The sequence below is a fragment of the Juglans regia genome, chromosome 15 (genome assembly GCF_001411555.2).
Source record: "Juglans regia cultivar Chandler chromosome 15, Walnut 2.0, whole genome shotgun sequence".
Lineage (NCBI taxonomy): Eukaryota > Viridiplantae > Streptophyta > Magnoliopsida > Fagales > Juglandaceae > Juglans > Juglans regia.
In genome coordinates this window covers 17,443,527-17,515,615 of record NC_049915.1, presented here as the reverse complement: position 1 = coordinate 17,515,615, position 72,089 = coordinate 17,443,527, and the positions used below count along the sequence as shown (strand labels likewise).

At 33.8% G+C, this 72,089-nt stretch overlaps 2 protein-coding genes and 1 pseudogene across 4 annotated transcripts; 2 read left to right on the top strand and 1 right to left on the bottom strand.

Moving 5' to 3' along the window:
* The first annotated feature begins 20,487 nt into the window (after positions 1–20,487).
* Positions 20,488–22,214, top strand: LOC108993025 (nudix hydrolase 4-like). The gene is made up of 5 exons (XM_018967788.2): positions 20,488–20,740; positions 21,124–21,232; positions 21,370–21,453; positions 21,549–21,677; positions 21,798–22,214. Exons 1-5 carry the CDS (start codon positions 20,580–20,582, stop codon positions 21,903–21,905), a joined length of 591 nt encoding a protein of 196 aa, XP_018823333.1. The 5' UTR covers positions 20,488–20,579; the 3' UTR covers positions 21,906–22,214.
* Positions 22,215–35,060: 12,846 nt separating this feature from the next.
* Positions 35,061–38,476, top strand: LOC108993124 (annotated as a pseudogene). Its single transcript, XR_001996449.2, has 2 exons — positions 35,061–36,651; positions 37,344–38,476. The product of XR_001996449.2 is annotated as a probable inactive receptor kinase At1g48480 (transcript).
* Positions 38,477–43,366: 4,890 nt separating this feature from the next.
* LOC108993123 (probable serine/threonine protein kinase IREH1) lies at positions 43,367–71,777 on the bottom strand. 2 transcript variants are annotated; one of them, XM_018967887.2, is made up of 18 exons: positions 70,892–71,770; positions 60,285–60,349; positions 59,985–60,164; positions 58,518–59,897; positions 52,176–52,348; positions 51,736–51,982; positions 51,443–51,535; positions 51,221–51,361; positions 51,010–51,102; positions 47,645–47,849; positions 47,172–47,257; positions 46,514–46,602; positions 44,927–44,978; positions 44,772–44,828; positions 44,388–44,558; positions 44,193–44,270; positions 43,705–43,886; positions 43,367–43,616 (listed from the first exon to the last, which is right to left on the bottom strand). In XM_018967887.2, the coding sequence occupies exons 1-17, from the start codon at positions 71,583–71,585 to the stop codon at positions 43,803–43,805; spliced, it is 3,888 nt and encodes a 1,295-aa protein (XP_018823432.1). In that variant the 5' UTR covers positions 71,586–71,770; the 3' UTR covers positions 43,367–43,616; positions 43,705–43,802. The 2 variants fall into 2 exon arrangements, with proteins under 2 accessions (XP_018823432.1, XP_018823433.1); XM_018967888.2 differs by lacking the exons at positions 43,367–43,616; positions 43,705–43,886; positions 44,193–44,270; ... (2 more) ...; positions 44,927–44,978; positions 46,514–46,602 and having other exon boundaries at positions 47,618–47,849; positions 70,892–71,777.
* Positions 71,778–72,089: the final 312 nt, after the last annotated feature.

Genomic DNA, 72,089 nt, shown 5'->3' with positions numbered 1-72,089 from the left:
TTATATTCAACAAAAAGATGTGACCCCACGAGAACAAACTAATTTTGACATTATACTGATCAACAAAAAATCGCAGGCTTTCACGCGCAAACTACAAAAACAATCATATCAAGTGTAACTAATTTGACGATCCTTAGCCGTATTTTCATTCCGCATGAGTTATGAACACGCTTGGCTGTTTATTTTTCCTTCTATTAGGAAAATATTCAACTGGTTCACATGCACTGATGGATAAAGCAAATTGCTACTGAACCATCAACGTCTTGGCAGGGACGGCTCAATAGATTTTGACTCCTAAGGGGATAAGTTAAAATCGATTTTTTTTCTTGTATCAAATTAATTTGATTATATCTAAATATATGTTTATTTAAAAATTATTATTCTTACTTTTTGAGATGTAAACTTATTAATTAAATTTTTTATATTTAAGTTCTTCTAATATCTCATTCTCAATTGATAGTATGGCTAATCAATTTAATCTTTTCCGCGAAATTGTTGATCTTAGATAAGATTTTATTAATTTCAATTTTGAAAAACTTCTTTCTACAAAAGTAACATAATAGGTATTGTCTATAAAAGTTTGTAAGCAATACATGCATTTGGAAAAGAATCTAATCTTTTTATATAATTTAATATATCAATAGGAGTGCTTTCTACTACTGGTAAAATTTTTTTTAAAACTTTTAGTTCAGAAAATAAATCTAAACCATCAATATCATATTTCAAAAAGCTTTCAAGACTAAGATAATTTTTTTGCAAACTACCATTGTCAAGTGATTTCAATTTCTTGCTATTAAATAGAAAACCAAAAATATTTTCATATATTTGAAATTGTTCAAACCTGTTTTGAATTGAAAAAATTGATTGATCTACTATAAATAAAAAAATAATTAATTCTAGAAGATTGTTCAGCAGATTGTGTTGTCTTTTCATTGACATTTTCATCAAACTATTTTTTTCTATAAATTATTCGTTTTGCTCTAAATACAAGTTCTATTTCCATACTAATTACAATCTCTTTTGATGAAATCATGGCAAATTTAAATCTATTCTCTTTATAATCTTGAAAAAAAGAAATAAGACATTTTAATTGATCAATGGCAACATTTATATGCATATATTTGGATTGTAGACTTTTACTTACAATATTAACCGCAAATAATATTTCATACCATATGGTCATGCCTAATATGAATTCAAAGTTCTCAATTTCATATGCTACTAAACAATTAGCTTTACTTAGTGTTTTAGGATCTTCAGTTATTTTTGCTAGTTGCAATAAACCTTCTCTTATTTGTGGTGTTTGAAATTTTATTATTTTGATACTTTCAATTCAACTTTCCCCAACGTGTTTGTGAGAGTGGCTTAAGAGTTAGAATCAACACATTATCTTGCAAAATCTTTCATTATTTTCTTGGGAGATCTTTTCATTTTGTCTTCGAAATGATAAATTATTTTTATCAAGGGTTTTTACAACAACAACAATTCTCAATAACACTTTTTGCCAATGATCTTTTTCTTTGTTAATTTGTTCTTGGACTTTTTATTTCTTAACAATCTCATTTCTAAATCAAGCCAGACAGTAATGTTAGTAATAAGTTCATTGGTTGTTTAGTGACTTTTAAGCTTAGCACTAAGATTTTTTTAGTCATCAGTTCCTTCATTAGCTAGTTGGCTTATACTAAGTTTCGAATTAAACAACTTACAACAAAAGCATAATTCTCTATTCTAGTCTTTTGAATACACTAACCATTTTCTATCATGTTTCTCCCCATTTGATAAGTTTCGTATATAATATGTAGTGGAAAAATGTCTAGAGTTCTCATCCTTAGAAAGTTTATATCGTTATATCTAATTGGACCATTTCCTACTAATAAATCTCTTAATTTTGTATCAACATATTTCTATTGAGAAGTGTTATAAATATTTGAAGGAATAGAATTAGATATGTCCTTAGTATTTTTATTTTCTTATTTACTTTTCCCAAATTCTCCAGCAATAATTATAGCTGTATATGCTTGAGCACTATCCTTATATCTCTTTTGTTGGGTGTGTTGTGTTGTTTCGTTATCTCCATATCTTTTTTGTTGTATTTCTTAATTTATTTTGTTATCTTGTGGTCCTATTTGATGCATTTCTTGATCATCTACAAATGTTTCACCTAAATTTTCTACTATATTTTGTTTATTGGTAGTAACAAATTTATTTAAAGATCCTTTTTGGGATTCAATCAATTTTTCTATTCTTCTTCTTTTTTTCTTTTCTTTTTTTTAAGTTTCTCATATCCAGATATATATTTTCTATTAGACATATTTTCTATTAGAAAAGAACAATATCCACTATATAAAATTTTACTATGCTTATGAATATTCTAGAATAAAATAAATATTAACATAAAACAATAGAACCTGATTTAGCAAATGAGATTCACTTTTATATAACAAATGACCTTCACTTTTATATAAAATTGTTAGTCTGCACAATAAAATAAAATATCTTAATGTTAGTATCCAAAATCAAGAAACAAATTATACACTAGAAGAACTAAAAGAGAGAGAAACAAAGTTTGAAAAATAGTCCAATATTAGGTGGACCATGGGCCATGTGAATTGTAAAAGCTTTGGTCGATTGAAGTCTTGAAGAAGAAGACAAGAAACAACCAAGGATGTTCTAGAAAACAAGTCATTCACGTAGCTCTTTTATTGCCACAAGACTGCACTGTATATATATATATATATATATATATATATATATATATATATATATATAAAACAAAATCTTCATTGTATATACAAATTGTAGATTAGATTAATCAGCTTTATTTATTTTACCTTTGTCACCAAAGCACAACAGAGCTGCTCAACGTCTACCAGTGTGATTGGAGACAATGGAGAGGATGCTAGTGCCAAATATGAGCAAGATGGATTGAAGAGAGAGATTAGAGAATGAAGACTGGAGTACAAAAGCGATGAAATAAAATTTGTCGATTTTAGGTGTAAAAAGAGAGTTTTTGAGATGTTCTGTTGATTTTTTTTTTTTGACTTTGTAGAGATAGATTGTGACTTTTGGCTTTCCTAAGGGAAGTTGCAGAGTCTATGTAATTAAATAAAAAATTTATATATTTTTTTATAATTGTTAGCGTTCTTTTTTTTTTATATCGTGGAGTTGAGAATTGATTTTTTCAATTTTCAATGTTAACGTCTCTTTGTTTAGTTTAGATAATTTAATTTTTTAAAAAATAATTTTAACTAATTATTTTCTTAGTATTTTCTGAGACCTTCTTCTACTGAGGGGCCTTAAGCAACCGCCTAACTCACCTTATGGGAGAGCTGGCCTGCATCTTGGTTCTAGGTTTAAGCCATGTGAATATGTAATATGTGATCAATGATCCCCATGAGCATGCATGTCATTTAAAAAAAAAAAAAAGAGCATGCATGTCATGATGTTTGAAGTCGATCGCATGAGTAACATGTGAATCTCGGCCTGTCATGTTTAGTGTTATTGTCATTTCTTTAGAAAAATACTTGGTCTGCATAAATTTTTTACAAATTGACATGATTTAATGTAATCTATTAGACTATAAAACTCTTCTGAAGTATTATAATGAACTGCGTGAGCTTGTGAACTTAAAAGTTTACATGTCTCATATGTTATAGCTAGGATTGGAGTACCATACCATATTTATCTCATAACTAATCATTTGATCTTTATTAGGCGTGTGGATAATCATCCAATGTTCTGACCATAAGCTCCAAAACGGTGCTATTGGTTACCAAGTAATTATTAGATAATCTCGAAATACAAATTAACATGTGGTACTCCTAAATTTTTATAAGATCGATGACATATCATTAAAAAATAGTACTGTTTATGTAAGCAATTTTAATAGCATGTCATCTTTTGATTCGATGGACATACCACATCATTCATACTCATAATATTTAATAATTTTCCCTCGTTATCTAATTAAGTAACTCAATAGAAAATTTTTAAAGAAAAAGACTAGGACATTACAAAACTATCCCACAAAAAAAAAAAAAAAAAAAGGGAGGAGGACAAATACATGTGAATAACCTTAATAAGACACTACAAAGGTCTTGACGGCCAAGCCATTTTTTTGTATTTTAGCCGTTTTATTGGTTCATCACGTTTGTGTCTGTGTTTAAAATGTTTAATCAACTCACATATATTAATATGAGTATTGAAATATCAATTTTGACCTGATCATGAAGTTATAACCACATAATTTGTACTTTTCTTTGCAAACCCATTAAGCATTAATGATGATTTGAATTCATAAGCATACTTAATGCGTTAGGTCAGCCCCAACCACAAAAGTACTGATTAAGCTCATGATCTAACTTCATGTGTTGTGATCTAATTAATTTGTCTTATAGTAATCCTATCTACAGTTTTAGGTGTGCAAGTCTCGCACAGTACTCTATTTAAAAAATTGTGAGATCCAGTACTATTAAAATTGAAAAAGTATGATTTTCTTTTAATATGGGTATTAGATTTATCCACTTTTTTCAATCTATTAAAAACGAGTAGTAACATGATCAATCTATTGTCTAATGGTACTAACTTGTTCATTCATCAATTTGAAGATTTCCAACCACCTAGTACGTAGAACTACTAGATAGTTTTTCTTCTCTTTTGGTCAGATTTCAGAATGATGTTAGGCTGATTTTCGTTCCTCCTCAACAACTTAATGAAGGTAGAAGTCAAGTTTGTTTTGTAGCATCCGTCTTTCTGATGATGATCACTTTGGTGTTTATCCATTTTGACATTTCAGTACGTAGCATGTTTTCCGCGGTTTGTTTTCAGAAAGCTGCGCTTCCGCGGAGCTCTAGATATTGATATCCTAGCTAACGGATATAAATAAATGAAATTAGAGAAATGATATTTACAGTTATAAAGTCATGTGTAAGTGTCGTATATTTAAAAAAAATAAATAAATATGAGATTCACTTGAAAAATTTAAATTTTAATGATAGACTCCTTTATTTTTCAAAAAAATTACTCGATGCTTGCACAAATTATCATGATTGTATCTAGAAATACTAAACATATAATTGCATATTAATGTTTAGTTAAAGAAAGATATTATAAATAGCTAGCGTATATACAATGTCGGAGAAGCTCGTCTAAAAAACCTATGTGACTTTGGAGATAATTCTTTGAAGAACAATTATAATATTCTTCATCTGCCATTCTATGGCGGACTAATGGGACACATTTTACGTGGTTTCAGATGTACTAAGGTCTATGACTCTATAATATTAATATTGCTCATTGCCACCGTTCTAATTAAACATGACATATATATATACGAAGGCTTGGTTTGGATAATGAGATGAAATGAGATGATATATAAATAGTTATGAAATGATTTGTGAATAGTAGTGAAATGATTGAGTTAATATGTTTTATGGACTAGATTTTGATAAATGAGAAAGCAAAAGTTGAGTAAAAATATTATAAAATTAAAATATTATTAGAATATAATTTTTTAATATAATTTTTGTTTTGGTATTTGAAAAAGTTGAATTGTTTTTTATGTTTTGTATAAAATTTTGAAAAAAGTTGTAATGATTATATAAAAAAGCTGAAGATTTGAAATTAAAAAGTGTTTGTATTTGTATGAAAATTTGGATATTATATGAGATGAAATAGAATGAATTGAGAGGATTTTGCTATCCAAACCATGCCTAAATGTATCTGATCTCCAATTACACCAATTGGTTTTAATATCTTGAATGAAAATTAGGCATTCCATCAGCAAAATGGAGCAATATTAACAATTTGAGCTTTCCCAATAATCTCAAAACCCCAAAACTTATTTTGATATAAACGAAATAAACGGCATGTGAGAAGTGAGAATAGAGGGGAAAATTTTGATCGACTAGTTTTTCTTTTGTAATCGTAAGATTAATAAATTTCATACATGATCATGATGATCTCAACTTCAATTACCAATTAAAGCATATAACACTTTAATCTAAAAATTAAATTTATACATATCTCAACTTCCAATATCTTATGCGTAAAATTAATTATATTCTAGAAAAGAATATTAATTTATATGAACGTTAATTACAAATCAAAAGGCAAAATATTAGTAAATAAAGTGATCACAGGCGAATTGATTAATTCCCTAATTCCAGCAATTTTTTTTTTTATAAGAAATAGACTTCATTTCATTTCATCCATGAAGGAAGTTACAATTGTGACTAGTCAATACAGAGAAAAATTCTGAATACAAGCCAAACTGCACATCTGTTGTATGCCTCCCCACACACAAATTTCTTTGCGTCGAGTATTGTCTTAACATCTAGAAACACTCATAAGAGAGTACCAATCTCTTTATAAAATAGAGATAAAAAAACCAACCCCTACCTCCAAAGAAGAGAAGGGTATCCAAATTGGTATCCAAACCCCCATCCTCCAAAGGAGGAGAAGGAGATAATCACCCCATCCTCCAACAGAGGAGGGGTTCCCCTGCTATGGACATAAGTCTAATAGTCTATTCCTTTATTAATCAACACAAATAGAGAAACAAAATTATAAAAAAACTAAGAAAACACTGTAAAAACGGAGAGAACACAACAGAAAGAGGCTGCAGGAGCGCATGTAGGACATGCGCCAGTTGAGGAAGAAACCGTTTAGATGATCGTGTAGGAGCCGGAGGCGCTGGATTCAACGGTGCCACGCGTGGTGCCAAGAAAAGAAACTGCACGGAGGCGCGTGGCGACCACGCTCAAATTTCAAACTATGCATGAAGGATATGCACTGCTCCTTTGGACACCGCGTTCGGTAGGCTTATAGATCGGCAGTCTCTGAATCCCCTTGTGGGGTGTGTGATGTCCTCCGACCACCAAAAAGTCTCCAAACGGCACTCCTCCTTTATTTGGCCTATAAAATCAAAAAAATAAAAAAATAACAGAAAACAGAGAAAAGGTCTGGGCTGAGAGGAAGGAGAAGGAAGGAGGGAGGGGGAGGAGCCAAAGCTCCCACCCCCCAATCGGTTTTTTCTGGTGAGTTTTCTAGAGAGAAAATTTGGTTTTCTAAAGGAAGGAGTCTCCCTAATTCCAGCAAATTAAGTCCACAAGTGATCGATATAAACAGATCACGAGTTGGGTCATGTGATTGTACATGATCTGAGGCCATATTCTAATCGAAAATTTGTTAATATATATATATATATATATATATATTTATATATATATATATGTGAATTATTAAAAGAAAAAATAAAACAGAAATTACGAGGAAAGTCCAAAGGCAAAGCAAATTTAAGAATCTAATGGTCTTTGATAAATACTCAAATTTAAGAAATGGCTATGTGACGTGCGAGACTACACATGCACGATCGAAATCGTCAATAATCTTGCAACATTCTGGATCAACGGGGATCAAGGCATCAAAGTTCTTGGCAGCACATCCTAGAATGGAGTGATACTCTGACCTGCATCTCTCGACCCAGTTATCTTCCCTACATATCACTGTGAGTGGGCATATCAGAAAGAATATTATGGCCGCGAATAACACCAAACCGTTCTTCATGGCGCGCGTAGAAGATCAGAGGTGAAAATTCAGTTGGACTGGATTTCCCTCCGCAGGGCTAGAAAGATCCATGAGATGTTTCTTGTCAAATAAAATAAAAAACTCTTGCAGGTGTGAAGATTGAAGACTATTCCGAGCTAATATCTCTTGCAGACAATGTTGAATCCAAGTCCAAGTCCAAGTTCAAACTTCGAAGTCCTGCACGGAGACAAATTAGGAGTAGTCCGTAGTTCGTCTTTGATATGTAGGACAAGTCTTAATTGGCACTTAATAATATTTGTATTTAATTCCAATATTATATCTAACCAATTAAACGCGTATATCATGGAAAATATACTTTTATACCACCTTTTGAAAGAATTAATTGAGAATATGTAAATTTAATTATTAATTTATATTATTGAAAACTTTTCCTCACATTTGAATTAGACTCCCTTTCAATAAGTAAGTCCATCAGGAGAAATATTTAATTAATTAGATGAAGTGTAGAGTCGGATCAGTAAGTAAATTTTATTATTTATTTTATATATATCTTAATAGTAAAAATTAGTTTTGTTAATTTTTTATGCCTTGTATTATGGGAATGGTTTTCTTAATTAAGTAAGAGGGTTTCTAATTCGTACAAGAGGTGTAGACCGACGTTAAAGTACTTTAGTTCTAGGTTTCTATAAACCGTAGAAGATCATGAGATAATTCAAAACTCTTGCATTGTTAATTTTTTTGGTTTATCATTTATGCATAGTGAAATGCTACTGTACTCTTAATTTATACCACTCAATATGTGTCCTTAGCGTGGTATCACAATGTGATGTTACGTGATTTATTAAAAAAAATTAAAACTACAAACATTAAAAAGTAGAGAGAATCTAGAGTTTTAATCTTTATCTTTTTGTGTTTTCGAGTACTATTTTATTTTGAAAATATATTCAATTCGACTGAATATCCTTCACAGGGCGTAGAGAGATTTGAGCAAAAGAATTTTATATGGCAATACCTTTCCAAGCAGAGGAATGCTACACAACCTCTCATTCTCCACACATCAATTTTTTAAAATTTTAAAATTTTTTAATTTTTTTTTTAATTTTTTTTTTGAGTTTATTCTTTATAAACTAATTCAATTTTTCTACTCATTATTCATATATTAAATATTTGATAAAAGAAAAAAATAATAAAAATTAAAAAAAAAAAAGTGTGGTGTGTGGAAGTTATGTGAATAGTATGAGGTTGTGTAGATTTTTTGTTCCAAGTATAGCACTTCAAATGGTTAAGAGTAAGCAAGCATCGTGTCGTCGTTTCGAAAAAAAGTAGAGTCCACTATTAAAAAAATTAATCTTTTCATACGGGTCTCGTATTTATTCATTTTTTTAAAAATGATTGTACGAAATTTGCACACTCACAACACGACTGGAGCTATCATTTATATATATAAATATATATATATATATATATATATATATATTCCACTTAATATGGATGGTGGAACAAGTATTATTATGGTAATCATAGCCTAGCTAGCTAGGCAAAGTTTTTAGAGCGAGAGACCTAACCAAAGAAATGATCAAATATTTGACGTATACTTGAAGTACTTGATTATAAAAGTATAGCTTACAAGGTTACCGTATTTAGGATAACTAGTTAAGCATGCAGGTGCTTCATTCTCCATTATCGTAATGATTAACAATTTCAAATGAAAAATAATTAAATCAAACCTACAAATTATTAATATTAAATTAAAAAAAGAGAGAATCTTATCTAAATATGTCAAATCTACAAACAATAATTTTAAGCGAAATAAGTGACGTGAATTATTTTACGAGTATTGAAAATATGATAACAATCATTTGCTGCTCCTCCCGCCTAGGGGCAAGCATTTTTGCTTTTGTTGTGCCCACTTGGGAGTGAGAAATTTTGCTCTAATTGATGCCTCACCTAGGGGTTAGCACTTTTGCTTTCCCTTGTACTCGCCTTGGTAGGCGAGCACTTTGCTTTCCTTAGTTTCCATCAAGGACGATCACTTTTTCTCTCATTGTGGGCGAACACTTTGTTTTTCTGATGCTCACCTTGGGGATGAGCTTTGTTGCACTCCATGGTGCTCGCTTGGAGGCGAGCACTATTGATCTCGCGATGCTCGCCTCGGATCAAGCACTTTCGCTATTTCCATTGCTCTGCTTGCCTTATCCCGCCAGTCTTCTTTGTCATCCTATAGATGGACGGCTAAGACAGGGCTCTAATTAGAGCATTGTTATTGAATTAGTCATCTCAATTTTCAAAATTAGTCATCTCAGTTTACATTGGATTAGTCATCACACTCTCTGTAATAATAAAATATTATTATTTTTTATTACTATTATTTTTTATTATTATTATTTTAATTAAATTATATAGATGAAAATTACTTATATTATAATTTTTTATAAGATAAGATTATTGCGTTATTTTGTACTTTATAAATAATTAATAAGAAGTTTATTCATATTTTCTCATATTATTATAATTTTTACATGATTATAGATAGATGCAAAAAATAATTTCTTAATTGTTTTTATATTTTTAAAAATATTAAAAGAAAGATGATTAATATTATTTTATAAAAACATAATTAATAAAAGGAAAATTCATCGTAATCTAGGGATGAAGTTACACTAGAGAGAATCAAAAGGGAAATACAGGAAATAATAAAATATTAGAATAAAGATGCAATAGTTCCCTTCATATATGACTCTAGGGATGAAGTTGTTGTAGCTCATCTTCCAAATTAATTGTGTTTAGCTAATCCAATGTGGCAGAAATTTAGTGGACATTCTTCAAAATATGACTTTCACTAGCGTTTGGCTAAGCCAATGCTAGTGCTCTTACACGGCACATCAATAGTCAAAAGGATGTTAAAAGGAAACATGACGATCTCATTCTATAAATGACTTAAGGTAAAAGTCAAAATCTCATTTCGGAGATAGTAAGTGCTTGAGTCTCTTTGGATCCAATGTTTTTTAAGACAACAAGTAGCTTCGAAGGGAGCAGCGAAAGAAACAGCACCAATGTCGCCATAGTGCTTCTAATACTTTGAGGAGGGTTAGCTTTTAAGATGGTACTGGAAAATGTGGGGTAAATATCATGAGTGTGTTGTGATTTATAGCATTGCATATTCTGTATATTTCCCCTTTGTGTTCATAAACTAATAAATTTTTTTCTTCATTATGTTTACGAATATTTTTACATTGTAATTTTGAGATCTTGAGGTTTGAATGGTTTGGATTGGTGATGTGGTGATTTCGGGTCTATGTGAGTCTTACTATGCATCAATCATTATGGACGAGTTGAAGATTTCTCAGGCCATACCTATGACCATTGCCACGAGTTTGATATGAGTAGAGAGTGTGTCCCTGTGATGATTGGGCTGGAAGGATTTTGTATTGACCTCACTTGATGGATAGGTCAAGGGATTCCTGAGGCATGCCATGTGTAGTGTCTTCGAGTTGGTTGGTCAGATAGAATTGTGTCCTCAGTGCAACATGTACACTTCGGTGTGTATTAGATGATTTGAAATAAACGAATCAGCTTGCATGTTGGTCGGGTGGGAGTGATTCCCCGAGCTAAATGGTGAAGTGATTTCCCCTTCTTGTCATTGTATGCGACGAGACCTTATGTCATGAGGGTGATTCTTCACCTCGGTGATACCTATTTATACATATACTTGAGTTTTGCATACAGGGTAATTTCTCAGAGGATGAGTCATAATCTTTCGCTATGCACAAATACACGTATTTTTACATTAAATTGTGCATTACATCGTTACATGCATTGTCTCTCATTAGCGGTCTTGTCAAAACTGTTTAACTACCTGTGGTTTTGTTTATTAGAATCGTAGACTTTGATGCAAAATTAGTTCCAAAAAAGGTACTCGAGGTAGAAGGACCAAACCTGCCTGAAGAATAGGCTTGTATTTTGACAATCTAGCAATGTGAAAAATGTAGAAACATGTCGCATCAAATAATTAGTGTTTTAAATTTTTTTTATAATTAAAATAATTTCACAATAATTGGTGCATGTGTTGACATGCAAAATTTGCTAGTAGCATAACTTTAATTAATAATCAAGATAACAAGAACTTACAGAAGATCGAAACATTTTTACAAGCGGCCAAAATTAGGGTTTTCATCTTACATGCACGTATAGTATATCTTGAAAAAACTAATGCTCGGTAGTCCAAGCTGTTTGAATATAGATCTCATCACTCTTCTCTCACACACTGCATGCCACCCATTTTTGGTTATTTGACATTGTCTTCATCAATTAATGCTATATCTAAAAACTGTACAAGCTCGCCTAGTAGTGGATGTACATGATTAGTCCAATGTATATATGTTTATGAGAAATGATAGTTACATTTATGAGTGCACAAACGTCATGCAATCATTTTAAAAAAATGAATAAATATGAGATTCACATGAAAAAATAATAATTTTTTAATAGTAGACCATGCACACTCTTTTTCAAAGTGACTGTATTGTACTTGCACACTCCACGACTGCATGTAGCATTATTCTATATATATATATATATATATATATATATATATATATATGCTGCCAAACAAAACTTCAATCATGGCTATCCATCTTCTCGTTTTTTCTTTATCTCTACCAATAATTTTTGGGTATTTGACGTATTAGAAGATAAAAGAAGTTGAAGCTAAATGTACGACATATGCATGCATGCCATGTCGTGGCCCCATATGCCCAAAGATGACAGCATTCCTAAAGTTTCCAAACGAATATAAAGAAAACCCAAAGTGGACACATTAATAGAGATATTGGATCTATCTATTGCGTGCCAACTAAACCCATATGCTCAAGTTGGGCTCTTCTTAATACTGTTTTTTCATCTCCTCTGTCTATTCCGCCTAGCTTTAGGCCCTTAGGAAAGTATTTTATTTATAAAAAAATCTTACCGAAAATAAAATTTACAAATTAATGTGATTTGTTATGATATATTTTATTATAAAATAGATCTTATGTATGAGATTAAATCACACTAATTTGTAAACTTCAATTTGTAAGATCTCTTTATAGATCTAAGATCGATTTCTCTTATTCTGAACGCCACATCCATATGAATTTGATCTAAGAGTTCTGCTACGTACATAGTTGGTGTAAATATATTATTTATTGTGGGATCCATTACACATATTAAAAAAAAAAAATCAAAACACATTTATTTTAATATTAGCTGATATTGTAGGCTTTCAAATTAGTGGCATAGTGTCCTAATAAGTGAAATTACAAATAGATGTTTTCTTCATCTGAATCCATGTGAAATAACAAAGGACCTTATAACCATTTAAATGAACCCAATGCTCTGCTTCCAATAATTGCATGAAAGACCTCAAGACATGGGAACACTTCATAATTATCATGTAAATGTCCTAGGAAGGGTTGGGAGTTCATTATTGTGTGGTCCCACCCAATACAAAGACCAAAAAAAAAAAAAAAGATGCTTTTGTATCAATCAAATCATGAACTCACAATAAAAGCAGGCCCAAAAGAATTCTTTTGTATAATGATTTCCTTTTTCTTGAAAATTTATTCCATTTATAATCTTTTATTTCCTTCTCCGTCTCTACATGCAGCTGTCCAAGGAAGAATATTGAATGGATTTTCTCACAAAAAATTACATGAATTAATGGTATAAGAAAAGATCTTATTCGTGGTATTAGAATAATATTGACAGTGCTTTATTCATTGCAAGTCTTGAGTCTGACTTAGAAAAGAATTAGGTGTCGTTTGGATAGTGAATTGAAATGAAATGAATTGATATGAAAGTTGAAAGTTAATTAAATAAAATATTATTAGAATATTATTTTTTAATATTATTATTGTTTTGAGATTTGAAAAAATTCAATTGTATATCATATTTTATATAAAAAATTGTAAAAATTATAATGATGAGATGAGATGGGATGAGATGAAATGAAATACTTTTACATTCAAACCTGTTAGAGCATTCTCAATGTGTTTTGTAAAACTCATTTTTATGTAAAGTTTGAAGAAAAGCAATCCAAAAGTGCATCCAACGGATGATGCATTTCATAATTATTTTCAATTTTCCTATAGTGTTGCCGCTTCATGTAGCGTGGATTGTGCACAAATGTAAACATTTTTTATTTATTTTTTCTTTTCTTGTACTTTTTCTCTTACAAAATATTAAAAAATATAATATTTAAATGATATGAAAAAAAAATAGATAAATTGATGTATGATGTATTGTAAAAATTAATATAAAAATAAAAAAAAAAATCGGTAATGTATTTTGAAAGATATATAGGATAAATTAGAATCTATTGTGAATGCTCTAAATGTCCTAAAGATATTTTAGGTTCGATTTTATCTAGTGGAAAAGGTCCGAATTCGTTTACTTTATTTCTCTGCAATACGAAGAAAGCATCCCGTTAGTGATTTTTCCCCCGGCCCCAAGCTTTAAGAATAAAGTAGCTTGTTCCTTGCCCGATCCCACCATCTCGTGCATGCAAAGTTGATATCGAAATGACTGACTTCTCTTAGAGGGTATGTATTCCATTGTCATCTTGTGCTTACAAGTCATATACTGCAACGCAATGTGTTTTGTCTCCACGAAGTTATTCAAGTCTTTTGAAAAGACCTTTGATTATGCACCGCCCTTTTAGATTGCGAGATTGTTGTGTGTGAATCTGATTGATAAATCACTACATGTTTCTAAAACTTAAACTTATGGAAATATGTAGATCTAATTATTTATATTATATTTTGACATCACCAATGCTACGTACAACTAGCGTGTGCAACCTTTGCATAACCATATAAAGTAACTGGATCCCACTTTCTCACTTCTTCCTCCCTCTTTCTCTCCCCTTTCAGTTCCCGTCTTCTCAAATAGCTCTCTCCTTTCTTTTATACTCAATTAGAAATATTCCATTACTCATCAAAAAAATCTCACAAACAAGAATTAAAAACAATGGCAGCAAACAAAAAATGATAATTTGTAAATGATCTTCAAACATTTGAAGCAAAAAAAATTCATACTCTCGTCATTGAACTCAGATTTAAATATTACATAGAACTAAAAATGAAAATCAAGAGATTCTTTAAACTTTAAAACCGTATATCATATCATGCTTCAACCAAAGCCTTTGCTCTTGGGGAACAGACGGACGAAACGCATCAACACCACCTCTCAAACAGCTCTTCGACCTCGGCCTTAGACGAAACCCATTTCGAAACCCATTTACAGATGAAAGAAACATTTTCTAGAAGAACTACTGCCATTAGCTTCTTCCCACTGCTTGGCCTTGTGGAGCTTTTACTTCAGTGGATCAGTTTCCTTTGCTCCAAGGCTACAGAACTCATTTAGAAGTTCCTGGTAGGGGTTGGCTTCATGGGAAGTAGCCCTTTGCTTGCCTCATTACAACCAATTGTGCCACTATGAGCAGCCACCCCGAGCACGCATCTAGCCACAGCCTCTGTGGTTTTCCAGCCACCGTAAGACACTGAATAAAGTAGTTGCATTAGCAAGCGCCAAATCAAACTTAGATCAATGGAATAACTCCAATAACTAATCAGTTTACATTCATGGGTTTGTGGGTTCGTGGCTCTTGGGTTCGAGGAGAAGACGAAGACCCACTGGCTTCGTGTAGAAGATGAAGTCGAAAAGGACAGAGAAGAGGGTTTCAATTCAATGGAGGCTGGCTTCGTTGGGAGATGGGGATGGAGGCTAGCTTCGTGGGGAGGACGATGGGAATGGAGAAGACGAAGAGAATCCACTTCGTGATGAGGGTTTCTAACTTTCTACTGGGATGGAAGGGGATAGAGGCCACTTCATCTTCGTTTGAATTAAATTAGAAACGACGTCGTTTTGAAATGTGCCACCTAAGACACGGTGATGCTGGAGTTCTCCAAGTCGGTTGTAAGTAGAATTTTTGTTTCGACATTAACAACCTTCCAAACTAATGGTTGATTGGAAGATGTTGCCATTTATCGACTTTGCAGTGTGAAATTAAAGGGTGTCATGACTTTTACAACTTATATAGTGGAGTTGAATTGGTGGGAGTAGATATTCTTATATGAGTAAAGCTACTTGCTACTCTCACCGCTCCTTGCTCTGGCTGCATTTTTTTAAATTTTTTTTTTTTACTAAGTAATTAAGTAAGTGTGTTTTAATAATGTTGTGTTTTTTTTTATTTTTTAAAAAAATTATTTAAAAATATTAAAAAAATACATGTATAAAAAAAACACAACATTAATTATATGAAGGGTAGCTCCCAACCACAGCTAGGAGCGGTGGTTGTAGAGCCACCCATTCTTATATATATGCTTGATGGTACTTATATTAGGAGAGTGGACAGGAGCGGAGACTGAACTGAGCTAGGGACCATGCATTGCATGACTGAGATGCTGACATTATCCCAATCCTTAATAATTTTGTAAGAAAATATCTTGTTTCAGTTTTCCTCATAACAATATCGAGGCTTCATTCTGTGGTGAACATGCTTAGAGTTAATAAATGGCTTATTAGGAAGAGTAGGATTGCATGCAATTGGATCCATATATGTAATTAATCTCTTCACTTCAACCTTTTTATCAAATGGATGTTAGTGTTTAAGCTAGGCGACTCAAATTACCACGTCTGCGCGCATGGCAATTCAGACATGCATATGGATTTTTAAAAAAATACCTCCGTGAATTTTACAATATTTATTACTTATTTAATATTATCATATTTATACGTACGCAAAGACCAGACGATAGAGCTACTCCCCAAAAGATATGAGAAGTTTATTTATTTTCTTATGCTTTTAATTAACTAATAAGGAAATTGGAACTCCACCAATCACGTCCCAAGAATCACGCTGTACAAACAATAGAATAGCTGGCACTGAATCATCTCATATACAGCATGCTTTCACGTAAATCCCGCACTTGGTGGTAGTGATTTATGGTATATACCGTATATATATAGCTAGGCCACTTGCTGCATATATATTCATGTAAAGCTTTCTTGTAATATGTGAAAAAATATTTTATTCAAGAGAAATAATATTTATAATCGTGAGTGTGCAAGCGTCGTGTAATCGTTTTAAAAAAAATGAATAAATATGAAATTTATATGAAAAGAAATTAATTTTTTAATAATAAATTCTACTCTTTTTCAAAACAATTGTACGGCGCTTGCACACTCCACAACTATACATAATATTATTATGGTGATTAATGTTTTTGGGTTTTTTTCTTGAGAAATGATAAAACAACTGCTTATTCACAATTTTTCTGCAACCTTCTAATAAAATAATAGTTTTTGAAATATTTATTATTTATTTTACTTTTAATATTGATTTGATGTTTTTGAAATTTAAAAAAAAATATTATTTTATTGATAAATTGTAAATAAAGTGTAGTTGAGTTGTAAGGGCGTTTTTATCTTTATGGCTCATTTGTATATCTTTCTACTTTATTGTAATCAAATTTTAATGTTATTTGAGAATGTTTTAGTACAAAAAAAAAAAAAAAAAAAACTTATTATTTCTAAGCACATCTAAAACGTAAAGCAATATCATATATATTTTAAGCTTTTAGTAACTCATTTTCATCAAAGTTTCATATATCATAACTTTGAAACACCCCCCAAAAAAAAAAAAAAAATTTACAATCTTGGATTCGTTATTATTTATGTGGACATCAATAAATTAATAATATAAGATCGTCTATTTTATGTGTTCGCCTTCTCTTTTTTTTTTTTTACATTAGGTCTTTTCTTTTTTATACATAAGGAGGGGAGATTCAATCATTGGTTCTCAGTGAAAAATTAATTTGTTACCAATTGAATCAAATGATCTTGACACGTTAGATCTTTAAATTTTTTTTTTAAATGATAAGATCTTTAAATTTAGACAAAAACTTAAAACCACCTTAATTCTCACTCCCTTGTTGCATTCTATATTACTTTAGTTCCACAGCCAGAAAGATCAACTTCTTTATTCTCTTACCTGGACCATTATGGTAATTCTTATTACAAACAAAGATAACATGCATTGCCTTAAAAATCTCTTAGGAGCATTCATCAATTCAATACTTGTTTTATTCCTTAAAGAATAATTTTAGAGACAAATTTTAAATATACGATGCTCTATATTTGAAATTAGAATAATGTTATTATGCCTTCTCAATTTGTTCTCTCGTTTTGACCGCTCATGCATGTATTTGATTTTTTTAAATTTTCTTTCTTAATAGTTAAGGAAGTGACTATTAGTATATTGATATTTTTTTATTTTTTTATTTTTTTAAAAAATATTTAAACATGTTTAAAAAATATTTTAGGAGCATACCAAGTGAACAAATTGAAGAAGCATATTAGCAATACTCTTCAAATTAATATATGTCATTATTTTTAATAATCGATATCATTTACCCATTATTCACCATGTTTGAGCGTGTGATATACGACTGATCATGTCTCTCTCTCTCTCTCCTCATTTTTCACATTTATAATAATGAGAGTTTGATAGATCATTTGATTGCTTGAAAGCGAATATAAATAGGAATAAATTTTGCTGACCATTATAACTTTACTTTCATTTAAAAATAATATTTTATTATCAATTTATAATATTTTGTATCGATGTAGGTAATTCTATCAAATAAGAAAACCAAGAGAAGGACGACCTAAGAAAAATCAAGATAAAGAAAAGAAGTAAACAATCGAAATTGAAAATAGAAAAGAAATATTCTTTTTTATCCTCTAAATTATGTCACTAAAACTATTAAAATATTTGTTATTTTTCATATATTATTTATAAAGCTTAAATGAATAGAGTTTTTTATTTCTTTGCATGAAAAGAGTTATTTAGCTTTGCATATTATGAAATCATAAATATTAGTGCTACACGTACGTGTAACTTTATGTATAATATTATACGTATTGATGAGTAACCATCTCATCTTATCAATATTTTCTTTCATCACATATAATTATGTAAATAAAATTATTAGTATAAATAACATTTAGTTGAGTATGGAAAGATATTTTACGGACCATGCAGATTTGTCCATATATAGATTTTCCATACGTGTAGCGTACTCTTAGATATTACATAACAAATGGAGTACGGATGGATTTGTGATACAATGCATATGTTGTCCTAAAAATCATGGCTAAGATAATTGTCATACCCTAAGAGTTACGTCTTGCCTTTGGCGTTTGGTGTGGAAGAGATCAGCATGAAGAAATATCAAAAAAGAAATCGTTATCTTCTCGTACTCTTACATGAATTGATCAAAGGAGAAAAGCATGGAGTGTGGAAAGATGATGAGTTGAAAAGTTCAAAGCTTATATTTGAATTGTATTTGGAATAAATAAATAATCATGATCGAGAAAAACATAATTCCCTCAAATTATCACTCATTTTGCAATATGATCATCCCTTAATTCTACGTTTGAAATATTATAACTTACAATTTATCCAACCAAATTCGACTGATAAAACGGATAGACGTCCTATGTAACGCATGCACGTACATGATCGTAATTGTTAAATCTTAAAAGATAGAGCAAACTGAAAAATGGTAATTTGAGAGAATAAGGTGAAAGTAGTCGAACTAATTTTTTTATGGTCATATTATAAATGAAATTGTAGTTTGAGAGACTTTAAATCGTAATTTTTTCTAAAATATCTTATCAACATGAAAGGTATATAAATCATATGGTGAAAATATATTTGAATGCTTATACTTCTAATTTTGTTAATGTTAATTTTTTTAAAAAGTGAACGGTATCTCAATTTTATTGATAACGCTCACTTACGACGTAAGAAAGTCGTAGTTACAACCAGACACTTGAAGGTTATATATAATCAAGATAATCCAAACCCAAGTATAAAAACAAAAACAAAAAATAAAGACCCAAAGCAAACCCACTACACAATATACAAAATATGAAAGACAAAAATCTAATAAAAACAAAACCAAAATAAAATAACATATATATCTGCTGGTTAATGTTAAATTAATGAGAAATATTTAACTATAAAGTGATTACACAAAAATAATATCATAAATTGATGTGTCTTGATATGGTCTATCAGATTATAAAGTTATTTTTATTGTAATACAGATCTGAAGGTTTACATGAAATCACATAAATTTATAAGATTATTTTTATGTAATCCCTTTGTATTAAGATCCATCTATTAATATTAGACAAAGACATGCTATTCATCATCCTTGACGTAATATTGAATAATTAAAATAATCGTTTGTTAATCTTTTGATCAAGAAATGATGATTAAAATATTAGTTAATATCATTTTTCTATCACAAGAGAATTAAGATCTCTCTTTATAAATATAATAAATCTCTCTTTTCAAAAAAATTACATAAAAAAATAAATCTCTCTTTTCAAAAAAAGAAAAAATAGAGAAGAGGTGAGATTTAAATATTCTAAAAATGGATATACTCTACAAGAAGATTTTATAACTTGACTTTTATAAAATACACGGATGTATTTATACTTGGAACTACGACACAGCTCTTTCCCACCAGAAAACGTGTCAGGTGGGAGTCGTTCCAGAATTTTCAGTTTCAACACGGAGTTCTCTATTTTTTCCATTTTCTTTTTCTTTTCTTTTTTATGTCTCACTTGACTTTACCTTCCACACAACGCGTTCCACGCGCCATCCCGGAAGCTCCCTTAACAGTTGCTATGTAAGCCCGAATCTCTATACCACGCGCTCAAAACACAAGTGATGGCCACTTTCCCTCTACATTAATCCCCGTATCGAGTTCCTTTCTCAATCGCTGCGTTAGCGCGTGGTGTTGACTTCCACCACCGCCACTTTCGTCTCGTTATCCTTTTCCCGAAGCTAGACACTTACATGTATATATAGTTATGGCATCTGTCTAGGTTTTGCAGAGCCCTTTCTCCCTTCTCTCTGAAACAAAAGCTTCCGAAATTTCTCGGCTTTCGGAGAGATTTCTTTTGGGATAAACGAGATGGGTCTCTTTCTATCTAAAACTTGTACAGATCTTCTTTTGTTTTCCGTCTTCTTTCCCAAGAGGTTTCCCTTCGTTTCTGTGCAGTTGGCAAACTCGGTCTCCCGCACCGGGAGGCATTCCCAGCGCTACGATAGTAAAGGCTACCGCCAAGTTGTTGGGTATGTCTTCTTTCTTCTTCCTTCTTCTTCTTCATTCTGGGTATTCTGTGTTCTACCCCTTTCTGTTATCTAAATTTCAACTTGCTTAATTTCCTTTTCCTTCTTGTTGAAATCCATGGAAAATGTTTTCTTTTCCATCTAGATTTTAGAAGTTTTTCCTCGGGGGTCGTTTTAAGGACAGAGGGAAAATTATTGTTACTGTTTATTATTTGGGTATTTCCTCTATTTTTGTTTTTTGTGATTTGTCGTTTTGTGCAGACTTTCCTTTAGATTTCTGCAAATGTGTTCGGTTTTGGACTTTTGGAAGTCATTATTTATGTTTATTTACTTTTAATTTGCTTTAATAAAGTGTGTTTCTTATGTTTATGTTCCAAATTGTGCAGATGCATTCCGTACAGATACAGAGAAACCAACTGCCAATCTTCCTCCATTGAGGATTTAGAGGTTCTTGTGATCAGTTCACAGAAGGGGCAAGGAATGATGTTCCCAAAGGTACCATTCATTTTTCCTACCCATCATTCACTTTTGACCATCTTTTTTTTTTTTTTTTTTTTTTAATTTTATCATCCATCCTTTTTTTCATCTTCATTTGACAATATCGTGAATAACTTCGGTTATTATTACTACAGGGAGGTTGGGAAACGGATGAGACTGTGGAAGATGCGGCCATGCGAGAGACGCAAGAGGAAGCTGGTGTTGTTGGCAAAGTCGAAGTGAGTATCTTCAAAGCATTTTTGTGCTCAATCCAATCAAAATGTCTTCTTCCCAATATCTTGTTCTAACTCAGTTGTTTGGACGTGATTTGCAGAATTGTTTGGGGAATTGGCAGTATAAGAGCAAGAGACAAAACATAATGCATGAGGTCTACATGTTCTCTTTGCTTGTGAACGACCAGCTAGACCGGTGGCCAGAGAAAAACCTCAGGGAACGAAGATGGGTATGTGTCTAAATGCAACATACTTACTCAGATTCATACACAGAAAAAGCTGATGATTATTACAATTTGGGGTGATGTTTTATGTTCTAAATATGCTAGCTTTTGTGTTATGTTGTGTAGATGACAGTGGCAGAAGCTAGGGAAGTATGTCAACATGGGTGGATGAAGGAAGCTTTGGATGTGTTAGTTAGTCAACAATTGCAACCCGAGGAAAAATCTCGTACATAGGATACTGAATTTGGCCATTAATTCGTCGGATTTGTCAAATGACTGCACCAAGATTAACATAAAAATATCAGGCGGCACCAGAACTTGAGCTTCGAGCATAAGTCATGTTCTGTTGAAGGAGCTTTGCTTCGTTTCCATGGCAAATTCATGGCGTTCATCTTTTGAGTTTTGAGTTCATTGTGGTTGAAACGCAAGATCGAAAACTTCCACGATGTAGTTGTTGGTTGGTAGTAGCAGGAATCAGCTTGCAGATCATGTAAAAATGTTTGATTCATTCTTTTAATATAATAGCTCCGATTCTTTATTGTATGATGTGTTGTTTGTATTTTCCTAGTTTTGTTGCTCTGCCTTGGTCGTATTCCAAGCTAGCTGCTCTTTAGAACGAATGTCAAGAGCACTAAGACCTATGTACGATGCCATCGTTGAGTTGACGGTTTTGCTGGTTAAACTAGATTGAATTGTTCTTAATTATTTGGATATATTTTAAGTGATTTATAAATCAATTAAGAAAGTTGCTTCAAATAAACACCACTTAATAAACGCATCATTCGAAAATTATAAAAATAAAACTTAGGATATTAACAAATTTTTCTATATCATTCACTTAAGGCGTCACATTTTTTAAAAATTTCAGGCATCACGTTTTTTTAAAATTTCAAATAAAATATAAAAAAATTCAATTTTTTTAAATCTTAAAACAAAAATTATATTAAAAAATTATATTCTGATAATATTTTAATTTTATAATATTTTTATTTGATTTTCTCTATCTCATTTTTTAAACTTCAATAAAATATCTTAACTTAACCAATTTACTAGCTAGTATATATTCATAGGTTTTTCATCTCATCTTATCTAAACATCCAAACAAGACCTAATTATTTTTGACTTTGACAATTATATTTTTTTTAAAAAAATTAATGTGGTTTGATGTGATTTCTTAGATCTATTTTATAATAAAAATAATTTTATAATCTAACGTATAATATCAAATCATCAAGTCAATTTATAAGTTCATTTTTATAAAATCTTTTCGTAAGTGAAACATGTTTCTTCTCGTTTAGTCAATCATTGATCTACTAGATGGTTGAACACTAACCCAACATAATCTCTTTCACCGGTAGTTGCCAGTACCTATATTTATTTATGGTTCAAACAATCAACATGCATGCTTGCCTGTTCTATACCTTCTACGACTATATCTTATACTTTCAACCTTGGTTAATTTGGACTGTTGGATCGCATGTAGACTGAACTTTGAACTCTGGAAGTTCATCAAAATATCAAGTGCTTGGATGTTGCGTATATTGTAAGAAATAGAATAATTGATGCTGTTGGATATGGAAAGTAACCGGAATCTTCTTTTTGCTGAATAGTAATATATATATATATATATATATATATATATGTAATATATATATATGATCTCTTGCTTGATTGAGTCCAATATGCTTTTGATTGATAGTGATTAGTAACTCCATTGGAAGAAGATTCTTTTGCTTGTTAGTTGACTGACCCTAGACTTTAATGGTGAATTATGAACAGATGAAAGATTTTCTGTTGTAGCGAAAGATACTTTAGGATCAAGAATAATTCTATATATTGCCGTGGTTTATTATAAAAACACACACACATAATAAGAATAATTCTCTTATGTTTTCAGAGGCCTTTTTGTTTTGAATATGTTTTTTCTTTTTCTTTTTTATAATAAATTATATGACACTACATGGTGATATTACGTCAAAATTAAGATCATCTAAGCGATAAGTTTCAAATGATCTAACAGCAAAATTCTCAGAATTATTCTACAATGAAACCTTACACCACACATCCACATAACAAAAATTAAGATAAAATAACAAATCAAATATTAATAAAGTAGAGATATGTGGTATAAGTCTTCTTTAGAAATTGCACAATTCTTAAAATTGATATGCTAGCGGGCCACCCAACGTTTATTACTGGACGTATCGCTAGTTATAAATTTGTTATTCTTTTTCTTTTTATTTTCTTTCAATTATTTTTTTTAACATTCTTAATCATTAAAAAATAAAATAAAAATATATATAATTTCACTAATAATCATTTTCTTAATTATTAAATAAACTCCACTAACATTTTCGTTCTTAGAATTCTTAGGGCCAAAGCAGGGCGCTTGACAGCCGCAAGGTGTAGCAATCAGCTTTCTGCAAATAACATAATTTTTCCACAAAAAGAGTAATATCTATCTGTTAATTGCTTGATTGATTGAGTCGAATATGCTTTTAATTGATGGTGATAAGTAGTACTTAGTACCCATATCTAGAAAAATACTCTCTTTCTTGCTTAAAAGTTGATTAGCTGTATATCTAGAATTAATGGTTATCAAATCATGAAGATTTTATCTCTTTTCATATTGAAACATAAAGAGTCTTTTATACACTTGATTTACAACCCAAGTAGGGCCTTTGAAAGGCATGCATATGCATGTGTAGCCAATAATAATATGAGTAGATGATGACAGAATCGATCCATTTCATGTACGTACGTGTGAAAACATCTAGGCTGGTCTTATCTTATATATCAGAAAGATATAAATTGATTAGGCCTTTGTCTAGGGGTGTAAATTTAAACCGGGAAACCGGAAAACCGGTCCGGACCGGACCGAACCGGACCGGTTGGTCCGGTTTTGAACCGGTCCGGTCCGGAACCGGTTCCTATTTTATGAAAACCGGCCGGTTCCGGTCCGGTTCCGGTTCCGTAGTTTTCGGAACCGGACCGGACCGGTTGGAAAAAAAAAATATATAAATTAATTTTATATATTATACAAAATATTTATATATATAATATATAATTATATGTTAAATTTTTATATATAATATATATAATTATATATTATATATGAAAAAATTTCATATTATAATTTATAAATAATAACATAAAATGTTTATCTTAAATATGAATATTTGTAATTTATTTGATCATATGTTATTAATATAATTATATATAAGATAATGTTGTTATAATTTATAAAATAAAAGTTTAATCTTAAAAATGAAAATTTAATTGATCATATGTTTTAAGCATAATATATATATTAAATTATTAATAACATTTTATAATAAGAATTAATACTTTATTATATATTTTTTACATTTAAAAAAAACGAGAAAACCGGACCGGACCGGACCGGAAACCGGTAAAACCGGAGGTACCGGTTTAGGAGGGTAATCGGGGCGTAATCGGTTTTGAAAAATACAAAACCGGTACATACCGGTTCGGTCTTAAATTTTGTCCAAAACCGGACCGGACCGGACCGGTTACACCCCTACCTTTGTCTTTTCATCTTCTGTAGCATTTTTCTGTTTGTGTCTGAATATGATTGATAAAACTTCAGACTGAAGCTACCTCAGGGAATCATATTCGAGTTGCATGTTTCTTCACGCAATATTATTGTATATATATACAGCAAGTAGGTAGAAGTTAGGAGTTGGTTATTCCCTCCCTTGTGTGTGAGGTGTTAGGTTTTAAATGGCTTGTTTTAGTAAAATTTATGAATCAAAATCTTAAAAATTTTTGCATGCGAACACCGTGCAAGTAAGGTTGTGGTAACAGGATACTCTATCCGGAATTAGTAGATATGGCTCAAACCGAACATGTTGTAGTGAATGAAGCGCCCCTATGATTACGTCAAGAGGAAAATACTATACTGGTCGTCCCTCCTCACTCTTTTTAAAAAAAAAAAAATTAGTTAGATATATAGAATATGAGAATTGTTATCGACTTAAAAAAATTATACAAAATTAATAAAGTTATAAAATGATGTAAATTTTATGTAATTCAAGATCTACTTTATAATAAAAATAATTTTAAAATTTAATTTATCACATCAAATTATCTCAACTTTCGAATTTGTCAAAAGGAAAATCGCAGAAAGACATGTAATTATCTACCTCGTGATGATCAGATATGTACAGTTGGAAGCATTGCACATGCAACTTGTCCATTGTCAATACATATACGCTATCAATCTTGTCGATCTTCTGGACATGACATATTACTGCAATATTGATAGATAATGATTGGTTTATTATTTTTTACCACTTATTTTTTATTTATTTATTATTTTTTAATAGTTAAGAAATTGATTATTAATAAAATTGTATATTTTTTTAATTTTTTTTAATGATTAAAGATATTAAAAAAATACTTAAAATAAAATAATAATAAAATAAAAATTTCAAATCCATTATAGAGTAATAAAAATATAGTAAGAACAATAGTAAATCTATAATCATTAGGGAAATGCATGCACGGAGAGACGTGCCACATACCAAATCCATCAAGGTTTTCAATTTATGAGGCCTGATATTTAATAAGGTTTGTCAGCTCATGTACAAGCCCATAATGTTCATTGGACTGTTATCGAAAGCCCTTCATTCACTCATGGGTTTCTTATTCATAAACATCCTTTTAGGGTCATAAATGCTTATTTAGATGTTGATTGGACCGGATGTCTTGATGATAAAAAAATTCATATACATGAATTTTGTATTTGTGTTAAGGTCTAGTACTGAAGTTGAATATTGAGTTTTCGCCAAAAAACCAAAAACTATATATATCATAGATTTTTATACTTATTTCTCGCGAATCTTTTTTAGGTATGATAACATTTGAAATGAATATATCAATTTTTTTTTTGTATGCTCGTTCTAAATATATTGAAATTGATTTTTATTTTATCGGATGTTTAAAATTATTTTTTTTCTCTTTTTTGGTCATAAATGAAATATAAATGTGAATATATAATAATAACAATTAAAGTAAGATGACCGTCGTGCATGTGAATGTCGTTGGCATGCTTTTTCTTGGATCGCCGGATCTAATATTTTCAAAGAGAGAACTTTATGCATGCGAAGTTGTCGGTGCCATGGTGATGCGATTCGATGCTAAATTATTTACGAAAAATCATATATATATTATTAATAATAATTAATTTTATATCACAAACCACCGACACATTACATTATTTTTTATTTAAAAGCATTGATTATTATCAATATTGTGTTACTTCACTTATTTTTCAGCATCGGATCAAAATTAAATAAAATTAATCTTTATCCCATTTTCATAAGCAGAAAATTAAATGGACCGGTTTTTGTAATTAATTATGATTTACGGTGTAAAACGCCAAGAATTAAAAAGTTGCAGAATGTACACTTTCTTGATAATTTTATTTTTTATTTTTTGTTTTTATCCCTCGTTCCATTTTTCTATTCAGGGTAAGGAAGAGAAGGGTTAAATAAAAATTTTGTTTTATTTTTTTTAAAACTAATTATCTTGGGGTTTTCACTATTTTGTAATATATCACGACGGTTTTTCAACTTTTATGTACAATATCATGATTTTTTAAAACAATTATGCTTTAATTCCTCTAACCATCTTAGGTTAATTAGAGTGTTAACGTTGTGTTTTACGTGCCTTTGAGCTAGGTTCCAGAAACTCGGATCTTTGGACCGTCACCTACACACTTAAACAAACACAGAAAATGGGGGTCCTAGTGGTAGCTGGAGAGACTCCGATACTAAAATCAGTATATCTCCTTAATAGTTTGTGTGTAAACTTAAAGGAATCAAAAATAATTCTTCATACATGGAGATCGACTTTTATACTATATTTCGGGTGAGGATATCTCACTCTTGACTTTAAGGGATTTATTTCATTTTCACTATTCATTTATCAGAATCCTTTAATGCGGCGTGGTTTCCTAACTCATTTTATTCTGTTGTCATTCTCTGTTAAGCCTCTTGATATCTACTGTCAGAAGATTGAGGATTCTCCATATTTTTCTGCCTACCTGCCTGTACAGGTTCTAGAGGGTAGGGTGTCATTGGAGAGGTGTCAGGGCGGCGAGGCTAAGTACTCTGTAAAAACTCACCGACTCCTTTTAGAGAAGGGTCTTCAATCCCGGTCGAACTCTTTAACTTACTTTCTAGTGACCCCTCATGGGCTTGCTCTGTGGGCCTATAGGAGAAAAAAAAACCCATTACATGGAGAATTGCCAAATGGAGTAGAAATGTCACGTGTCAACAAATCATATCTACGTGTTAATTCATGACATCCACCCGATTTAAAAAATCGAAAATCTAAGATCGTTGTTTAAAACAAATATATATATATATATATATATATTGAAAATCCCAAGAAATGGAAATAAACTTAAAAATTTTAAAAAGATCTACAAGAAAAATATAAATATATGAAAAAAAAAATTCAAAATTCTCTGAATTCCTAACCAGGAAACTTACAAAAGTACTAGAAGTTTGGGGTTAAAATAATAGGTTTAAGTTGTTTTTGGGTTAGTATATCACAAAAGTTTAAGTTTTAGAGGTAGATTTAATTATTTGTATTATATTTTTAATATTTTTTTTAGAATTTTAATTAAATAGAATAAAGTGTAGAGTCAGAATTCGAACTTAGACCTCTATTTTAATACCATGTGAAATCTTCACTTATTCCAAAAATTTAAGTGGATAAAAAGATGTAGATTTAGGCCCCATTTGGATACATAAACGGTTTTATCTTATCTCATATCATCTCATCATTATAACTTTTCTAAATTTCTAACAAAATATAATAAACAATTCAATTTTTTAAATCTTAAAACAATAATAATATTAAAAAATTATATTTTAATTATATTTTATTCAAATTTTAACTTTTATCTAAAATCATCTCATCTAATCTTATTATCCAAACGGAATCTTAATTAGTTGTACTATATTCTTAACAAATACAACATAATTATTTTTCAAAAATAAAATAAAAGTACAGAGAAAGGAAAAGAAGACCATACTCTAATTGAATGTTCCTCTCTCCCTCTAGCTCATTTTGTAGGCGGTAAGAAAAACAAATTTTTTTTAATTATTTAAATAAAAATGCTTAGTTTGCTTTCAAGACTAAAATTTAAAATTTTAGGTAAATTTTGAAAACCCCTCATCTCATCATTACAATATTTTTAAATTCTTACAAAAATAAATAAACAATTCAACTTTTTCAAATCTAAAAATAAAAAAAAATATTAAAATATATATTCTAATAATATTTTATTCAACTTTTTAATTTTAATCTCATCTCGTCTTATCCTATCTCATCTATGAAAACAATGTTTATCAAAAGTAACAGGAATAATGAATGTGCTTTAAAGGCAACAACCTCCAGCTAACCATAACTTTCAGCATTTTAGTCACTCATCTGTCTGTCAGTTATTTTCAAGTATGATGTACAAATTAGACCAACAATTTGTATTAGTGTTGAAGTGCAAGTCAACTTTTAGGGCTTTCTTTTCTTCTAAAATATCCTTTGCCTATTACCCTATGATTATGCTGTGGAGCAAAGGTCCATCCTTAATTGTTACACTGTTTAATCCAAGAACCAATTCTCAACTAACCTTGATTTTGTAGCATTACTAATTACAATGGGAAGGGTGCAAGAAAAGAAATTTTTTTATTATAGTAATAAAATTACCAAAACTATAGTCAATTTACTCTATCCATGGTAAAGATTGTTGAACTACTCAACAATATCTCGATGTTGCAAACAATTTGAAGTGTTCCATAACTTTCTAGATGGCAGAATCAACATCTTTCTAGATTGTTAAATCTTCAACATTTTCATATAATCGTTACAATGTTTACAAATTTTAAAATTAAAATAAAAATCAATACAAATTTTTCAAATTTCAAAATAAAAATAATATTCAAACAATTTTTTAACTTTATAATATTTTTATTCAACTTTTTCTCTTTCATTTTTTAAAACTTAATAAAATATTTTAACTCAAATCATTTCACAACTTTTCACAGGCTATTTTAATATTATTCACAGAATTATGAGATATTTCAAGTGTCCAAACGAGCTATTAATTGACCAATATTTTTCATTTTTTTATCTTTCTTTATTTGAGTTTCTATAGTATTTGAAGAAATTTTATTGGGAAGTCTAGTACCTCATTTGTTTTCGTATATGAGATGAGATGAGTTGAGATAAAAGTTAAAAATTTAATAAAATATTGTTAGAATATATATTTTTTAATATTATTTTTATTTTAAAATTTAAAAAAGTTGAATTGTTTATTTTATTTATATGAGAATTTGAGAAAATTGTAATAATTAGATGAGATGAGAATGATTGTAAAAATAAACGAGGCAATTAATGGTGCTTCGTGTCAAGTTTGCATGACTCAAGGGAGAGGTCCTTATACAAAAAGTCATTTAACTCATCTCATCTAATCATTATAATTTTTCTAAATTTTTACATAAAATATAATAAATAATTCAACTTTTTTAAATCTGAAAATAATAATAATAATAATAATAATAAATAATATTCTAATAAAATTTTATTCAATTTTTAACTTTTTTTCCCAAATTATTATCCAAACTTATCACGTCCCAAGTAAATAGTTGGCAGTTGAAAGAAGTAACAAAATTAAATATGGTAGGTCCCGGTGGATGACCAAATTAGGAATAGATCGGCAATTAGTCCATTAAAGTTTTAATTAGCTTCTCCATTTTGTAACAAAAGTGGAGGAATATTTCTTCATGTCTCCATTTTAGGATGCAAAAAAGGGAAATTAATGTCAGCATGTTTGTGACCTAATTAGTGCATTTATCGTTGTATAATGACATGATTTCCCTCTACTATTAAGTAATCTATTTATAAGTTGGCGTGGGACACGTCATCCGTATTATCGACATGAAAAAGTTTAATTTGTAAAAAAGACTTGAAAATTTAAATCTTACAAATCAAATTTTATCATAAAAATAGTGTTGATAGGTGTCTTTTATACCAATTTGAAAGTTTTTTTTTTTTTTTTTCTAAAATTCAGGTTTAAAAAATTATTATCACGGAGAAACCTTGCACATCTTTTTTTATTTTTATGGATAACCTCACACATTATTAGTGTGAGTACATCAATAATTCCTAAACATCTTAATTTTGACACGAGACTTTAAAAAATTATAATATATAATTTATTTATTTTAACATATTAATTACTAAATATAATTTTGCTCATAAATAACATTAAATACAGTGAGATTTGTTTGTTATGTTTATTTTTCTCCAAATTTTAGAAAGTAATGAAACTTTTAGCCATAGCTATATACAAACATTAATCACAAGGAGGCAAGCTTGGAACAGCTAGTATATATCGATCTGTCATTGTTAAAGTGGTTGACAAGCTTTGTACCTTGATTCCCTTAAGAAAGTGTTCTAAGATTCTCACCTAATTTAGATGTTAACACCCAAGTTTGGCTGGAAAATCAATTACTTTCTGTCCCATATCTCTCATCATTGTACGGTAAAATTTGATCTAAAATCCTACTAAATATGCATTCGAGGTCTGCACAGTGAATTGAGTTGTATTGAATTAAATTAAGTTGAGAGTTGAATAAAATATTATTAGAATATAATTTTTATTTTGATATTTGAAAAAAATTGAATTATTTATTATATTTTATTTAAAAGATTAAAAAAATTATAATGATTAGGGCTCGTTTGAATAAGAAACGGTTTCATCTCATCTCATTATTATAATTTTTTTAAATTCTTATATAAAATATAATAAATAATTTAATTTTTTTAAATTTTAAAATAATAATAATATTAAGAAATAATATTTAATTTTCATCGAATAGGATAGATTTTGAATCCAAATAAAGCCGTATACCTGCCAAGCTTCACATTGAATGTTTGTTGATTCATATCAAATATGGCCCTAATCATTATCATAAAATTGGTTTGTGAGGGTCCTACCTCAACATACTAGTGTATGATTGAAACAACCTGACTCCCACCATGAACTGCTACGGATTCAGACTTAAAAAAAACAAAAACAAAAATTAATAAATTTAAAATTTATATGAAAAATTATTTTTAATAATGAATCTCATTTTTTTTTAAAAAAAAATGAATACACGAGACTTGTATTACTCAATATAAAAACATTAACATTTTGATTATTTTTATAATTATAAAAAACTTTATAGTAAGTGATGAAGGAAAGTTGGCACTCAATGGAGAAGAATGCTTGTGGCAATCAGAAAATGTGATGGCTGTAGATATTAGTACACTGCAAGAAAGAACATAAATGTTAATGGGGACGAGAAAAAAGTACTACTATTCATTGGGAAACATATTCCCAAAAGACAAAATAGAAGGAAGTTTTTTTACCTTATCTCCACCAAACATCAATTATTGAGTCATATTGAAATGAGCTTGTACTGGAAATAACATGATCAGGATGGTTCCTACATTTGCAACTGTTTGATACATAATTCATATAGTACACAAGTTCAAGTTGTGAGTAATGCTATGTATAAGTCTTTAATAGAAAACTCTCGTATAAGCCTTTTGTAAAAAAAATAGATTTTACTAATAAATAATAATTTTTTAAGGTATGATCTACTTTTTTATAAAGGTTTACGTCTGTTTAGAATTTGTATAAATTATTTTTCTTCAAATTACTAAAATAAAACACTATTTAGCATGAAAACATTATATTTATACCACGTAAGAGAACATGATACTTAAGAAGATAATAAATAATGAATGATAAATTTCATAAAAAATAAAATTCGCATACATTTGATGTGGTTGAATATGATAAAAGAATTTTATAATTGAATGTATTACAACAAATTACGTTAATTTATGACTCAATTTTTATAAACATGTTTGTAAACCAAGCATTTCTCTAAAAGGAAAAAAAGTCTATAAGAGAAAATGGTGCAAAAAGGCAGGAGAAAATACATAATCATTTTTATTTTTCTTTTTTAAAAAAGATGAAGAGAGAGCCAATGAGTTTGAAGCCCACACCGATTCATACATTCTATTTTCAAATTTTTAAAAAATTTATGTTCCTTATGCTTAGGCACTGTAGCACCTCCCTCCTCTTGTCTCGTTTGGTTACGTAGGTCAGATGAGATGAAGAATCGTTTGGTTACATAATTTAAATAAGATGAGATAAGCTATTTTATTAAAAATTAAATAAAATATTATTATAATATAATTTTTATTTTAAAATTTAAAAAAATTAAATTGTTTATTATATTTTATGTGAATGTTTAAAAAAATTATAATAATTATACGAGATGAGATGAGATAAAATAGTTTAGTTTTGTGTAATCAAACCAGCCAGTCAATTAGGTTTAGATATAAAAATCATTCAAACTCATTTCAATTTATCTCATCTAATCATTATAATTTTTTTAAGTTATCATACAAAATATAATAAATAATTTAAAATTTTCAAATCTCAAAACAATAATAATATTAAAAAAATAATATTCTATTTAATTTTTAACTTTCTTATCATCTCAAAACATTTCATTAGTAAACAAAAATTTTGTAATAAAAAATTAATTTTTATTCAAATAAATTCTTTATAAAAAAGTGGGCAACCGTCATATGGCCGAAACTTTGCCACCATTGAACCAAATATGCTTGTAAACGAGTCGAGTTCGAGTTTATTTTTGAGTTATATTTTATGTTCACGAACATTCATTTATTCTTCAAGCGAGTTCGAACTTTATATAAAAAAATAGATTTTGAATTTTTGAGAATATTTTTATATAATTTCTATATACATATATCAATGACTATATTTATAAAGATCCAAATAACTTACATAGAATTTAAAAATATAACTTTTTTTTTTAAATATATAAGAGATTATCATTACAAACTTTAAAATATTACAATGAAAAATAACATGTATGAATTCGAATTTATTAGAGTTTATATGGGTCGAATCTTATATAAATTATGTAGTTAATAACTGATCATAACATTATATTCACGAATATTTTTCTATAAAATATCTCCTTTTTAACAATTTATAATTATAAATTATAAAATTTTCGTTTGCAATTTTTTAAAAAACTTGTTACATAACAGCCTCATTGATTGCCACGTGCTGGTGGACCAAAAAACTAATAAATATTTTCATTTTCATCTAAAGTTGTGTTTAGTTTCGTCTAAACTCATTTTAAATTAATCATTGATAGAATCTATTATTTTTTTAACTTCACATAAAAAAAATTAAATTCATCTAAACTTATTTAATATATTTCAACTTAAAAAATTAAATTTATCTTAATCTAAAAAAGTTAAATCTATTTTAATAAAATTTATAAAATATTACTATTCATAACTCAACTCATCTCAACATAGACATTCGAGGTTATTTCTAAAACAACAAACACATTTTTATCAAATATTATTCCCAACCTCACAAACATAAAAACCCATAACTCAAATTTGTGTTTTTCTCAAAGAATGAAATGAAATATTTTTTAAAAAATACCTTAAAAAACTAAAAAATTAAAGTCTTTCAAAAACCTTAAAAAAGATAATTTTTTGTGATGAAAATTTTTTCTCATAAGTTAATATTCATTATCTCATACTCTATTAAAAAAAATTCACACTCTATAAAAAAATTCCTATATCGTATAAAAATATTATAAATATAAAATATAAAAATAAATAATAATTGATATATAAAATTTCTCTCTCGAGATAATTTACTCAAGGAGAAGAATACAAGATTGGTTGAAAAATAGAATTATCTTTTAGTTTAAAAATATATCTTTCATTTTCTTTGTACACATAATGGCTTGGAAGTAGGATTCTCAAAAGAGCATTGCTACACAACCTCCACCACACTCCACACTCCACATTTTTTTAAATTTTTTAAATTTTTAATATTTTTTTAATTTTTTTTTTGAGTTTATTCTTTTTAAATTATTTCAAATTTTTTATTTATTATTCATATAATAAATATTTAATTAAAGAAAAAAATAATAAAAATTAAAAATAATATAGAGTGTAGAATGTTAGGAGGTTGTGAAGATTTTTTATTCTCAAAATCTTTATATTTTATAGAAAGCAAAGCAAAAAAACACAAAAATAAAAACAAAAACAAAAAACAAAAACCAGTGAAAAGAGATGGATAAAGGAAAAGAAAAAAAAAAGAAAAAAAGAAAAAAGAAGGAAGAAAGGACAAGAAAAACAGGGAACCACAGTTGACTACGCAACACGAAACACAGGCTCTAGGGTTTCTCTCTCCCGTATTACTTCCTTTTTATGATTGTTTTTGAACTTTTTTATGTTGTAAATTTGAGCCTAAACACTTTAACCACACAGCCTGTCTTCCTTCCTCCCGTCTGTCTCTCTGTACCCCTGTCTCTCTCTCTCTCTCTCTCTCTCTTCTCGGCATAGAGAAGAAAATGAAGCTTGCCCAACTCACTCACTAGTCCCTAAAACCACACCAATGCTTAGAAATTGAACCAGAACTTCTACAGACCCATTCCCTTTCTTGTCCTCCCTTTTGAGAATCTGGGTTTTCTCCGCGAGAGAACCCCCCCGTGTACTTAAATGCAGCCTCAAACGCTTCCCATTTTGCTTTTCGCCTTTCTCATTGTGTTCCCCTTGGCAAGACCAGATCTGGGTTCGGACCGATCTTCACTCTTGGCACTCCGGTCTGCAGTCGGTGGTCGAACCCTTTTCTGGAATGCTACCGAGCTGAGCCCGTGCGATTGGGCTGGAGTCAAATGCGAGGACAACCGCGTCACTGTGCTCCGTCTCCCCGGAGTGGCCCTCTCGGGCCAACTCCCCTCTGGCATTTTTGGCAACTTGACCCGACTGCGCACTCTCAGTCTGCGACTCAACGCTCTTACGGGTCAACTACCTTCTGATCTCGCTTCCTGTGTGAACCTTCGTAACCTCTACTTGCAAGGTAACCTTCTTTCCGGTGAAATCCCTGACTTCTTGTTCACTCTTCGGGACCTCGTTCGGCTCAACCTTGCTTCCAACAATTTTTCCGGTGGGATCTCTCCGGGTTTCAACAATCTGACAAGGTTGAGAACGTTGTTCCTCGAGAACAACCACCTCACCGGGCTGATTCCGCCTGAGTTAGACTTCCCAAAGCTTGAACAGTTCAATGTGTCCAACAATTTGCTCAATGGACCAGTCCCTGAGAAACTGCAGTCTTTTCAGGTGGACTCGTTTCTGGGGAATTCACTCTGTGGGCTTCCCTTTGAAACGTGTTCTACAAATGTGACCCTTCCGGGCGAAAACAACAAAAACAATGGCGGAAAGAAGTTGTCTGGCGGTGCAATTGCGGGTATTGTGATTGGATCTGTTTTGGCTTTCCTGCTTATCCTTGCAATCTTCTTGGTGTTGTGCCGGAAGAAGAGTAGCAACAAGAAGACGAGCGCGGTCGACATTGCGACAGTGAAGCATCCGGAGGTGGAGATTCCGGGCGAGAAACCAGAAGGGGATGTCGAGAACGGCGAGTATGGATATGGGTACTCGGTGGCAGCAGCTGCGGCGGCGGCGATGACTGGCAATGGGAAGGCAGAAGCAAACGGTGGTGGCGTAGGGGCTAAGAAGTTAGTATTTTTTGGGAATGCGGCGAGGGTGTTTGATTTGGAGGATTTGTTGAGGGCGTCGGCGGAGGTTTTGGGGAAGGGGACTTTCGGGACGGCGTACAAGGCGGTTTTGGAGATGGGGACGGTGGTGGCGGTGAAGAGGTTGAAGGATGTGACAATTTCGGAGAGGGAGTTCAGGGAGAAGATTGACGCAGTGGGAGCAATGGATCATGAGAATTTGGTCCCTCTCAGGGCTTACTATTATAGCAGGGATGAGAAGCTGCTTGTGCATGATTACATGACCATGGGAAGCTTGTCTGCGCTTTTGCATGGTGAGCCTTTTTTGTTTATTGGTTTTGGTGATTATTTGTTATGATTTGTTATGGTCCATAATTTTACAAGATGATTCCTTTTTCCCACCTTTTTAATAATCTCTGTTTTACCATACCAAATTTGAGGAAAATCATCTTTATGTTAGATAAAAGAAGGGAACGGGAATTAGAATCTAGTAATCCTTTTGTTTGCTTGAATTGTCTGAAGAATTGTTTTTTGATCGGAATTGTCTTGAGGATTTTATTACGAATTTCAACTGTTTTGCATCTCCAAGCGGACTATTTGGTGGTTATTTCACCCAATATTGATTGTGCTGTTGTGTTTGCTTAACTTTGATGTTGCCAACTTGGTGGCTGGGGGGTATTGATGGGGTATTGACAAATTCAATGCAATCAGCGATTATTTTCTTGAATCTGTTGATTGATAATTTATTATCTTCATAGATGGAGTTATATACTCATATGGTTTGCATTGATCACACCGTTGTTGTGTCTGCATAGACTTCTGTAGCTAAGGAATGGCTACATTATGAAATTATTGTTAAGGCTTCATTTGGTCATGTTCAGCAATACATGTTTTAGTGATGCATCAAAGAGTGACATCATTTGCAGGAGGAGAGGTCCTAATAAAACACTTCAACACCTCATCAGTTTTATCTTTACTACCCTAAGTCTCATATTTTTAAATACAGGAAACAAAGGAGCAGGTAGAACTCCATTGAATTGGGATATTAGGTCTGCCATTGCCCTTGGAGCTGCTCGTGGCATTGAATATCTTCACTCTCAAGGCCCCAGTGTCTCTCATGGAAACATAAAATCATCCAACATCCTCCTCACCAATTCCTATGATGCCCGAGTTTCTGATTTTGGCTTAGCACACCTTGTTGGTCCCTCCTCCACTCCCAACCGAGTTGCTGGCTACCGAGCCCCTGAGGTCACTGACCCTCGGAAGGTATCCCAGAAGGCAGACGTCTATAGTTTCGGTGTATTGCTCTTGGAACTGCTAACTGGGAAAGCCCCCACTCATGCCCTTTTGAACGAGGAAGGGGTCGACCTTCCCAGATGGGTGCAGTCCATTGTTAGAGAAGAGTGGACTTCTGAGGTCTTTGATCTTGAACTCCTCCGGTACCAGAATGTCGAGGAGGAGATGGTTCAACTCTTGCAGCTTGCAGTAGATTGTGCTGCCCAATATCCTGATAAACGCCCTTCAATGTATGTAGTGGCAAAGCGGATTGAAGAGCTACGTCGTTCTAGCTTGCGAGACAATCACAACCCAGAATTCGATCACATAAAATGATTCAGATGATGTGACTTTCTCGGTGAGTTCTTCAGTGCATGCCACCATCCTTCCTAATGGATTGTAGAAGGCTCTTCACTTCTTTGTTATGCCCATATATTGCGTGTTAATTTTTGTGTTTTGGTTGTATGTTTAATCCGGGCCTCATCTTCTTTCCTTAGGAGCCAACTGTCAAGTTTATTTTAATTTCCTTTTTAATTTTTTTTTTTTACTTCTCCCATTTCCCATTGTACTTGCATGTATTATTTTTTTTTTCCCTTTTTTCATAATACTTTGGGGTGGATATCTGTTACATTAGTTATTGTTGGATAATGGTGGTTGTAATTATTACTTTTTTTGCTTTTACTTTTGCTTTGGCTTTTTGGTGCAACTTTTATAGCTCTCTGAAGTTGAGATGTTGTAGTTGCTTTTATTGGTTGGTTCTGGTTGTGATGTCTCTTCATGTGATACAATCGTCCAAAACTATTTCTTTGTAGCATAAGCTTAGATCCAGATGCAAATCCTACCGATGTATTGATGCTCAGGGCCTCTCTGTTGTTACCCTATATAACTTTTGACAGGAATGTATGTATTCAGTATTGTGCCATGGTGCAGTAGAATCAGATACTCCTATGTTCATTCTGACAAAGGATTCTTCTTAACGGCCACTATTCACCACCTCACACTCTATGAAAAAGTTATAGGTGTGGGGTGTGGGAATGAATAGTGACAAATGCATTGAATAAGGAGGTCCATGTTTCCATCCCTCTAGTCTCCCTCCACCATTCCCTATTTTATAACCTTATTTTCTTGTCTTTGTTGTCTTCTTTTTCTCTAGATTGGAAAATGTCCATTCAGCAACTCTAGATTCCTTATCCTAGAATCTTTAGATGTGTTCCATTCTATCCTAACCCACCTCTACTGGCGTGAGTTACATGCTCCGGTAGGGCGGAACCTCCCCAAAATTTTCAAAATTCCTTAAAGTTAAATTTTTTATGAGTTTTTTCATAGGGTCAATTAGTAAATTACATAAAATAATTTTTTTTTTGTAAATATTTATGTTTATTTTTTTATAAAAGTTACATAAAAATTAGTAAATCCTTTTTTATTTTTTATTTTGGTAATTTTGCCCCAGCAAAATGATTTTTCTTTTTATATTTTTGGGTAGCCATACGACTATGTTCTTGTTTTCTCTAAATGTGAATTAAGAGGTGCTAGAATTAGATGGTTCATTGAAAGTGCCAAAATAGTAAATCAAAGTGCCCCTTTATAGGCTGTGAGTTTCGGCTATAGCTTATCAATACACTTATGTATTATAAGAAAAGTGATGCTAGACTAATATCAATACACTAATAGTCATTTTTTTAATCAATAAATAAATAAATAAATTTAAATACGTGAACGGTTAAAATGAAGAGGTAAAATAATAGAACATACAAACATTATTGTTATAACAATCTCTTATGACGATCTCTTCATTGGCTTGATCAAGGAATATGGATTCAAATCGTTGATACATTTCTTTTTCTCTTTCTTTTCACTTGTAATATTGATTGGATTATGATTTTTATTTAGAATTCTTCACCCCTTTTTACATCCCTAATTTATTTTCGAAACAATGAATGAAGAGTGGGAGTTAAATGATACTGTCGTTGAAAGGTCAAAAGCTGTATGCGGAAGAATTTGTAAAGAAGAAGATGATGATCGTTTTATGGTGGACCAGACGACTGCATGCATGTGTGTAAATAAATGGACGATCAGCTGTAAAAGTAAGCATGCAGTCTGATATTTTTGGGGTCCTACTCTCTTAGGTGATGGTTATATTTTTCTTCAGCATCCAAAGCCTAAGAATTTCTTATCTCTTAGGAGAGGTTTGACAATAAAAGGAAAAGAACAAAACCAAAGATACCTTCCGCTCAGGCAATATGGGGTTAGCTTGTCTATTTGCTATTGCTGTCATACTGTCATTTACATTGCTGCAGAATCAAGACGGCTCTGCAGTAAGATGAGTACAAAAACATTCATAACATAAATACAAAATTTGGAAACTCTCCAGTCTCATTCTCCAATGGAACAAGAACCCACTGGAAGTCCAGTCCCAAAAACTTATTTTAGCTGAAGACAAGACATATAGGCTTTAGCAATACCATGTAAATTTTTCAATTTAGTTATGAGTAATGTTAGTTATAATTTTAGGATACGCAAGTCTTGCGTATTTTTTTTAAAAAAAGTGAAATTTATTATTAAAAAATTAATTTTTTCATGTAGATCTCATATTTACCTATTTTTTTTAAAAAAATACTTGAAATTTGTACACTTTAAGACTGTAAATATTATTTCTTTCTTACTTTTTTTTTTTCTTCTTGGAACCTATTGCATGTACTATAGCTGTCAATGAGAACATGATGGGGACCATTCTTGTCTAATAAAATAGGCATTGTGGGCAATTTAATTATTTAGTTGGAAGCATCTGAGTGGGTGTAGCAAACTTTGTTACAATATGGAGGGCATTCATTAGTTTGGTGGTTTATCTTATACAAGCCAGACAAGAGTTGGTAATTTACAGGAGGCTGCAAATACTTTCACATTGCATTTAAAGCTTGGGATGCTTTGGTTTTTTACTCTTTATTTTATTTTTTCTATGATATATACTATTTGCTTTAAATTATCATCTCATCTATATTTCATCCCTCTAAATTTATAATACTTTTCTTTTTTAATTTTCCAACTTTCCCCCTGAAAATTAGAATAATTATATCATAAAAGGGAAATTATGATCATTGAAAATAAAATCAGATCCCTGAAGATGAGGCCATAGAGTTTGAGAGAGAGAGAGACACAAGTAAATTATTATAAATACAAAAAGACACAAACACGTATATGTTATTCTCTACCACAAAAGAGTGATGCTAGGCTGCCGCCCAGCAATGATCACTGAACTACCGTCAAGGTAAAATTTAATTTTTTTATTTTTCCTTTTCACATTTTTAAACATATTTAAACATTTTTAAAAAATAAAAAAATATCAATGCACTAATAGTCACTTCTTTAATTAGTAAGTAAAAAAAATTAAATACATGAATAGTCAAAATAAAAAGACAAAACAATATTATAAATAAATAAACAACCCTTATTATTCATTCTTATTTCCTCGCATCAAATAAATAAACAATATATACCAAATGAAACAGTGATACCAAATAGAGTGATGGATTCAAGGTTGTACCTTTCATTACTATCTAGAGCTGCACTTCAGGCCGGATGGATTTCCCCAAATTTTGCAATTGCAGAATTGTAGATTTTAGGCCATCTGTGCAAAACTACGTGCTTGATATTCTACTACCGACTTTTGGATTTTCTAGAAATTTTTGTGCATAATCAAAATAAATAGAGTAGGGACCATATTTTGTATTGAATTGTTTAAACTTGTTCATGAGTCAGCTTTGTCAAGGTGCAATGTGTATCTTTCGCCGCGGTTTGATGGAGCTTTGATGATTTTGGCTGAGATGAAGTTGTGGCAGTATAATCATTTATGCTCTGTCTTAGAGCATTAGCATAGGTTGATAATAATTTCTGCAAGAAATAGAAATTGACTTTGATGCTTGAACTCTGAACTGGGAAGTAGATATCCATATATCATCTTTATGAAAATAAAAGACGAGAGCTTTTCACCTAAAAAGCTTTTTACTCTTGACGTGTTCATATGCTTACTTCTTCAGATCTATGTTCCGTTTGGGGCTACCTTCCTCCGGCATCAAGCACAGATGGGGGAGGGAGAGGGAGCTTCGGCTTCGTTCTTCTTGCAAATGCCTACATGTCTTGTTGTTATTGGCTATTGAAAAATATTTTTCACACCCATCAGACCCCAAATTTTTCTCTTGAAATTAATCAACAAAATATAGGGCGGCAGTTCAATTAAAAAAAGCACATCCTCTTGTGTTCCTACCATTTGGTTATAAGAGGATGCAGCTTTTTCCTCTCTCTGTCTCTGTGGAGGATGTTGAAAGTCAGACCTACCACCGTCCATTCATGATTGCCTTAGACAGGCCCCACCATCAAATTCCTTGTTCAATCATAGCTTAATTTCACAAGTGCCGTGGAGCTCATGGGTATGAGTCTCATGCGCCACCTTTCATAATGGATTACTGTTTCAGAGCCTACAAATACAACCTTTTCCAGTTGTGCATTTATTACTTCTTTCGTTAAAGAATCAATGCAATCGCCCCCCTCCATTTTCCCTATCTATTTTTTTTTTTATATTTTTAACGCTAAAATATTTAATTTTATAAAATCTTCATTTATTTAAAAAATTGAAACCGATAAAAAAAGATATAAATTTTATTAATTATATTTTTAATAATTTTAAATACTTGAGAGAAATTGATGTTAAACTTAACAGTCAATGGACCTTTATCATTTCTCGTTCATTCTTATCCTAAATTATCCACTCAAATTCATGACGTCTTTGCAAAGTCTATGTTGCATTAGGTTTTGTTTGTATAAGAAATAATTTTATCTTATATCACTTCATCATTATAAGTTTTTTAAATTTTCATATAAATATAATAAACAATTCTATTTTTTTATTTTAAAATGATAAAAATATTAAAAAATAATATTCTAATAATATTTTATTCAATTTCTAACTTTTATCTAAAACTATTTTATCTCATCTCACTATCTAAATAGGACCTATATGCTTTGTACGACTTGATTTATTGGGCAAGCTTTGATGCCATAAAACTTATTTGGGATCATTATAAATCACAAGAACTTCCTTCCTATTTAGATTTATAAATTTGGGGCATTATAATTGATTGAGTTCTACCCCAGTTTTGGCAACAATCAAATGAACATTAGGAAACTATAATCGTTTGAGTTGTACCCCAGTTAAAGATTATTCATAGCAATTCATCTGATTGACTAATTTTCGGTTCTAATTCGAACTTTGCAGCCCATTTTAAGGAGACTCTATGTATGGGTCACGAGTTTGACTAAATTACTCTTTAATCTTAGAAAAACTTCTTTTTTAAATATATAATTTTAGCTACACTTCAAAACTTACTCGAATCTTCGAGTATTGATATTGGTCAATGACCCAAGATAATTTTATTACAGTCAATCCATATTGAGTACAAGTAGAAAGCTTGTTTCTTTGCTATAACCAATGATTTGAATAATCGCTCCCGATGGAAGATTTAATTTATAAGATTTAAATTTTAAAAATTATATTTCAAAATCAAATTATAACATATAATAGAATTTTTCATTGATGGAAATCTATTTTCAAGATTATCTCATCATGAGCTTGGTTTAATATTTTTCCTTTTTTTGGAATTAAGCCAGTAAAATGTGCATAATCAAGAACCACTCTTTTCTACCCCTTTCAGTCTTGGTACCCGTACCTGCAACAAAGCCTAGAACGCACTGCACAAAAGCTAAAGAAAACGAAAATTTCATAAACTAAATGGTCAACTGTACATACAAGAGTGTTCTAATTGCTATGGAGAAAAAAGAACCAACTTAACAAGACCAGACAAGACTGCAACCAACAATGGGGTATTAGGGGCAAAGGTTCGCAAAATCAAACAAAACAGCTCAACTCTAATATTGAAACCCCAAAGATTAGACCTGTCAACTCTTTAAGAGCATCCCGAACTGGTTTAGCCTCTTACGTTCTCTTCTATTTCTGCAAATAGAAAACATTGATCAAATTACAAAACAGCATAATACATACTTAACAGGAGATGAAAATCACACTAGTTTTGAGATCGTACATGTACAGGGTGTACAATAACACCGTGATTAAGCCCCACAAATATGCCAACTCGACCAAATCCAAAAATCCATTCCTGGCTTTCGACTGGCAGGAAAGTCATGCGTTAGGATTTGTTGGGTGATCGTCCTTGAAACCCTTGGATAGGAGATCATAGTTGATTGATGCCAGCTGGGATAGATTCTGAATAAACACATGAAATACAAAATTAAATCAAGAAGCTGCATGGCAATATTCTGTGACAATGGAAAACATAAAAGCGGTGACTAAGGCATGAAGACACATCAGGGGGAAGAGAAATAAGTTAACCCAGAATCACCACAGTTTAATATCAACCACGTTCATGCAAGGCCAATTTACCAAACATGGAAAGTCACTCTTACCCACACAAGGTTTCTAAGCAGCCATTCCAAAAAGCTTTAGAATGGTAAGGTTATTCATATTCATGCTCAGGCTTTAACTTCACATCAGCATACAGATGAAAGTTACCTTGAATGAGAAATTACTGAAGGAGTAATTGACAGAAGAGCCAGACTCAAATTCAGTAAGACCCACGCATTCATCTCCCTGTTTATCAATGTTGCCCAAGAGCAAAGCAACCCAACAAATCCCATGTAAGCATGACAAAACGGAAAGTTCTAATCATTATTTTGTCAAATTTGTAGAGGTTTTAAAATACAATACCACTTCATCCTGACGATGGCTTAAGCAACTACTGCTGCCACTTATGCTGTCATCATCACTGGAATCCTCTTCACTGGCAGGATATGCATGGTAATCTGAAGGATTCCATGTGTAGCGACTTGTGAAGTAACTGGTATCTAGCGCACTCTCTGAAGAGGGAACAAATGCAGCCTGTAAAAGAGAGAATTTAATAGGGCAGTCCATCCATCCAAAACATCTAGAAATATTTTTTTTATGACGAGTCCCGGAGATCGTGTAAATGCAAGATCTTTAACCCGGTTAAACCCTGGACCTGTGTAATGTGTTCCCATCACAGGGATCAGGTAAGACATCTAGAAATATTTCATCTACATCTTTATGATTTTAAGTATCAGACAATCGCACCTTCTGCCTGGCAAGTGTGTCCCAGTTGATATTTTTGAAGAATACATGTTGCTTCACCTGGATCATAGGAGCCAATTTTATTAGTTCAACGTCTAAGGTATCATGGGAACATGAAAAAATAATTAATGGACAGGAGCATTAAGAGCCAAGATCACCTCCGATGCTCCTCTGGCTCCCAGTCTCTGATCAGGGTCTTCTGTAAGTAATCTAAATAAGAAAAGTATCAGCATATGAAAAATTATTAAATATAAATTAAGCTACCATCTATCCTGGTTATGTCAGTACTGAGTCCAGAAGTATGTCCCTTATATGATGAAAATAACATTAAATCTAAAAAAATATATGCATACAATTGACTTGATCTTTGGAGGGCATAAAAAATGCCCCATAATCACCTATTCAGTACATACCTTTTCAGATGCAAAAAATATTTTACAATAGACATTTACCACAATTCAAATCACTGAGAAAACAGAATGTTAGAAGTCGTTAACATCTATCATACATTTCATTTAATAGATAATCTAAATGAGCACCTCTTGTATCAGAGGCCATGTCTGTTTTGGTTGTGACAAGCATATTACAGACAAATCAATCCATACCCACCAATAATAACAATTATTATTTCCACCAAGTGATAACATGCATATGATAAACATTCTATTCCAGTTTTCTGCCATAGCACTTTGTATTGCCTGGTTACAAGCAACCACCATAGCAACATTATGCCCAAAATAACAAAATCACAAAGATATATGCACCAATCACTTTGAATTGATCCCACTTTCTTATATAGAATTCTTGATATACCAGGTATGCACCAAAGCATTTTATATCATCTCACATTGTTAAAGACTAAAAAATAGATTAACTATCACACTCTAATCAACATACGAATTGTCATGTTTCAAGTCAATCGAAACTTTAGATTATGGTGACTAGTCCTTGGGTTACTCCCATGTGGTTTGACATGTATTAGGTCCTGGGTTAGAATCCAAATATGGTTTCGTCATATACTATTAATATTAGCCGCCCAAGGATTTATTAAATTTCCTTGTGGGACTGAGGTCTAGACTATAGCTCAAATTTGACTTGAGGGAAACACATCCTGCTTCCTGCCTTCTAGACCCCTCCTGACTGGTTAGGTTGCTCCTACGGTTACGCCCAAGTAGAGGTTTGCTCATTAAAAAAAGAAAAAAATAGTCTATTTTTTTCCCCCATTTTTTTTAGTTGAATAGCATTAATTTTTTCAGACTAAAATCTGTTTTGATGAGTTTTTTTTCAGACTATAATCTGTTTATATTCCTTAACAGTGTCTGAGCATACAATTGTCTTAGTTACAATCCACAGCTTTGCATTTAACACATAATTGCCATACAGACCCGTAGAGCATTCATGGAAACTTGAGGGAAAAGCAAAAATGTGTTGCTTGATACACATGGCTGCCAAAGCACGTCTTTACAAAAACAACTTCAGCTAGATTTATAAGTTGTCATTTGGCAAAGCAAACTCATTCTTTCAATTATCTTATTTTTATGTAAACAAAACCCTAGTTAATAAAGCAATGTGACAGAAATCTGATCACAAACAACAATTAATAGATCTTGTAAAGTACTTTTAACATAAAAGATCAAATACTATATAGTCCAGTTAGTTATGGCATAGCCACAACAACTAATAGATCCTTTCAGATTAAAAAAAAAAAAAAGACCAAATATAATAACAATCAGATGTGCCCTTACCGGTCGATTAGATCTTGTGCTTCAGGGCTCATTTCTTCTGGTACCCGGGGCCAAGGTATATTACGATTGAGAATATTATCAAATATGGTCTAGAATAAAAATAAAAAAAAGGTCAGAGTAAGAACTTAATCAACAACACTTGACATAGGATCAATATTAAACACAAATAAGCACTTGCTGCTTTTAAAAGGTTATCATTCACATAGAGTCTTCCAGAAACATGCAAAACATCAACATGAATATGCCCTATTTGAAGGTGAGGTATCATATTTATCATCTGCGTTTGAGGATAAAACCAGGTCCTGCAAATGGAAAACCAACAAACCAACTAATCACACCAAACTTCCTAGTGATCTGAACAGGCCAATCTGTGGCATACCGCGTTCGACAGTAAGCAGCCTTATGCTTAGTGCAATAATGACCTACAATTGAATGGATTTTCATTGTATCGATTGAGAAATTAAAAAATTAACAGCATTTGGCGAACTCCCAAACCCTGAAGCAGAAACTACTAATCGTCCTTGTGAATATTACAGTTATCGCAATAATTTTCATCGTAGAAACAATTTTTATTTTAAAAATAAATAAATAAACAAACTAAGGTACAGTATATGTTATTTCCGACAGCGGTGGTGAGCAGAATAAGCAACATGTTAACCTGAGGATGTTCCGCATTGAATGGTGGAATGCCAACAACCAATTCAAATAATATGACACCCACGGACCACCAATCTGCAGTTGCACCTGTGGGAAAAAGGTTCAGTGATAGACTATTAGTCATTCCTACACTTTAAGAACTGTTCTTTCTTTGGGTAAATCTTTAATAACAGACCTACAAGAAGGAAAGCTAGATCTGTCAGGTAGAGAATACATTTGTGGGTGTAGGGAAAGAAAGAAAGAAGCATAATGGTAGTGTCATTTTGTTTGAAGTTGACACATTAGTTCAACTTCATGGCATTGGACATCTAATCAGTACTGAGAGTTTGAAAATCTTGTAGCTTACTCTCAATAATCCACCTTGCTTAGCTTCATTGCTTTCAAGATGGCCAAAGTTAAATCTAAAGTTGAATGTTTAACAAAAATGAGAGGAGATAATTATGGCACCTTAAACTAAGAAAATGCTATACGAACCATGTCCTGTTCCCAAAAGTATCTCTGGTGCCAAATAATCCGGTGTGCCCACAGCAGAGCGTTTTTTCCGCCTTTCTCGCTGATGCTCGGATACAGATAACTTTGGTTCATCTTCCACAAGTAGGGATGTCCCACTAACTGCTGGACCAGACAAATCATCAGTGCTGTTGATGAGACCAACCTTAGAAAGCCCAAAGTCTGTCAACTGCACAGATGGAATGCATGCAGGAACTTTTTCAAGTTTGAAAAGAAGGATATCTCCAATAAAAACACAAGCCCAAACCATAAAAGAAGTTCTAAACAAGGATTTGCAAGGTTGTGTGAAACAAATACATGACTAAAATAAGTTCCATTTAAAACCAGCCAGGGAAGTGGAGAAGTTTCACTTTCTTAATCGAATATTTTCTGTTCTCAGGTGAAATTTGGATAAGTGTCAGGTCTCTGGCTGTCCAGTGCAAGCGTGCAAGTTTTGGATCTTTAAAGAGCTACATAAAGAAAAGATAGCTTTTTCAAGGTTGGAATGGTTGTTGAAACAGGATCTATGCCACTAAGCTTTAGCTGCTGAGTAATTCGATAAAACTATAGTGTACCGAACACGCTAACACTTCTAATGGCGCCTATTGGTTTTGCTTGTCTTCTAACATCAGAGAATGGGAAAAAAATCACCGTTGATTGAGGCCATCAAGGTAGAATTGAAAATTCAGCTAGGGAAACAATTTGCCAACCAACTTTTTGATAGTAAAACAACATATTTTCTTTGGAATAAATTGCCAGTATATATTAAAATGTGACATCTTCTCAGGATATATATTCCCCACAATCAAAAATTGATCATTGACTGAAAGGCTTTCTGTTTTTGAGCAATTTTGAGAATTAACTAGCATTTATTGCTGTGATTTCTAAATATTTTTTATATAGGTTTTTGTTATTTTTTTTTTTGGAAACTTGAGGATAAGTTATTTTCAGTTTATAACTTAGATAAGCAGCTCATCAGAGTGAAGCCTAACGGTCAAAGAGAGGGCCTGGGATGACCTGTAAACTTAGATATCTCGGGTTCTATTGCACACTAGAAGTTCCTCTAGATTACCTGATATATAGTTCTGGCACGTGGGATGACGTATCCGAGGTTTACAACTCAGGGGCAGGTTTGAAGGGCCCTGCCTTGATATTGATAAGGTTCCAAATCAATTAAAAAAACAAGATGAAAAAAATGAAAGGTGACCAGAATTTGTTTTGAGGTTCTGATCCAAACCATGAGAGGATTGTTTCACAAGGGTTCAATTGAGAAACCCGTTACTATCTATTTTGATGATCCAAATTTGTTACCATTTTCTTTTCTTTTTGTACTTCTCTTTTTGTGGGAAATGTGTTTGTACATTATTTTTTTATTTAAAATTTTCATTTAAAAAGATTTAAAGTTGTTTTTAGAAAATACAGTGCCACCCTGGAGGGATGGCCCTCATGAGTGGCCACAAAAATGCCACCAGAGGGTAGCCCAGCCACCCCATGGGTGGCCTTATGGTGAGGAATTTTTTCTAAGGTTCTGTTTATTTAGTAAGAATTTAATTGAAGTGAACAAATGTTTGAAGGAGTAGAATGATTGTGATAAGACGATTTGGTATGTAGTATGTTTGGGAGTGAAGACATTTTAAGAGAGAAAAATTTTTATCATCTCAGATTGAGACTCTTTTTTGTGTACCCAAACATGGGTATGTCAAAATGAAATTTGGCACGTGATCCCACTATGCTTAGGATAAAAATTAAAAATTGAATAAAATATTGTTAGAATATATTTTTTTAATATTATTTTTGTTTTGGGATTTGAAAAAGTTGAATTGTTTATTTTACTTTGTGTGTAAATTTGAGAAAGTTGTAATGATGAGATGAAATGAGTTGAGATGAACTATGAAAACAAATGAGGCCCAAATGGCAGGTTAGGGGCCTCAGATGAGACACAAAATTCTCATCTGATCTCATTTCATATTTCCTATCTTATTCCCAGACATAATTCAAATATAAAATTTTCAAACTAATTATTCCAACTTTTTCAAACTTTCAAATAAAAAATAAAAGACAATTCCAACTTTTTCAAATTCCCAAACAAAAATAATATTCTAAACTATATTATTACAATATTTTAACTTTATAATAGTTTTTATTCAATTTTTTCTCTCTCCTTTTCCGAGACCCAAAAAATACTCAACTCAAATAATCTCACTACTATTCACAAGTTATCTTACTACTATTCACAAAATTCTCATCTCATCTCACTCCCCACAAAATTCTGCATGATGGCTCACCACAACCGCTTTACTACCTTCGTCAATTTTATGCACTCCTTGATTTCCTCATATACCCTAAATGGGTGTTTTCTCTTGTAAACTTTTTTTCTTTTATCGGTAAAATGGAGGAAAAGAAGAACTAGTTAAACTTCATGTGTATTCAGATTGCTTCCCGTCGTGCTTTTTAATAAATTGCATTCATTGATTAAAAAAAACTGAGAATTGGTTTCGAGAATTATGGTTGTAGGAAACAAAATTTTAAAAAGAAAAAGGTATCATTCAGTTGGAACAATAGGGTATGGAAAAGAAACTTTGCTGAATACCTGAATAATAACTTACTAGCTGCCATTGCTCTAAAAAACCAAACACTACAACTAATGAATAGTTAGGAAAATTTTCAAAGCTACATAAATGTGCCACCTTAATAAAGAGGGTGAAACATAGGCAATAAAGCAATTCAATAGTGCTTAAAAGATTCATGTTTGGTATGATATTCTAATGTTTCCTTTTTCTTCCTCTATTTCCTCATCTCACTTCCCATTCTTCTAAAAACATTTCAACTGGTTTTTTCCATATGATGTATACATTATACAAATAATATAAATTCTACCGAATTCATAAAAAAAAAAGATCGACACTGCCATGGTTGGCAACAGTAGTCTGGTTGGGTATGCGTTAATGGGTTCTAGATATCTTGCCCACTGCCAAGTAACTATTGAGTTATAAACGTTTACGATTAAATGCACTGTGTACTAAATGAGTAGCCATAACCAACCATAACATGCTGCAGCTGTTTTCTTTTTTCTTGTTGAACTTCTCTCTCTCTCTCTCTTAAATGAAGCTGAAAAGAAGCAAAATAATATTTTATTTTTTCTAGTGATCAATATTTTATCCCTTACTACCTATATTAAGGGGAACCAACAAATCTGTCATGCATCTGCTGCTCATACCAGCCAATCTATTTATTTATTTCATATAACTAAACTTACGAGAGATAAACAGCCAATCTATTTATACTGAAATCAAAAGACTATAAACATAAAAAAAACAATGAAGATCAAAGAAAGTTAAAGATATAGTTACCTTAATATGGCCATCATGTGCAATTAAAAGATTATCAGGCTTCAAATCACGATGGACTACGCGGAGAGAATGTAAATATTCCAAAGCAAGCACCTGCACCACTCACCCCCCAAAAAAAAGAAAAAAAAAACGAAGAAAGGTCCACAGATATTATAATTGCACAGTAACATAGGAACAATCACATTTCAGAACAAAAAACATATATACTTACAACTTCTGCTATATAGACGCGAGCAACATCCTCATCTAAGCAGCCCAAATTTCTCAATAACGAATATAAATCTCCTCCATTCAGATACTCCATCACGAGATACAAATTTTCACGACATGTAAAAGAATAGAAGAAGCGAACCTGATAATGACCCATTTACACATAACAAATTTAAAATTTTCAACCAAGAGGGAAAATGCTAAGCTAGCTAGACCTGCTCACCACAAAAGGATTGCGAACAGAAATTAAAATATCACGTTCTGCTAATATACTTTCAACGGCATTCTTCCGGATCATATCTGCCTTTTTAAGAACCTGTTGCAAATTGAACATGAATCACATGCAGTTTTAAACTAAGATCCTTCACAGCTCAGTGACAACATACAAGCATAGCAAGATAATGTGATAAGGAGGGTGTCCATGGAGAACAAAACAAAATACAAATAGGTGAAAGAGGATACCACAATAAAACCTTTCTTCAAAAGAAATCACAGAAGCAACATCATTAGTGGTACCTTTATCGCAAATAGGTCCCCTGTTGTTCTCTTTTTAGCCAAGAAAACCCGTCCGAATGCTCCACGACTGATAGGTTTTATAATCTCAAAGTCATCTATGGAGGTACGGTCCTTAGACGAATGTGTAGGGCTTGTTCTCAGACTACGGACCACATCATCCTCCAAAGGAGCATCTTCATCAATTATGGTACTGGTTATATCAATTTTTTCATCATCCACCATCTCACAGAGCTGCAAATACTTCTCCCTAGAAAATAAAAATTCATTACATGTTATGATATCCAAAATGGTCACATTAAAACCAATGAGAAGTCATGGGGATGGAGGCTTCAACAAAAGAAAATGCAAAATGAACTTTTCTCAGGAGCCGTTCATTAAAAATCTAAGGCCCTCTCGGTTTTCGTTTGAAATATTCAAGAACTTAGCAGCTAAATACTCACCGAATCAACTTCTCAATGCGTGTCCCGAATGTCTCGACTGTAAGTGCATCAAATTTCCTGCGCTCAATAACAATTCTCAAGTCTTCAAGACAAGACAGTAGATATGGCATAGAGCGATCATCATCCAAAGGTGTATTTGCTACACATCGTGCAATATCGGCAAGTTCATTCATCTGCATCACCCATAAGGAAATTCAACTTGAAAACATAAAAATGAACACAATAAACATATTCAAATAAATGACAAGTGGAAAGTACTATAAATTGCACCAGGTACAGCATCAATTTCCAGTCTCATTAAATTTGTTGTGACACAGAGAATGTAAGATGGAAAGAGATAAGACATATCACAGAGGGATGATGAATTTGTGACAGCCAAATTTGTTGGGCGTCTATACTGCAAATCAGTAGGGAATTAAAAATCTGACACTTGCATTTCCTATCAAAAAAACTGAAACTTGCATGAGAAGGGATACGCACATAAACAGAGATACTGGAAAAAATCATGGTGATAATGATGGTAAGTAGTAATTTTTATTGTTATTGTGATGGCTATGGAAATCTTTTTTTTTTTTCTAAGTATGATTGTTATAGATATCAGATTTGGCTGAATACCTCTTTGAGGTGCTTTTTCCTTTGATAATAGAAAGTATATTGAAGGAAATAATATCATTGTAATAAATGTAGTCTCAACTCTACACTCTTAGAAAAAAATTACCACTTTTAGGTAGTTTGAGGTGATTACCAAAGGAAAATGAGTCTAGGGCGTGATTGCAAAATGAGTGATATTTTGGGGGGTTTTGTGTATCTTCCCTCAAGAAATAATAATCATGTGTCTAACTTGTTTAGATGTATGGGGACCAATTCATGTCGATTCAAAAAAATTTCACATTAAAGTTAATTGTCATTTCATTCAAGACAAGAAACTTGGTGGAGATATTCCTACACCATTTGTGTAGAGTCTAGGGACCAGTTAGCTTATAGGTTCAACAGACTTTGTGGCATCATTTAGAATTTATCTGTTCCAAGCTGTACTTATTATATAAGCTCCAGCTTGAGAGGGAGTGTAATGGAAGTATATTGAGGGGAGGAATATATTGGAATAAATACAATTTCAACTCAGCACTTGATATGATAGAATATTAACAGGGAGGAGGGACCATCTTCTCACCTTTGTCTAAAATCCCTACTGGTACTTGCAAACTGCCTAGGGGAGGTATTGGGGAAGATCATTACAAAACCCCAAAATACATTTGTAAGGGGTAGGCAAATTCTGGACTTAGTTCTCATAGCCAATGAATGCCTAGATAGTAGACTAAAATCGGGCAATCCGGGAATCCTATGTAAGTTGGATATGGAGAAGACCTATGATCATATTAACTAGGAGTTCCTACTTTACTTGCTTGGGAGGTGTGATTTGGAAAAAGATGGTGCTCATAGATCAGATGGTGCATATTAATGGTGAAGTTTTCAATTTTGGTGAATGGTAGTCCAATTGGCTTCTTTAACAGCTCCTAAGGCCTAAGACAATGGGATCCTTTGTCCCCACTCCTCTTTGTCATTGTTATGGAGGTGCTTAGCAAAATGATCTCGGCTTTTGTCAACAGCGGCTTTTTGGCTGGATTCTCGGTTGGTGACCCCAATAGGGGTACTCTTAGGCCCCGTTTGGATTGAGAAACCATCTCAACTCATCTCATTTCATCTTATCATTACAATTTTATCAAATTTCCACACAAAATACAATAAACAATTCAACTTTTTCAAATCCTAATTCAAATTTTTTTTTCTTATAAATAAAAATATTATATATATATATATTAATAGGAGTAACCAAGTACACTGGATGTATACAAGAAAATCTCTAACCCATACCAGAGAGCTCCTATTGCCCCAAAAGCCTGCGAAAAACTACCCAACATACATCAAGCCCAAGATAGAATAAATCACACCTCCCCAACCCCAACCCCATGCTTCCCGTAGCCCAACCTTCACCCGAAAAAATTCAACTTTTACAAATTTCAAAATAATAATAATATTAAAAAATAATATTCTAATAATATTTTATTCAACTTTTATCTAAAATCATCTCATCTTATTTCATTATCCAAATGGGAGCTTAACATTTCTCACTTGTTTGCAAATGATATACTGATATTTTGTGAGATAGAACAAAACCAAATTCGGGCACTAAAGGCACTTCTACTCTGTTTTGAAACGACATCGGGTTTGAAAGTGAACTTTGACAAATCAGAGTTGGTGCCAGTGGGTAATGTTCACAACATCCAGCAGCTGGTTAACACTCTTGGATGTAAGGTTTCCTCTCTTCCCATGAATTACCTTGGTCTTCTATTGGGGCTGCCTCAAGGGTTAAATCAATTTGGGATACAGCGATTGAGAAGACTGAACGTAGATTGGCAGGTTGGAGGAGATTGTACTTGTTGAAAGGTGGCAAGATCACCTCAATCAAAAGTACTCTATCTAATTTACCAACGTATTTCTTATTTTTATTCCCAATTCCAGCAAGTGAGGGGACCCGAATTAAGAAACTTCATCTTGATTTCCTTTGGAGTGGTATGGGGGATGACTTCAAATTCCATCTAATCAAGTGGGATGCTTCCCAATCTCTTCTAGTGGGTTGGGAATTAGAAATCTGAGGATTTTCAATCAAGGCTTTACTTGGGAAATAGTTGTGGCAATATAATATGGAATTGAAACCCTTATGGAAGTCGGTGATTGATTGCGAATCTAAAGGTTTGTTTTTTTTTTTTTTTTTGGGGGGGGGGGGGTGTGTGCACTATAGAGGTAAGTGGGGCTTAAGGAGTGAGAATCTGAAAGCACATTAGACGTGAGTGGGGGGGTTTTTACTTGTCATACTAGACTCATGTTGGGAGATGGCTCTAGAATAAAATTTGGAGTGACCTATGGTATGGAAATAATGCCCTAAAGAACTCATTCCTTTCAATTTTCCGAGTTGCATGTGAGAAAGAAGCTTTAGTGGCTGATTTTATGGTGATATCTGGTGATGAAGTCCAATGGAACATTAACTTCAATAGGGCAGCCCAAACTTGGAAAGTTGGCAGCTTTGAGGACTTTTTTAGTCTTTTGGTACTCCATGAGACCAAGCACTCAAAGAGCTAACCGTTGTGGTGGGTACTCGGAGGTAAAAGTACATTCTTGGTTCGCGCTTTCTATAAGTCTCTCACACAGTCGCAAAACAATTAGTTTCCATGGAGAAGGATTTGGTGAAATAAGACACCTGCTTAGATAGCTTCTCTAGGTAAGATCTTGATGATGGATAACTTATAGAAGCACATGGTGATCATAGTAGATTGGTGCTACATGTGCAAGAAAAGTGATGCTTATGGCAGGAGGGAAATAAACGGACGTTTGAAGACAAGGAGAACTCATTACAACAACTTAGATCTCTTTTTGTTAGAACTTTATTTCTATGGGCCATAATTGTAGATTTTAATGGCCTCGATTTTCGTGACTTTCTTGTTTCCATTTCTTCTTCCTAGATATGTGTTACCTCTTGTATACCATCTTATATACTTGGGCTATGTCTATTCTTATTAATACAATCGTTTACTTATTAAAAAAAAAGGTTTATCATTTTGTTCAAATGGTCTATGTTATTTACGTTAGTATTATAATTTTACATAATGACATTTACAATGTTGTATGTAGGTATCATCTAGTGACAAGTGTAAACATTGAGATTATCATCACACTAAACTTATAGAAACCCATAAATTAAGTTTGAATCCAGTCACCTTGTAGAAAAACTGAAGTAACCATTTTTCATAAGAACAAAAAGCACTATTACACACTAAGGGTAACAAAAATAAGATAATACTTTCTTATCAGGATCAACTAGGGGTATAATCAGTCCGGGAGGAGTCACGGACTGAAAATTTTGGTCCACCCTTTTTCCAAACCTGACCGGACTGATTACATCTAGGGACCGGACCAGCTATTGGTCTGGTCAGTCTGATTCGGTCCATATGAGTTAGGAACATTTTTTTTCTCGTTTCTTTTTTGGCAAATAAATTAATATAAAAATTAATTAAATTAGTAAACTTAAAATTAAGTGAGCTCTTTAATGTAAATTATGTAACTAACTCATTAAAAAAATAATTAATTATAATTATATTTATAATGTTAATAGTTACTTAGTACTTTAATATTCAGAATGACCTATATGAAAATTCTAATATTTTATATAATGAATATTAAATAATTTAATTGTCTATAGATTTTCATGCTTAATTGCAACTTACGTATCTTAAAATAAATTATCTAATTACTTTAATTAGGTGTAAATAGTAGAGTATGTATCTACATTTTTTTTATAGATAAAAATATTATGTATATTAATAACAATAGGAGTAACCAAGTACACTGGACGTATACAAGAAAACACATAGCCCATATTAGAGAGCCCCTAATGACCAATAAGCCCGTGAAAATTAGAAATTTATTCAAAAAACACCAAGCCCGAATGAGAATAGAACACACCTCACCAACTCCAACCCCTTGTTTCCCATAAGACTAATACTCCACCCGAAACTCCCTCTACGAGGACGGCTTCATGATGCCCTCTTTGGCCCCATTTGGATAGTGAAAGTATTTCATCTCATCTCATCTCATCATTACAACTTTCTCAAATTTTCACACAATATAATAAATAATTCAACTTTTTCAAATCTCAAAACAATAATAATATTAAAAAATAATATTCTAAAAATATTTTATTTAACTTTCATCTAAAATGATCTCATCTCATCTCACTATCCAAACCACACCTTAGTCTTCCCTCGACTTGAACTACCTCCCTTAGCATCGTAATTGATTGCCCAAGAAAGACGCTTTTAACTCCCTACTTTTCTTAAATCTTGATTTGGTTTCTAGTGAATGGCTCGCCTCAATCACAATGAGTAGTGCTTTAAATTGGTCTTTACATCCTTCATATGAAATCCCCACACAATGTTGAATCTGGTAAACTTATGCAAAACCCAATCTGATGGTGAATCCACTATATTGTTTATTGGAGGAAGAGAAATCAGGGGAACAACATTACCCCCAAACACAGTTCCCAACTGCACTCTCGACCCTAAACATTCCTCCTCACAAGGCAATAACAACAAACCCATAATTTCCTCCCCACCATATCCTGCATTCAAATCCCGAACCTCTTCAACAACTATATTGTTGTTATCCATCGTTGCGGTCACCATTAAAGGTTCCTTCACCTCCGGCATAGGTGTCGTCATTCTATCGACAAGAACATTGCTTGTAGGTGCTCCATCCCCCGAAGACCCTTTCTATGCCACTTTGTTAGACCCTACTACTCCCTTAGGAGAAATATAATAGGTAGGGGAAGCACTATCTTCTGTTACCCCATTTTTATCTTCTGAAAGAGGTTCGTCTGCTTCTTTCAAAACACCCCATTATGTGTATCTACATATAATAACATATATCATATGATATATTAGTTAATTGATGTCATATATTATTTTATATTTTATATGGTCAATGGTAATAGATTAGATAAAAATTACATAATTAATTTATATAACTACTATATAAAATAATATATTATATATATATAAAATATTTAAAAAATTTATATGTAAATATTTTAGTCCGGTCCGGTCTAAAAAAGCCACACCTTGGGACCAAACCGAAAACCGAATTTCTCAGACACCATGGACCGAGACCAACCAACTTGATTTTCGGTCCGGTCCGGTCTTGTCGGTGTTTTCGGTCCGGACCAAAAATCTTTCACCCCTAGGATCAGCACCACTTGAGTAGTCCTAAAGCACCTTTAGCAGATTTAACAAAGAGCATTGTCAATATGATATGTTCCTTAATTAATCTAATTGGATTACTTTCTCCTATTGAAAGTGATATCCAACAAAGTAGACAATTTAAGTTTGAAAACTCAAACTGATACTACAATGAGATATATATTTTTTTTTAATTTCTAGCTTGGTAACTAAGGCATCATTTGTTTTCACAACTCATCTCATTTAATCATTGCAATTTTCTCAAATTCCTACAAAATCAAATAAATAATTCAATTTTTTCAAATTCCAAAACAAAAATAATATTAAAAAATATATTCTAACAATATTTTATTCAACTTTCATCTCAACTCATCTTATCTCATCTGTGAAAACAAATGAGGCCTAACTTACACATCTGGCAGCACTTGAACTCACAACCTCAGCCACCACCTCATACAATTTAATTGGCATTATAGTCACATATATGTTTATTTATTGTCATAAGTGGTGCTGCAACTCCCCATCAGAGAACTAAAGAAGACAAAGGAAGTACCTGTGGAACATCATCGTGCTCCGAGTAGGCACCCTTTCCTGCCAAGAGCAAGTCAATCTGACTGCTCCTTGGTGTCAATAATGGAGACCGGGGAGTCATACTGCCAGCAGATGACGTTGTCATTCCTTGATCGGATTTTGGACCAAAGCGAGTTTTACATGTCATGGAAGGTAAACCTTTCAAATCATCCATAAACACTGAATTATCAGCTTCCAGAAAACAATCAAGCATGTCCTCTGAGCCTCTTCGAGACCAATCACTGAGTTTTGGAGAAAGAATATCAGATTCTTCTGTCACACTCGAATTTGATACTTTTGCAACATCTGGACTTTCCACTACATGTTGAACATCCTTCTGAGCAAATGATTCTGTCATTTTCTCAAGAGCTTCAGAAATACTGACAAGACGCTCGTTGACACGTAGACCTTTCTGATCAAATCGATCAGCAATAGCACAAATTCTTGAATGACCTTCCACGTTTAAAGTGGGGACCTCCTCCTCACAAATGCGACATATAATTGAAGTTTCATCAGATATATGCTGCTGATCTCCCCCGTAACCCCAAGAAATTCTGTGTTGGTGCTTGGTGGAATGTTCTTGGGAATCTTTTGCAGGAGGAAGTTCAGGAGGCTTAGCTACAGCCAAATCTGTGTCAGAAGTGGCTCTCCTGCTATTTACCTTCCTCAATGTTTCAACCTTACTCTCATGCTGCTCCTTCAACAGAACAGTATGTTTCATGTTTTTCCCTGGTGGAGATGGGAGTTTCTTCCAAGAAGCCATCTTATCCCTGACTAAGGGAGACTCCAAGTTTTTTAAAGCGTCATCTACAGGAGGTGAGAGAAAATTTCCTGGTTGAATAACATGGTCTCTTTTCCAATCCAAGCTATGCTGCTCCTGACTGTAAGATTTCCTAGCTGAAGCTGTGTTTGAGGCCTTTGCAGCACTAGAACTTTTGGACTCCCTTCCCATGCCGGGAGGAATTCGTTTTTCTGCAGAATTCGGGATTGTAGGTTGACGAAGCTGGAAAACATGTTCATCCTCAGCCAAGCTCTCTTTATGGAACTGCAACAATCTGGTACACCTTGTAAGAATGAAAAGCATTCTGGTATGAAGCTGCTTCAGCATGCCTGGCAGAAGTTCTTGACGCCTATCATCCAATTCCTGAACTATGCCTTCACACTGAAGCCAAAACTCCCCAGGAGATGTCATATCACAACTCCGAGCCAAAACCAGCAAGTCCTCAATAGTTTCCTGCCACTCAGGATGACTATCTGCATTTTTTTCAAGAATTCCGATCAGATCTGCTGCAAAAACAGCCAAATCAGAGTTCACTTCTTCTTTTGCTTTGTCAAATTTTGCACGTATGACAACCAATATTTCCTGCATGAAACAGCAAGGAAATTGAGAACAAATGAAACTTCTAAACACATTTATTGTCTGCAAGGCGATGTGATAAAACTCAAGTACCTCCAAGTTGTTTAAGCCTCGAGACTTCCAAAATGGGAAAGGCCTGACGCCTTTGGAGTTTAGTTCATGAGAAAAACTTTTAATATCAGTAGGCTTCTTTCTAGGTGCACTTGTGAGACGTAGTATAGCTTGAAAACGGGGAGACTCAGACTCCTTTGGGTTGTCACAATCATATGCAGTCTAGAAATGACAACTCAAGTCATCAACTACATTTAAAAGGTAAGTAACGGAAAAATAAATAAAACCACTAAGTCAGATATAAGTGCATGGTTATCATCAATTAAATCTTTTCACAGCTACCTCTGTTGTACAAACATCTGAGCTTCTTAAGCCTCCAGAGTGACCCCACGATGATCCATATCGTCCTGCAAGGTGATTCAAAGCATCAAAAGCAGTTAAGTGTACACACAACACAACAAGAGAGGGAAGATTTGGGAAGCAGAGATCAAAATGCCCAAGAAATTTGTAGCGATTGCACTAGACACATCATATATTATCACAACCTGACAACTGTAAACAAACTCAGGAGGGTGAATTAGACGTTAGGGATCTGCCTGAAGTAGTTAAAGCTCTACATTGTAGAGTTGGCAAGAGAGTCACCGAGAATGGTAGATTCTCTCTCATCTTGGCCTGTTTTCATGACTCAAAACTACTTGAGAAATGTCACTTCCATCGACAATTTTGTTTCAAAGTCCCTTCAGTCACCCATTGGAAATCCATTTGTAAGTTTTTACCTACCACTCAGCAAGACAATCAATGGAATGTTCGATTTGGTTCTATCAGCTTCGGGCTTGATAATTTGGCTGGGAACGGCTCTTTATTTAGAAAGGAACCTTCTAAAAAAATTTCTCAAAAGGTAGATAATGGGACTACTGGTCTGTTGCTTTGACTTTTCCTTTTTTCCAATTAGTGTGATGAAAGAAAGCAAAGTTACTCAGCTTCTTGTTTTCCAGTTGTTTCTTCTCATATATTCTTAAAGGATGTGCTATTGAATTTTGGTCTGAGACTTCCTCAACTTTCCATTCTCGGTGATCATGATCATATACTTGTTAATGAAGTTTCCAAGTTTCAACTTAAACTCATGGTGGACAGGATTCTCAGGTTTGGAACCATACCAACGATGGTTCCTTCAGCACTAAATTTGCATGGAATCTCTTAAGAGTGAAGGCTCCTATATATCAGTTCTCTTCTTCTATCGGGAATGTTTTCTTGCGTCTTAAAATTTCGGTTTTCACTTGGAAACTATGAAATAATGGCATCCCTGTTGATGAGAGAATCCAACAATATGATGTTCCTTTTGTTTTTTTTTTTTTTGATCGGTAAACAAAATTTTATTGATCAAAAGTGATACAAAGGATGCCCAAGTATACGGGACATATACATGAGCAAATTTAAGTCTAGTTTAGGGATACAAGGAAATCGTGAAAAGACCTGCCCTGAAAATCAATTACAATTGACCAATGGAGTAAAGTATTAAAAAACAAAGTTCTAAGCTCTTCCATTGATCTCTCTTGATCTTCAAAGCATCTTGTGTTCCGCTCCCCCCAAATGCACCACCATAGACAAATAGGTAGCATCTTCCATATGGAGGCAATTTGAGAGTTGCCCCTAATACCTCTCCAAGAGGCTAAAAACTCACTTACTTTTTCTGGCATCACCCATGCTAACCCCACCCGTGCTAGGACCTCGGACCATAAGGACCTGACAATCTCACAATGTAGTAAGAGATGGTCTACGGACTCACCACTCTTCTTACACATATAACACCAATTCATAACTATGATGCCGCGTTTCCTCAGGTTATCTATGGTAAGAATCTTTCCCCACGTGGCAGTCCATACAAAAAAAGCTGCCTTTAGAGGTGCCTTCGTCTTCCAGATGCTCTTCCATGGGAATGGGACTGAGTTGTGCACATGTAAGGAATGATAAAACGAGCGGGCCGTGAAAACTCCTTTCTTAGAGGGACGCCAATATAACTTGTCTTCTCCTTCCCTCGACATCCGAGTGGAGTACACAAGGTCAAAGAAGGCCGAAATGTCATCCATCTCCCAATCTTGTGCATTTCTATTGAAAGTAAGGTTCCATTGGAATGAGCCATTTGTAAAGCTAAGTAGATCGGCAATGGATGCATCTTTCCGTCTTGCTAAGCTGTAGACTCCTGGATATACATCCTTGAGTGCCCGATCACCACACCATAAGTCATGCCAAAATTTTATCTTAACACCGTTGCCGACTTTGAAGCAAGTGTGTGCTGCATAGATGTCCCATCCTCTTCTGATATGTTTCCAAAGCCCTACTCCGTGGGGGCCACTCACCTCATTGGAACACCACCCTCCCCATGATTCCCCGTGCTTCAAGGCAATGACGGTTCGCCAGAAGGCCTCCCGTTCATGGTGGTATCTCCATAACCATTTGCCAAGCAAAGCTTGGTTAAAAGCTCTCAAGTTCCGTATACCTAGACCTCCTTCCTTAATGGGGGTACAAATTGTAGCCCATTTCACCAAGTGATATTTAAACTCTTCCTTGATCCCTCCCCACAAGAAATCACGTTGAATTTTCTCCATACGATGAGCCACCTTGGCGGGAAGTGGAAATAGTGAAAGGAAGTATGTTGGTAAGTTAGAAAGAGTACTTTTTATGAGAGTTAACCGGCCCCCTTTAGATAAGTACATCCTCTTCCAACCAGCTAGTTTCCTTTCCATTTTTTCTATTATTTCATCCCAAATAGCTATCGATTTGAATGCTGCCCCCAACGGAAGACCGAGATATTTCATAGGTAACTGAGATATCTTGCACTCCAGGATGGACGCCAGACTTTCCACATTGGTTACATGTCCCACTGGCACTATCTCTGATTTAGCCAAATTCACCTTCAAACCTGACACCGCTTCAAAGCATAATAGAAGAGCTCTTACAGCTCGAATTTGCTCATGTCTGGCTTCACAAAATATTAGAGTATCGTCAGCAAACAATAAGTGGGAAATGTTAAGTGAACCTGAACTTGTCTCTCCTACTGAGAATCCTGATATGAACCCTCCCTCTACTGCCCCTCCAATCATCTTGCTGAACGCTTCCATCACAAAAACAAATAGAAGGGGAGAAAGGGGGTCTCCTTGTCGCAAACCTCGTGAGCTTTTAAAAAAACCTTTGGACATCCCATTCACCAATACTGAAAAGCATGCTGTGGAAATACAATGAAGGATCCAAGAACACCATTTAGAACCAAAGCCACATCTCTCCAACATATAAATCAAGAAACTCCAGTTGACGTGATCATAAGCTTTCTCCATGTCTAACTTGCAAAGGATTCCAGGCTCTCCGGTTTTAACTCGATTATCCAAACATTCATTGGCTATCAGTACCGAATCAAGGATTTGCCTACCTTGAACAAATGCGTTTTGAGGCTTCGAAATTAATCTTTCCATCACCTTACTCAGTCTGTTTGCCAATACTTTAGAAAGAATTTTGTACATACCACTCACCAAACTAATGGGGCGGAAATCTTTCACTTCTTCCACGCCTGGCTTTTTGGGAATAAGAACTAAGAGAGTAGCATTAAGACTTTTCTCGAACCGCCCGCTTCCATGAAATTCCTGAAAAACCCCCATGATATCATCTTTAAGCACATCCCAACATGTCTGAAAAAAGGCCATGGAAAAACCATCCGGACCTGGAGCTTTATCACCCGCCATACCCTTGATCACCGACCGGATCTCTACCTCGTCAAAAGGCCTTTCAAGTCGTTCCGCTACCTGTGGGTCAAGAACATCAAAGGCCATCCCATCAAGTCTCGGCCTCCACTCAAATTGTTCCGAAAGCAATGTATCATAAAACTGAACAATGTGGTTTGAGATCTCGGAATGGTTGGATGAGACCACCCCGTCTATCAATAAGGTATCTATCGCATTGTTCCGCCTATGTGAATTGGCCACTTGGTGAAAGAACTTGGTGCTTCTATCCCCTTCCTTCATCCATAACACCCGTGATTTCTGACGCCATGATATTTCTTCCAATAGCAATGTCCGCAACCACTTGGGATTTGCGGGCCCGCTCGATTTCAGAGAAAATCCTCACCTCTTCCACACCTTCCAAAGCCTTAAGCTCCTCCATTAGTACCGATTTCTGGCTTTCCACATTACCGAACTCTTGTGTATTCCACTCCTTTAAGTCTTTTTTCAACGACTTTAATTTGCAAGCCATCCTGTAACTAGCAGTTCCATGGAAATAGTAAGAAGACCACCATTGTCTTATTCTGTCCAGAAACCCCTCTGACTTCAACCACATGTTCTCAAATTTGAAGTGTCTTGGACCACTTCTAATGCCCCTACAATTCAACAGAATAGGAAAATGATCTGAACACAACCTGGGTAGTCTCTTCTGAATAAGCTCCGGGTAGTGTGCCTCCCAATCCGTTGAAATTAAAAATCTGTCTATCCTTGACCAAGATGGAAGATCTCGGTTGTTAGACCAAGTGAAGGAACCGCATGCAAGAGGTAAATCTTGTAAATTCTGCTCAGAAATGAAGTTAGAAAAATCTACCATAGGTTGGTTGTAGCCCACACCACCCGATCTCTCACTCGGAAAACGGGTTACATTAAAATCACCTCCAATACACCAAGGTAAGTCCCAAAAACTGCTAATACCAGCCAACTCATCCCAAAGTAAGCTTCGAGACCGATCAAGATTAGGCCCATAAACGCCTGCAAAAGCCCACTGATAGCCATCGATGACATTCATAAACGAACATGCCACCACATAATCCCCCATGAAATTTTCCTTATTTTCCACCACTCTTTTGTCCCACATAACTAATATACCCCCGGATGCTCCAATGGACGGTAAGTAATGCCATCCCACTTGCACACAGCTCCACAAGCTCCTAGTGATGCGAAGAGAAATAACTTCCAACTTAGTTTCTTGTAGGCAAACAATGTCTACTTTCCAACTTCGGAGGAGGGATCTAATATGTAGCCTTTTATTCACTTCATTGATCTCTCTCACATTCCAAGACATTATTTTAGGCTTCATTAACGGAAGAAGCGTCCCTCCCTTTTGTTCTATCTCTGCCCGAAACACCCTCCTTATTATCATAGTTAATGGAGCGTTGCAACCGTTTCAGCTCTCTTTCTTTTTTAACCGCTGACTTCGTTACTGTGGATCTACCCGCTTCCATGGCTATTAGAAGGGCCATGAATTGGTCTTCATACCCAACACAGGAGATTCCCACCCAACCATGAAGCTCCTTTACTTTTTTTAGTACCCAATCTGATGCCTGAGGTGCTATTAGCGGTGGGAGCATCTGTAAGGGTGATGGGCTTCCCAAATTTTCTTCCTCACTACCCACGGAGTCCATAACCAGAGCCAAGCAGTTAGTACCCATCTCCTGTCCATCTACAAAGTCTCCTCCCGCCAATGGTGTGACCATTTTCTCCACTTCCGGCCCCAAAAACCCTTCGTCTGACCCACCCATAGCCTCCTCCATATCAATTGACACTATCTGTGTCTGTATAGAAGGCAAGGGTTCGCCCACTGTCGACCCTTTTTGTCCCGAGATTTCTCCTTCCTCTAAGGTGAAACTCCCCACCTTTTCATTACTCGCAGACGTCTTCAATGGCTTCGGCGACGTTGTCTGTGCGTCGATGGTTTCCGTCGTAAAGGTCTGAGTATTGTTTGGGTCTTCGTGTTCATTCGAGGCAGCAGAGAATCCTCTTCCATGTTCCGAGAAAGCATATTCCGACGACGAGCCATCCATCGGCGTCACGGCAACTTCCCGCGGTGTCGCCCGACCCTTCACCGCCGGCGGTGGCTCGGCCCCATTCCTTGATGGGCCATCGTCCTCCATCAGGGAACGGGGGCTTCTCTTCCTCCAGAAGGCTCCAACGCTCTGTTGGGCCTTAGTGGGCTGAGGCCCATCGCAGCCCAGGAGCTTAGCTTTCCCTTTGGGCTCACTCGGCTGGGCTGAGTTCATCCTCCCCTGGCCCAGATTCAGACCCTCCTTCTCATTAATCACAATGCATCGTTTTAATAATTCCACCCTATAAGTCAGCTCTCCCAGCTGCGTCTCCATCTCGCTCAGCACTTGCAGCAGATTATCTTCTTTCATCCCAGCAACTGCTCTGCCACCTCCATCCCGCAACTGTGCATTCCTCAACGAAGTGATGGGTCCTGACTTCAACAGGTCTACTTTTTCAGCACTATTCCCGTCTCTAGTCCTCACCAACTCTCTGCCCCCCTGTAAAATGTCTCTATACGAAGGAAGGTTTGAATATTGTGTCGTCATTAATGGTAACGACCTCCTTGAACCACCACTGCTGCCCTCCTTCAGCACCTCCACTAATTTTCTCCAGCCCTTTCGGTCCTTGTCACCTGGGATGAAGATGAAATTTCGACGTCCCCCCCCACCATACTCCACCAATGCCATATATTCTCCCCTGGAGTTACAACACCTTTGAGCAATGTATCCCTTGTCCCCATCCCGATAAGCAGTATAGAAACCCTTTCCTTCTAACAACAAGCACTCTTCCAATGCATTAGAGAACCAACGTACTGTCCCCAACCCCAAATTCAAATTTTTTACAACTTTCCATCCCCTCTCTGTAATGTTTACGTACCTCCCATCCCCAGCCACCTCAAACACTTTAGACTCAATACTGATGCACTTCATGGGTAACAACCTTACCGAATGATAACTATCTAATGCACCATGATACGTTAGGCTTCAGATAAAACTAAAGCCATTAACGAATCACCCCCAAACTTCAGGAAAAAGAAGATGGAACAGAGTAAAAGAAAGAGAGAGGAGCTTGTACGGAGAGAAAATTTTAGAGAGAGGCAACCAATCAAGCAAAAAAAATTCCTTTTGTTTTGAAATGTGGCCACTGCTCTCAAGGGTATTAGTATACAAAAACTCTTTCCGAAGTTCTTTTAAGAGAATTCTCTTGCTGCTGGGGTCTGGCAATTCTTCTCATCCTTTTTTGGCAATCCACACTGTCTCTGAATTCTCTTGCTGCTGGGGTCTGGCAATTCTTCTCATCTTTTTTTGGCAATCCACACTGTCTCTCTTAGCTGGAAGGATAAGCTTATTTCCAGGTTGTCTTTTTTTGCTGGATCAGATCGTGGTAGGTTTCTTGCTCAGGTCACTCCATATCTCATTGTTTAGGAATTATGGCTTGCCAGAAACACTGCCAGGTATGATGATATTACTACTCCAGATTTTATTATCTGAAAGGTCTTTAAGCGGTTGTATGAATTAAATCTCTTTCTTAAGCCTAGCTCAATTGTTGCAAAGCATACTGTTATGCTTTCGATGCTCTTCATGTTCCTTCCTTAAGCTGACAATTAGAAAGCCTGTTCTTATCAAGTGGACACCCCCTGCTCTTGTTCAAGTAAAATTTAGTTTAGATGGCACCTCCAAAGGTAATCCTGGTGCTTCTGGCTGTTAAGGAATATTATTGTTTTTATCAATAAACAATATTTTATTGATCATGAGAATAGGCAAGTGCCCAAGTATGGGATGTTAGGGAAAATCATGATCTCATTCTAGTTCCATCATTTTTAAATTTTGATGTCTCTTGGGAGTTGGCACCAATATTTTTCGCTCATGTGTCTGCTCAGAAATATGGACTTTTGCTTTGCAATCAACTGAATATACTGAACCTTGTGGTTGAAACTGATTCATTTCTTGCAGTGAATTAACTTAAAATCAGTTTGCTGGCCCCCTGGAAATATCATGATCGGTGGAAAGGTATTTGTCATTTCATTAAAAGTGTGCTTTGAGATTAGTCATGTAAATAGAGCGAGCTATGGCCATGCGGATGGCCAAGCAAATTGTGGTGCTCTGGGTTATAAATTTGTTTTCTCTTTTACTTCACAGCTTCCAAAGTTTCTAGTAGGTTGTTTTGTCCTTGATGGATCAGGTCTCCCCAGTTTTTGGCACCAGCAAGTGCTGGTTTTTCTCAAATTCACAAGTTGTTTTTCTTTGCTTGCTTAGTTTTTATGCCTTGTTGTTTTGCATAGCTCCTTTGATGTATTCATGGTTTTCCTCAACCATAAATGAGGTTTGATGAATTAAATTTTAATGTTATTTTCGAAAATACTACATTCTAACACCATTATCATTGTCATAGTTGTCTTCCATTAGTCTCCATCCCATATATCCAATCCATCATCATTCCTCTCACAAAGTCCATTTTACTATGATGAATGGGGAAGAAAAACACCTGGAAAGCACAAATAATGTAGAACTTTTCCTATTTTTTTCAATACAAGGATAAATTCCCATAGAATATATTCAGATCACATTTACATGTGAAGCATATGCAAAAAATAAATGATAACGATCCCGAGAATACATAAAAATCACATTTCATGGAATTGTTTCTTCCGATCCTGTGGCAATTAGGTATCATATTGTGCATTTCGCTCATAGAGTGAACTATTACTTTTTTTATTGAGGCCGGGTGTCTGAGACAAAGTCCTAACTAATCCCGGGGATGCACAAGCCCTTAACAAGGAATTTCCTGCAAGTGCACCTCGGGCAATTTCAAGAGAAACTTCTCCTGGTCCGATGGCCTCAAGAGTGTGAATGCAAAGTTTCAAACCCAGGACGTCTTGTTTATATGGCTCACCCCAGTGAACAACTTTAATTAGACGCCTAAGTTGGATGAACTTTCTTTTGTCTCTTGAAGAGGCCAAGGCTCTATGGCTAGACAAAACCTTTTTAGGAGAGAGAGGTGGGAAAGGTTGTGAAAGAATTTAATGGAATAAGACACAAGGATTGGATGATTATTCCATGGATTTTCTCCAAGCTTGTTGGGATGTTTAGGAGGAAGACGTGATGATGGGATTTCACAAATTTAATTCAAAAGACAACTTTGAGAAATTTCTTAATGCTTCATTTATTGCCCTTATTCCAAGATTGATGTCAAGGATTTCAAGCCTATTAGCCTAGTAGGTTAGTGTCTACAAAATTATGGCTAAAGTTTTGGCAAACAAATTGAGAGCAATGCAATCAAACATTATATCTAATTCTTTTTTTTTTATTGGTAAACATTATATCCAATTCTTAAAATGTTGTTATCAATGGAAGACAAATTCTTGACTCAATTATAATTGCCAATGCCTTGATAGTAGGTTGAGGTCAAGACCACCTAAAGTTCTTGGTAAATTGGATATCAAGAAGGCCTAGGATCATGTGAAATGAGGATTCTCCATCTATTTGTTGGAAAGATGCAGATTTTGAGAGAAATGGGGTGTTTGGATCATCTGATGCATCTGTAATAACCAAATTGTATATACAAAGGCTGCGAATAGGACCTCACATTGCTTGGTAGGAAGAAGTTCGAGACTTTTATAATAATTCAAAAAAAATTCAACCATGAAGTTGATTAGTCCTTTTGAAGTGTAGGGCTAGATGTGGCTTGGGCCTTTCTTAGGTTGTTACAAATGGTATCAAGAAGATGGAACGGCATTTGGCTGGTCGGAAGCAATTGTACCTATCAAAGGGTGGTAGAAGTATGTTGAAAAAAGAAACACACCATCAAGTTTGTATACCTAATATAGCCCCTATTTCCACTTCCTATAGGATTTTCCAATAGACTTGAGAAACTACAACGATATTTTTTATGGAGGTATGGGGAGGAACATAAGCTCCATCATGTGAAATGGTCTGAGGTGGGTTCACCTATTGCAGACGGAAAGGTTAGGAGTAAGAAACCTAATTATGCCTACGAAAGAGAGAGCCTCTTATGGGTGTTGATAGATATAAAGTACATACACCTGGGAGGCAGTTGTTATTCAAACAAGGCAAATGGGTCTTTTGGGGCCGGTCTTAGGAAGAATATTAGGAGGGGTTGGGGGTTTTTTCCCACCCCACTAGATTTTGATGGGTGACAGGTCCAAGATTTGCTTTTGGCATGATGCGTGGTGTGGAGATCAATCATTGATACACACCTTCCCCAATTTGTTCAAAATCACTAGCAATAAGGAGACTTGTGTGGCGAATCATTGTCATATGGTCTACGGCTTTACTTGATGGAGTAAGGGTGGCAATATGCGACACGACCCGTGAACCCAACACAAATAAGACACGAAATTAACAGATTTGGATTTTATATAAATGGGTTCGGGTCAAAACGAGTTGATCATTTAAGACAAGATTAATAAAGCGGTCAATAACAGAAAGAAAAAAGGAAACATTTGCATGTGAAGCATACACCAGAAAAAAATAGGAATCAGAAACTATGATGATATTAATCCACTTATCCATGTCTACTTCAAATATAACATGTTATCATAGCAGTTCTAACATCTACTTCTACATGGACCGAGCCAATGCTCATAATCAACTTCTGTTACAATTTCATATTTTCATGTTAGGCCCCAATAATGGACAGGGAGAGAATGGATAAATGGGAGAAGATGGCAGACTGCTGGGATTAACTCAATGTGTTGATTAAGAAGCCCCAAATTCAATAGTTTTAACAGCATCAGTTAAGTTAGCTGTTGGACAGGCGCTTGATTTTACAAACTGCGTGCATATAGGTCATCTTATAGACTTCTTTTAATCAACTTCTTTCTCCACCATAATTCTGAATTATTTACTAAACATAAAACGTACATGATCTTTCTTCAACTACCAAAATGCTAAATTCTCAACCTAACATGAACAAAAAAGTAACAATTTCACCAGTATATGCTGGCATGCAAAATCCTATGAAATAAAAATTTAATTGAAGAATGAAAGAACAAACAGATAACTGAACACATATGAAAAGTCAGGTCAGTCACAATTGATAATACGAACAACAATCTCAAGGTCACATTATTCACTTTGATGTACAATTGTGCATAACCAGCAATTACCGCTTCATTGTTCAAACAATTAAATAAACCAAAAGAAACTATACCTGGTTGAGAGGAAGACTCCCCATTCTGTAAACATGAGCGCGCAATCACATTTGGACTCTGGTCTTTAGACTGCCCACTCCCAGTGGACATACTGTCCGAGTTGCTCCCATTGTCAACCCAATGTTCTTGGAACCCCGGCATCCTACTCGGACCAACGGCCTCCTTCTTCCCCCCAGTTCCAGAACCCGAGCCCGAACCAGACCCGGTATCGACTTTGACGTGCCTCGATAAATTGCTGGCGCCAAGAGCGGAGCCCTTGTCACTGCTCCTAAACCCGAAGAAGCTCTCCTGCGGCAACGGTCCCGATCGCGTCTTGATCCTATTCAATCCCAGGGACGACGCTAGAATCGGAGACACCGGCGACGGAGCCTCCGCCGGTATTACCTCCTTCTTGGTCCTCGACCCGGAACCGGAACCAAGATTAGAGCCGGGCTTTGACGGGGTTTGACTTGGTGTGACAGTTTCTTTGCCTTTAGAATCTTTCTTCTGGGCTCCATCTTTAAATTGAGTTCTGGTACTGGAGGGGTTGTCTTTGGAGGAGGTGGTGGAAGCAGCGTTGGGCTTCTTCTTATCGGATCGGGAGGGTGAGTTGGAGTTGGTAGCAATGGATCGGGGGGAGTTGGAATTGGATCCGTCGGCGCTGGAGGAGTCGGATTTCTTGGAGGAGGAGAAGAACCGGCCCTTGAACACCATTTCTCGTCGAGTTCTAGAGCTCGGGGGGATCGAACTGCGCTGCTGTGGCGCAGCCCTAGCATGGGTGCAGGGCTGCTGGGACTGACATTGAAGATGAGAGAGAGAGAGAGAGAGAGAGAGAGAGGCTTGTGCTGGTAAGAAGTTTGGACTGAGAAAGACAGATAGAGGACTTTGGGATTGGGAGTTAAAACTTTCAAGAGAGAGAGCGCAATGGCGTTGAAGCAACGAACGTGGAATAGATTTCTATTTCTGGTAAAAATAGAAAAAACTTGTGACAATTTTCAACATACAAAAAATTACTAAGATTTAAAAAAATATATACATTATACAATTCTTCAAGATTTATGTTTTTAAGATTATATTATTATTATTATTATTATTATAGATATTTTATTATATTTTAAGATTGTTGAAATCGAAGCCTCCATCTTGAAGAAAAATTTTAAAGCCAAAATTATTATTTTCTATTATTTGTACCTCTACCCAAATCATTCCATTTCATTG

Bases quoted from the DNA above. Each gene is read 5' to 3' on its own strand.
- LOC108993025 (XM_018967788.2), top strand. From the start codon at position 20,580: ATGGGTCTCTTTCTATCTAAAACTTGTACAGATCTTCTTTTGTTTTCC. The intron at 20,741-21,123 runs GTATGTCTTCTT...CAAATTGTGCAG, and splicing joins GGCTACCGCCAAGTTGTTGG to ATGCATTCCGTACAGATACA. The intron at 21,233-21,369 runs GTACCATTCATT...TTATTACTACAG, and splicing joins AAGGAATGATGTTCCCAAAG to GGAGGTTGGGAAACGGATGA.
- LOC108993123 (XM_018967887.2), bottom strand. From the start codon at position 71,585: ATGGTGTTCAAGGGCCGGTTCTTCTCCTCCTCCAAGAAATCCGACTCC. The intron at 51,103-51,220 runs GTAAGTATATAT...TGAGTGGTGCAG, and splicing joins GCGTCTATATAGCAGAAGTT to GTGCTTGCTTTGGAATATTT. The intron at 43,887-44,192 runs GTAACTTTCATC...GTGTTTATTCAG, and splicing joins TCAGTAATTTCTCATTCAAG to AATCTATCCCAGCTGGCATC.